This window comes from Vicia villosa, linkage group LG5, assembly GCF_029867415.1.
Source record: "Vicia villosa cultivar HV-30 ecotype Madison, WI linkage group LG5, Vvil1.0, whole genome shotgun sequence".
NCBI classification, from domain to species: Eukaryota; Viridiplantae; Streptophyta; class Magnoliopsida; order Fabales; family Fabaceae; genus Vicia; species Vicia villosa.
The window spans coordinates 64,725,078-64,797,166 of NC_081184.1; the positions used below are offsets into that span (position 1 = coordinate 64,725,078).

The following is a 72,089-nucleotide window of genomic DNA, read 5'->3' on the forward strand; positions in this document are numbered from 1 at the left end:
CAGAAAAATCCACTCCGAGTCTAAACCATATTCTGAAAGAATATGATTTAAGTTTCAGGAAGTTCTTATCTAGAAGTATTGGCAGAAGTCAGCTAGCTTCTATGATATATGCCGTATCTGGAAACAAAAGAGTTGGCATTGGTTTTGAGGGTGAAACCCCATACAAACTTGAACCTGTTGATGAAATGAAAATTACATACAAGCCATTGTATGATCAGTTCAAGTATGGCCACTCTCATGATATTAGGCACACTTCACATGCACAAAGTTTTCACATAACACACACCAAGAAGCATGTGACACAACCTAGGAAATATCATGAAACTCATATTAAGAATTATCATGCTGTTCCTTCTATTGCTTATAATGTCAAACCCAAGTTCAATCAGAACTTGAGAAAATCTAACAAGAAAGGACCCAAGAAAATGTGGGTACCTAAGGATAAGATTATTCCTATTGCAGATATCCTTGGCTGCAAGAAGGACAAAGCACAACATGTCATGGTACCTGGACTCTGGATGCTCACGACACATGACAGGAAGAAGGTCTATGTTCCAAGACCTGGTGCTTAAGTCTGGAGGAGAAGTCAAGTTTGGAGGAGATCAGAAGGGCAAGATAATTGGCTCTGGAACTATAAAGTCTGGTAACTCTCCTTCCATTTCTAATGTACTTCTTGTTGAAGGATTAACTCATAACCTCTTATCTATCAGTCAATTAAGTGACAATGGTTATGATATAATCTTTAATCAAAAGTATTGCAAGGCTGTAAATCAGAAGGATGGCTCAATCCTATTTACAGGCAAGAGGAAGAACAACATTTATAAGACAGATCTGCAAGATCTTATGAGTCAGAAGGTGACCTGTCTTATGTCTGTTTCTGAAGAGCAGTGGGTCTGGCACAGAAGATTAGGTCATGCTAGTTTGAGAAAGATTTCTCAGATTAACAAACTGAATCTGGTCAGAGGACTCCCTAATCTGAAATTCAAATCAGATGCTCTTTGTGAAGCATGTCAGAAGGGCAAGTTCTCCAAACCTGCATTCAAGTCTAAGAATGTTGTTTCTACCTCAAGGCCATTAGAACTCTTGCACATTGATCTGTTTGGACCAGTCAAAACAGCATCTGTCAGAGGAAAGAAATATGGATTAGTCATCGTAGATGATTATAGCCGCTGGACTTGGGTAAAATTCTTAAAACACAAGGATGAGACTCATTCAGTGTTCTTTGATTTCTGCATTCAGATTCAATCTGAAAAAGAGTGTAAAATCATAAAGGTCAGAAGTGATCATGGTGGTGAATTTGAGAACGGATCCTTTGAAGAATTCTTCAAAGAGAATGGTATTTCCCATGATTTCTCTTGTCCTAGAACTCCACAGCAAAATGGGGTTGTAGAGCGAAAGAATAGGACTCTACAAGAAATGGCCAGAACCATGATCAATGAAACCAATATGGCTAAGCATTTCTGGGCAGAAGCAATAAACACTGCATGCTATATTCAGAATAGAATCTCTATCAGACCTATTCTAAATAAGACTCCTTATGAATTATGGAAGAATAGAAAGCCCAACATTTCATATTTCCATCCTTTTGGATGTGTATGCTTTATTCTGAACACTAAAGATCATCTTGGTAAGTTTGATTCCAAAGCTCAAAAGTGTTTCCTTCTTGGATATTCTGAACGCTCAAAAGGCTACAGAGTATACAATACTGAAACATTGGTTGTAGAAGAATCAATCAATATCAGGTTTGATGATAAGCTTGGTTTTGAAAAACCAAAGCAGTTTGATAATTTTGCAGATTGTGATATTGATATATCAGAAGTTGTTGAGCCAAGAAGCAACGCATCAGAAGCAGAGCTCCTCAGAAGCAAAGAACCAGAAGATCAAGTATCAGCTTCTCTGGAGGATCTAAGTATTTCTGAAGAACCATCTGTCAGAAGATCATCCAGACTCATCTCTGGTCATTCAGAAGATGTCATTCTTGGAAAGAAGGATGATCCAATCAGAACAAGAGCATTCCTTAAGAACAATGCAGATTGTCAATTAGGTCTTGTATCTTTGATCGAGCCAACTTCTGTTGATCATGCTCTAGAAGATCCAGACTGGATAATTGCTATGCAAGAAGAACTGAATCAGTTTACAAGGAATGATGTTTGGGATCTTGTTCCAAGACCAGATGGATTCAATATAATTGGTACAAAATGGGTCTTCAGAAACAAGCTCAGTGAGAAAGGTGAAGTGGTAAGAAACAAAGCCAGACTGGTGGCTCAGGGTTATAGTCAACAAGAAGGGATTGATTATACAGAAACCTTTGCACCAGTGGCCAGGTTAGAATCTATTCGTCTATTAATTTCTTTTGCCACTCAACATAACATCACTCTCTATCAAATGGATGTTAAGAGTGCCTTCTTAAATGGTTATATAGATGAAGAAGTTTATGTCCATCAACCTCCTGGTTTTGAAGACTCTATGTCTCCGAATCATGTGTTTAAACTAAAGAAATCATTATATGGATTGAAGCAAGCTCCCAGAGCTTGGTATGAACGCTTAAGTTCTTTCCTTCTAGATAATGGTTTCACTAGAGGAAAAGTGGACACTACTCTCTTTTGTAAAACCTTTGAAAAGGATATTTTAATTTGTCAAATATATGTAGATGATATTATTTTTGGAACATCTAATGCTACACTTGGAAAGGAGTTTGCTAAGTCTATGCAGGCTGAGTTTGAAATGAGCATGATGGGAGAACTCAAGTATTTCCTTGGAATACAAATAAATCAAACATCAGAAGGAACATATGTTCACCAAACCAAGTATGTGAAGGAACTTCTGAAGAAGTTTAATCTTCTGAACTGCAAAGAAGCCAAAACTCCTATGCATCCAACATGCATCCTAGGTAAGGATGAGGTAAGTAAGAAGGTAGATCAGAAGTTATACAGAGGTATGATTGGATCTCTTCTATATCTGACTGCTTCTAGACCTGACATTTTGTTCAGTGTTTGTTTGTGTGCTAGATTCCAATCAGATCCTAGAGAATCTCATTTAACTGCTGTTAAGAGAATTCTAAGGTATCTGAAAGGTACTACTAATGTTGGCTTAGTTTACAGAAAATCTAAAGAATACAACTTAGTAGGATTTTGCGATGCTGATTATGCTGGAGACAGAATTGAAAGAAAAAGTACTTCAGGAAGTTGCCAATTTCTTGGAAGTCATTTGATCTCTTGGTACAGCAAGAAGCAAGCAACTATTGCTCTATCAACCACAGAAGCAGAATATGTCGCTGCTGCTGGTTGTAGTACACAGATGCTCTGGATGAAGAGTCAGTTAGAAGATTATCAGATATTTGAGAGTAACATTCCTATATTCTGTGATAATACTTCTGCTATATGTTTATCTAAGAATCCTATTCTTCATTCAAAAGCTAAACATATTGAGATTAAACATCATTTCATAAGGGACTATGTTCAGAAGGGTGTCATATCTTTAAACTTTGTTGATACAGACCATCAATGGGCTGATATCTTTACAAAACCCCTGGCTGAAGATAGGTTTAAGTTCATTCTGAAGAACATCAGTATGGATTTATGTCCAGAATGAGAAGATGAGAAGTTCTCATGTATGAGTATCTTCTGAAATGAATGTGGAACATTTTTTTTTGTCAGAAGTTCTGATTGAAATCTTTTAGAAATTATGATTCGGTTATTACTAACGTTTCATTGTCTAAGTTGATTCAGAACCTCTTTTAAAGCAAAACAGCTGTTACGTTTTATCTCGGGATGGTAAACCTGTCGTTACTATTCATGGATAAGCGCGCGTGCAGTTGAAGGGACGCCGACCATAGGTAACTGTGCTAGTCACCTCATTTGTCTTTATTATCTCTCCTCACGTCACGTAACATTAAATGCTATTCATCATTCGTTTCACTTTATTTTCTTTTAAATACTCTTCAAAATGGTTTTTTGGTTTCCTATCTCTCTGTTTTCCTCTTAAAGTTCTTTTTTTTTTTTCTCTCTCTCTCTCTCTCTCTCTCTCTCTCTCGTTTTTCATTTCTTCTCTCAAAACCTAGCGTTCACTCTGAGTCTGTTGAAGCTCCATGACTCAAAGGCGACAGATCTCTGTGCATCTCGGGATGGCTCTTCTAATACCGCTCAAGTCAGACTCTTCTTTGATGTTGTTATCAACTTTCATCCAAAGACAGAAGACCTTCTTGAGTTGTAGGAAGATATGCTCAACTTCTATGTTGAGTTTCTTGACCGAATGTTGTATTTTTTAATTTTTGTAGTCATTTCCTCTTTGGAAATTCTACTTTGTATTTGCTAGGAATGTTTCTCATCTTGTTAAACATAGGAACCTTTTGTAATATCTTTTGATTATCAATGAAAAGTTTCTTTGTGTTTTACATTCCAGTAAATGTTTTCTTTTGTCGTTTTAAGCATCTGATTTTTTTTACATATTCTTTTTGATGTTATGACAAAAAGGGGGAGAAGATAAATGATAAATGATTTGATTAATCTATCAGTTGCTGGGTAAAGGCTCCCACACATTCACTAACAAGAACTGCAAGTTCTATATGGTTTGAGTGTTTTGCAGGTACAGAGAAGTGAAGTGAATCTTCAGAAGCAAACACTAGAAGCAAAACCATGGAAACTGAAGCAAGCTGAGTGCTGTCAAGCTTCAGAAGCAAAACCATGGAAACTGAAGCAAGCTGAGTGCTGTCAAGCTTCAGAGATCAGAAGCAAGAAAGAAGAATGAATCAGAAGCACTGATAATAGAATTTGAATATCATTGTCTATCCTGTTCTGACAAAATTCTATTTGCTCTGATACATATAATGTTATGGCTCTGATACATTATTTGCTCTGATACATTACTTCAGCCTATATGGCTCTGATACATATAATGTGTTCAAACATACATTTTTATGTTCTAACTCGTTCATGCTGACTTTTGTCGTTTAGTTCTTGTTCTGTAACATTTCAGGATGTAGAGATGCTCTGATGATGCTCTGGTACATTCAACAATGTTCTGATACAAATCTAGCATGAAGTGATGTTGGTAGACATTCAAAGTTCTGAAGCTATCCGAGGGAATCAGAAATCAGAAGATGTGAATGTTCTAAAAGATCCAGAAAATTCAAGTTCTGAAGCTGTCCTGAATGGAAGCAGAAGTCAGAAGCTGTGAATGTTCTGAAGATCAAAGAAATTCAAGTTCTGAAGCTGTCCACGATGGAAGCAGGAATCAGAAGCTGTGAGTGTTCTAAGGATCTAAAGAAATTCAAAGTCTGAAGCTGTCCAATGGAAGCAGAAGTCAGAAGCTATGAATTCTCTGAAGGCAGAAAGCTTATATGATCGTCTCTACCGAAATAATCAGGGAAGTCTTTTATCAAAGTTCTTCGAGTATTTATTTCAGGGGGAGATTATTTATCTCAGGGGGAGATTGTTAATCTCAGGGGGAGACATATTCATATGCTTATGCTATAGCTGTGTAATTTGTCTTTTGCCGTCTACTCTTTCTGATCGCAAATTCATATCATTTATATATGTTTTTGTCATCATCAAAAAGGGGGAGATTGTTAGAACAAGATTTGTTCTTATCAATTATCTTAGTTTTGATGATAACAATAATATGAATTTTGCTTAAGATAATATGGTACTCTAATCCAATGCAATTTCCCTTTCAGGAAATATATATATAAAGAGTACGCATAATTCAGCGCTCAGAAGTTGTATCTCAAATGGTTCAGCATGCAACATCAGAACATGGTCTGGCAAGACATCAGAAGATGGTCGAAGCAGAATCAGAACATGGGTCTATGGAAGCATCAGAAGAACATGAGATCAGAAGCACTGAAGATCAGAAGATGGTATCACGCTCAGAAGCACTTCAAGGTCAGAAGATCAGAAGATGCTATGCACCAAGCTGTTTTGACTCTGATGATATTCAAACGTCGTATTCACAAACATCAGATCAGAAGGAAGTACAGGTGGCAGACTACGCTGACTGACAAAAGGAACGTTAAAAGCTACTAAAGGCTACGTCAGTAGACACAGCGTGAACAAGGCTCGAGGTAGTTGACAAAAGCGTATAACATTAAGTGCAATGCTGTACGGAACACGCAAAGCATTAAATGCATTCAACGGTCATCTTCTCAACGCCTATAAATATGAAGTTCTGATGAGAAGCAAGGTTAACCAATTCTTAACAACTCTGAACGAAAATAAACTTGCTGAAACGCTGTTCAATCAAAGCTCAGAATCTTCATCAACTCACTACATTGCTGTTGTAATATTTTAGTGAGATTAAGCTTAAACGTTGAGAGAAATATCACAGTTGTGATTATCGCTTTTAAGAAGCATTTGTAAACTCTTAGAATTACATTAAGTTGTAAGGAACTAGAGTGATCAGTGTGATCAGTATACTCTAGGAAGTCTTAGCAGTTGGCTGAGCAGTTTGTAACTAGAGTGATCGTGTTGATCAGAATACTCTAGGGAAGTCTTAGGAGTGAACTAAGCCTAGAGTGATCGTGTTGATCAGTAGACTCTAGAAAAGTCTTAGAGGGTATCTAAGCAGTTGTTCCTGGAGTGATTAGTGTGTGATCAGAAGACTCTGGAAGACTTAGTTGCGGACTAAGTGGAAAACCATTGTAATCCGTGCGATTAGTGGATTAAATCCTCAGTTGAGGTAAATCATCTCTGCGGGGGTGGACTGGAGTAGCTTCGTTAACAGCGAACCAGGATAAAAATAATTGTGCAATTTATTTTTATCGTCCAAGATTTAAAGTCACACTTATTCAATCCCCCCCTTTCTAAGTGTTTTTCTATCCTTCAGAAGTCACTACATTGTTCTTCAGGAACAGTTGGCGCCCACCGTGGGGCCAAGTAAAACTATCTCATGTAGCTCAGAATTGCGAATAGACGGACAAGAAACATAACTAACAGTAACAGTTAGGGATCCCAAGCCATGAAAGAGATGGCCGCCGTTATGGAGCTCTTACGCCAACAAAATGAACAATTATAAAACACCGTAACTGAACTGCAACAACAACATCCTCAACCTCCCCTAGAGGGCGAGCAAAATCTTAATTCAAAATATTGAAGCCAAATTATCAAGCTTCTAAGCCATTCTTAAGTTGATGTTTAAGTCATTTCTAAAGGCATACTCTTAAGCCTTTCTTAAAGCAATTCATGAGTCATATTTGGAGTCATTTGAAGCCAACCATCTTTCAGGGACCACCACACATACACAATACACATTTTTTCAACTAATAGTAACAATATTTCATCCAAGAACATAATGCCCTACTTATCTTAAGAACAAATGTATGGGTTTTCTATTTCTTGGCTTAATTAGGAAAGTGATTATGATTATGAATTTCCAAGGATGTTAATGGTTAGACTAGAAGATGGACTTCTGATAAAAAAAATTGTTTGAAGAATTATCTCATGTTGTGTTGGCTGTTTTATTTAAAGATTTTTGTATCTAAAATAAAAGAGGTTGTCAACCTTGAAGAAATAAAAGGTGGTTTATTTCTGATCTTATGTCCTAAGAGAATGAAGAATTGTCTACCGTTTATAACTTGCAGGGTGAAGTGACTCTATTAATTATAAAAATTGATATCTTTATCATGTCTGTAAGGATAATTCAGAATAGTTTGGGAGATTTCTTCTAGTGGAAAGATGATTGGAAGGTTGAGATGGATATGGTTTTTTCACGCTGTAATTAACAATGAGAAAACTCAAGTGACAAAATGTTGTTTTCATCAAAAGGAAAGTTGAGTCAAGGATGTCAATCTTAATGTCTCAACATTGTGCTAGACACCAGAATACTCCAACAAAATGCCTATACTTACACTGAAGATACATCTTATTTGAAAAGTTGATTTTAATAGTTTTCTTTATCTTCTTTAAAGGTCAAAACTAGCATTGGTTAACCAAGCAGGGGTTAATACTTAGGGAATGTGATAATTGCCTTATCTCCCATACCCTTCTTAGATCTTCAACCAAGATAATTGGTATTTTTTGCACTAACTAATCTAAACACTTGACTGCAGTAAAAGTGTTTTTGGTTATGTGTTTATTCTCATTCTATCAAGTGTTTCGTGTGTTGTTGGTGATGAAAGGGAAGATTAAAGGCATTGGGTAACTAAAGGATTCATGATGGATTCTCTAAGTTTTGGTAATTTGTTTTTCTTCTTACTAAAGGACTGATGACTATTGTGATAAACATAAGTCAGTTGAGTGATCAAGGTTTGTAGGTATTTGTCATCAAGGAAGAATGTTTTGTCTCTAATGAGATGTATGAAGTTCCTCCGAGGATTTAAAAATAATTTCTATTTATAGACTCCACAAGTATTTAATTTCTTATCCTTTTACTTGATGTTCAAGGAAGATGAAGTCAAGATGTCACACCAGAAGGAGCAACATCAAATAGTTACAAAAGCTCTAGAACATGTTTTATGGATCTGATTAGTTCAATGCAAGATGAGTGTCCTGGTGGAGAGAGACATATATATGATTTTATTTTGTGACGTATAACAAAATAAATCTATTATTTGAGAAGTCTTCAAAGGTTCCTATCTCTCCTTGAATGAGAACAAGATATTGTTTATGAGATACTCTATTGAGAAAAGTAATTTTAGTGATGATTAACTTTAGGACCAAAGTTTGTTACTCCAGAAATTGTGGAAGAATCTAAAATACGGGGAGGCGCTGAATAAGAAAGTTCTCAATAAAACAACTTGTTGTTTAAAAAGGGAGTTCGCTATTCGAAGTTTATTTTGGTCTGTGATCATTAGTTGTTTTAGAGATAAAATATATAATGATTTTGAGTCTTGGAGTAAAAGGCTTTTGGCCAAATCTGAAGAATATTGTATTATTGGAGGATATTCTGGTCACTTGGATTAGAAATAATTGAATCTTGGTATATCTTTTTTATTAGGTACATTGCTGAAGAAAGATGAGTTTTGTAACGCCCCGAAGATTTCGTTAATTATTTTAATTATGTATTTTTGAATTTTTCTATGAAGTATGAAGTGGTTTAGAATTATTGGAGTTTATACTATTTTATTAGAATTAATTAATTAATTAATTAGTATAATGAGAATACGAGCATTAGGCCTGTTATGAGGTTGGAAGTAGCATTAGTGGGGGTGTAAGTTAAGGCCATTAGTAAAAGTGAGAAATTAGTGAAAAAGAATAAAATAAAGGGAATTAGGAAAAAGGAAGAGAATTCTAATTTTTTTGAAGAGAACGTAGAAAGAGAGAAGGGCAAGAGCTAGGGCAAGGGGAGAACCTCAATTGCTAGGGATATTTTTGAAGAAAATTGTTAAGGTAAGGATGGGGTTCTTACTTTCTAAGGGTTGGCATGATGATGGTGTTATACCCCAAAATTTGCCCGCATCTTTTTTCAAGAAAACTCCAATATGAAAATTAAGAGTCTCATATAATCATGAATTTTTATTTCAACAAATATCCTGACATATGAAATACTTAGTTTTTAGAATTTTTCTTATACAGTAATTTGGCTTGCAGTTGAATTTATTCTTACGCAAACGCCAAATACTGTTTATTACTTCACACATGCTATTTATTTATTTACTGATAAATAGTACAGACACAATTGGTACAGAGTTAAATCTTTTTGCAGGCGCAGAATCAGGAAACTCAGACTGTACTGGTAACAAGTAGATTATTATTATCTTTTGTTTCCCACTAATTTTTGTACTATATTCCATTATTTTCAAAAATCTTTTCAAATCTCTTTTTCAAAAATCAAATCCTAACTTTATTCTCTACATCTCTCTTTTTCCCAACACTATCATACACTTTCTTTCAAATCTTATTTCCACTCAAATTTTCCTTTTGTACGGAATCACATCATTCCCCAACGTCTCTATCCTTCTTTCCATTCTATAAATACCTCTCCTTTTTTCATAAAAATCTCACATCAAATTCATCTCTCAAATTTCTACTTCATAATCCATCCTTTCTTCTTCCCCGACAAAATGGCGAAGCGGTGGGAAACGTGTTTTCTTATGGTCATCACCATTGCTACGGTGATCATGTCTTTCTTCTGTCTACATAGCCCGGAACACTGTGGACCTGGGATGCTTATGCTCCCAATCATCTACATGTTACTATTTGTAGCATGGGTTATCAATCGTCATTCTTAAAATTTGCAGTATTTCTTATTTCTTAAATGTACCGTTTATTCGTACTGTTCAATATAGTATGTAATATTTGTACTGTCAGAATTAAATGTTGTACTATTTGTCATAATATTGCTTAATTACTCAGATAATATTTTGTGTGTTTTCTGCCAGTCAAATATTCATTTTTCTGTGCATTAAATGATTTTCAGGGTTATTTCGGTAATTTTGCTCGCGTACAGTAAATATTAGTTATTTATTATGTCTGTGTTTTTTTTAACAAGTCATGTAAATAAACTTTCATTTTTCACATAAAACAAAAACAACAAAAAAAGAAAATTAACTTTGACTGTTGATTTTTCACTCTAACTGTTACGTCAATACCTGAACAGTCAGTTGACAGCCAAACTGCTGGCAGTACAATTCTCAGTGTTTTGTACCATCAATCAAATCAATCTTTTGCAATTCAAAATTCCAAGATTTTTGTTCTATAAGTCTTCTGAATATCACGCGAGTAGCAGAGACTCAACACTGCACAAAAATCAGGTACGCTTAACTGTCTCCTACACAAACAGTCCCTGACTAGGGTTTTCTTGTTTTTACAGGAGAAACAAGTTTTTGAGACCTCAAACGGATTTCATGGACATCCATATATCTCAAAGTACCATCATACAAATTTTTAAACTTCAATTCACTCAGACGCACCGTCAGCAGCTCAAACAGTCAACAGACGACCCGTTTGACCAAAAAGTCAACAGACAGTCAAAAATGAAATTTTTTGTCAAAGTCCATATTTTGTCAAAGGATTCATCATTTGATCATTGGATGATCATAATTCATCAAGGAAAGATCAAAAATCAACAAAACCCTAAGATTCAAAATTAGGGTTTTTGCCTGAAAAGTCAACTCAACTTTGACTGGTCATAACTCTCTCATCCTTCATCCAAAAAATTCAAACCAAAGCTCATTTTGAAGGAAATTCAATTATATTTAAAATGCAATTGATCCCATGGTCATTGCATTCACCATTTGAAAAATATGACCAAAGACATTATAGGTCATTTTCAAAGTCAACAAAAAGACACTTTTTTCAAAAGGACACACAAGGAGCATCAAAAATCATTTTGACATGAGACCAAAGACATTGGTTAGAGGACTCTTTGGGGTTTCCAAAAAGTGCAAGAACTCCTTCATATGACAAAAATTGAGGGATTTACACCTTGTTGAAGTTGGCTAAATTTTGGAAAATGCATAAAAACAACATTGCTCAAAAATGCATTTTTTCCAAATGGGGCCAAGTTTTCATGGTTCAAACATCATTACCATAATATTATGGGCCTCCCACGACCAAGACAAGGCCCACTCCATTTTTTATTCATTTTTGGTTTAATTTTATCACATATAAGATTAAATTAGAAAAGAAAAATGGATGGATAAAGAATAGCTTACAAACCAAGCATGACTCATCAAGAGAATCATTCAACTCTGCCCAAGCCAAGTACAAACAGAAGGAGGGTGGAAAATCAAGCCATGGTGGCTTAAATGCAAAGCTACTCATGTTGAAAAAGTCAAGATTCTACAAAGCTAATAAATGCTTCTTAGCTTCACTTCCAAGCAGCTCTTGGCCTATAAAAGAGCTATCATACTTCAGCAATCAAAGAGACACGAGTTCATAGCCAGTAGAATGCTTGTAACATATTTGTAACAACTTGAATTTTTCAAAGAAATCTAAAATTTTAATTTTAATTTCTAGCTTGTTTCAGTTCAAACTAAACACTTAAATACAATCCTCAATCATCATTGAACATATCCCAATCAGTTTCAAGCCTTGAAGCACTCAGAATCATCCATTATACCTCACGGTTAGTTCAAACTAAAACCAACTTATATCTCATAACACACGCATATCTAGCAAGATGTAGATATATATTTGAACTTAGTGTGGTGTGTAGATCGTTTCTGGAAGTTTAATTGAGCTTTGGATGCTTGTATACGAATCTACCATTTTAGAGTTTTCCAGCTCAAATTTAGGGTTTTTAGTTAGAGCCAAAATCAGAACAAATTAAGAGCATGGTTGAATTCAGTGGAACAAGACGAATCGAATGGACATATCGCGCCAAATTTCTTTTCAGGTTTACCCCTATTCGCTATTTTGCAGGTCTGAAGCTCATCAATTACAGCGCTTTTTTCATAAAAGCGCTATTAAAGGTCCTGGCGAGAGGTTGAAGACGATGAGGTGTCCTCACCTCATTGGACAGCACGCGCGCGTTTTTTTTAAATTAACCTTTGGTTTCAGTGTTTGCAGGCGTGTCATAAGTGGTGGACCCTCACAATCTGAGCCATCAGATCTCATTTATTAATTCATCCAACGCATCAGAATGAAGCCCTATACCATGGACTTTATTTAAATACCACACTGGATCATTAATTATATATTTCTATTTTTATTTTAATTTCTTTGCAAAATTAATTAAAAATAGTTTCAAAAATCCAAAAATTACACAAAAAATATTTTTAAGCTTCTAAAATAATGTTTTATTTTTTGATATAAAAATATTTTATTTTTCTTCATAATTTCAATATTTTGCATAATTAATTAGTATATATTTATATATTTGCTTTTTAATTATCTTAACCAATCAAAAAATCATTAAAAAAATTGTTCTTCATATTAAATATTGTTTATATATTATAGACTAATTTTGTACATATTTTGAATAATTTTCTCTTTAAGTTATAATTATTTGTATAATTATGTATTAATTAGCTTAATCAATTTCAAATCAATTTCAAAAATTCCAAAAAAATTAGTTTTGTTTTAAAATTAATTGACAAATATTTTGTACATATTTTAAACTTAATTTCTAGGTTTAAATCTATTTTCATTTTTTTTCTTCATTTTAATTTAATTAATCATGCATTAATTATAATTAAAATCAATCATAAAAAAATCCAAAAACATGCCTTTTATTTTTCTTGCAATTTAAATTCCTAGATAAATGTATAGAATGTCAAATTCATGTAAATAGGCTAGTTTACATTTCCTGCACAATCGATGTAATAGCGTAGATTTACTTTCCGCACTTTACATTTCCGCATTTTAATTTCCAGCAAATATAAACTGCGTGTATGTCAAAGATAAAATTGAACCGTTAGATCACTAACTTCAAAGATAAAATATCTGAATCCAAACACAATCACACTTGCACCTCTTAAGGTAATCCCTTCTCATTCTTTTCAAAATCAAAGTCAAAATTCTACTGTTTCGAGTACAAAATTGAACCTTTTGTTTGTATCCGGTGAAAGGATAGATTTTTAAAGGAAATAGGATAAAGACCTTACAACTCAGGGTAGACCTCCTAGTTTGCTTGCTCAAATCAAAACAAACAAAATTCTCATACACTGTTGTTTTTCAAAATAAAACTTTCCAAAAAGACAATACTTTGTATACATCCAAACACGGATCATTACAAAGTTAACGTTCTTTTCAAAACATCTTTCGAAAGATAAGCAAGTATTTTGTATACATTCGCACAAGGATCATTACAAATTCAATTTACAAAGGTATTTGAAACCACATATGAGCATTCTAAAGCAATTGAAAAGTGATCGAAAAACAAGTGAGCTAAGCAAACTTAAGAGCCCATGGATAACCATGGATACAAAGGGTGCTAACACCTTCCCTTTGTATAACCTACCCCCTTACCCAGAATTTCTTAAAGGTATTTTTTCTGTTTCTTTTATAAACCTTTCCTTAATTGGATAAAATAAAAGGTCGGTGGCGACTCTGTGAATTTTCAAAAAAATGCGAAAGCATAAGCGATAAAAAAGAGTCAGTTCACGTATCTCTCCCGCTCAAAGGTATGGCCCGAAAAATGGAGGTCCACAGATGGGTATGGTAGAGGTTAGGTATCTATAATTTTATACTCATGTTTGTGTAGGATTTGAATGTTTGAAGTGTTGATGAATGTTATGAATTGGTGTGTGATTGTGTGCAGTTGATGAAATTGATATGTGCAATTGGATAGCCATAGGATACTAATATTAGACCTGTAAAATTATGATTTAACAGATGTAATGAATTGGTATGAATTGGAGTGAATGGAATAGTGAGAGTTGTTGTAAAAAACTGATATTTTTGCTACTAGGTACGCTGTAACCGGGTAACAGCCTTGCTGTAACCAATTACAACGTAGGAAATAGAGAAAACTTGGAGTTTTAGGTGCTCTAACCGGATAACAGCCCTACTTTAACCGATTACAGGTGAGTTTTGAAAATAGAGAATAGAGTTACGTAAACTCGTAATCGGGTAACGTCCCTGCAGTAACCGGTTACACCTGACAATTTTTCAAAAATTATTTTCTTAAATGATTCATAACTTTTGATCCGTAAGTCTGATTTAAGTACCGTTTGGACCGTTGGGAAGCTAAAAATATAATCTTTAACATGATTAAAATTTTGAGATCATTAAATTAATATTTTGTGTGTCAGTGTTGTGTATAATGCAAGAATTGTGATGATAACTGATGAGAATGTTGTTGGAATGATAATTCCATACTGGTAGAATATATTACTGTAATGTGATTATTATTGTGGACTTGAAATGACAGGGATTATTGTGTAGGCTCGTGCCTTATTGTTCATGGTAATGTTGTTATGATTGATATGACGATGACGTGGCCTAGATTGGCAGAGTGACGTGCATGATTAATTGTGTTGCATCATTATGTGTCTCATATAGATGTTGCATAGTTGCATTGATTATGAAGATGACGTGGTCTAGATTGGCAAAGTGACGTGAGCTTGGCTCGATTATGCCCAAAATTGGCAAAGTGATGTGGGCTGATGCCCTGGGTACCACATGCATATTAGGGAGTCGGTTGCATTGCATTATCATGGTTATGGTATTATTGATGGATTAATTGTTATTAATGATTAACGATATGTTGTTGAAGGATGATTGATGCTAGTGTTGTATGAACTGGTGAAATTATGTATGATCTATATCTCATATATTATTTATCATTCATTCCTTTATATTGTAAGATATCTCACCCCTTCTGTTTGAATGTTACCTTTAGATTGGTAACGTGCAGATAATCTGAAGTAGCTTGAAGTGGTGCATTGCTGATGAATTGCCTTGTTTTGCGTATTTGGGTCGGTATCGTTCTGATACGTAACACTTAGGGGTTTCGCGTTTGTTTTGTTGTTTTGAGAGTGAATCTTTATAAAACTCCATTGCTGAATTTTTCTATTAATACTTATATTGTTATTTGGTTTGAAGACGATATCTTAAGAATGATGTTGAACTTTTATGAATGATTCATACAATTGTTTTCCATTGCGATTAAAAGAAAAGAATTTCATACATGGTGTATTTGTGTTATGTGTTGTGTATCTAATATATGAGTTTTATGTGTATTTATGACGGTAGCATCCTATATATGTTTAAAAATAAGTTTTATTTTACTGTTTATTTCTTATAGTTACGCAGGGTAAATTAGGGTGTTACAAGTTTTACAATTGGGTTGATTACTAAAATAGTACAATGTCAAACTGGATGTCATGACATTGTAGTGTAATTCGCTACTGGAATCAAGATACACGGGTCTCATTCTACTTACAGAACAAAGTCATTGGTTTTGTCATCATTATGTCAAGGGTATTGCTACGGGCAAGTATTTGCATTTCTACTCTTGGTATGGCTAAGAATATTTGGGAAGTATTTTTCATCATAACTTAAGGTGCAAGTTACTTTGCAAAAATGAGAGGTAATTTTGAAAGTGCACTACTAAAGTAGTTTGATAGTAATTGTTTAGACGGTTGTGCCAACTATTCTCTCTCACCTAGTGATGTGTGCAATCTCAGAAGAATTATTTTCAATGGCATGCAGAATGTCATTTCAAAGGTTGTAAAATTTCAAGCAGACAAAACTTGGAAAAAGAGAAAGTTGAACAAGAATGTCTCTCTCCCATGGTGAGTAGTGCATTGTTAATAAATTTGACCTTATCTTCTTCCAAAATACTTTCTTTGACTGATTGTCGTTACAAACAAGGTGTCGTTACAATCTGTGTAACTATCCTTGTATTTCAACATGAGTAAATCTTCCAAAATTACTTATGCAAAGAAGGTTATTTTGTTGGAAACCAAGAGGTAAGTGTGTTTTGGTTCAAAGAAGGTAGTATCTAACACTATAACAAATGTTGGAACATCTACTAGAACATTCACAATAGGGAGAACATCTTTAACCAAGATGAAGTCCCTCAAAAAAAGCATGATCAAATACTTGATTCAGACTGAGACGGTGATAAAGATTATATCAAATTCATTGACTCAGGAGGTAGAGTTTGATAGCAAATGTATGCTATCTGTTATAAAAAAAGTGTGTGTTCTTCTATTTGGATTTTCCTGTATGTTGAGTTAGTTTTTGTAAAAATGCTTAGCTTGTCTCTTTGGGTAAGTGTCTTTGGTTATGTTAAGTATATTGTTCTTTCGTTTTTTCGTTTCTTTCCAGATAAGTAAAATTGTGTGGATTGCATCATGGGTGTGTTCTCTTTTGTGTCTTGCCTTCAACTACTCTTCTGCTGCGGTTGTTTGTAGGATGTTCCTTTGGATGTTTTAACATCTTGTTTGTTGTGTCTTATGTTCTAATTTATGAGCATAGTTAGTCTGGTGCTATGAGTTATGTGTGCTATTTATGTTGTATGTTTTCTAATATGTTGAACTAGGATGGTTCAATGATGTGTTCATGCTAGTTCTCTTCTTCCTCTAATAAATGTTCTACTTTCTCCTGAGGGAGAGATTTGTCTCTCTGTGATGAGAATTGGTTCTGTAATTTAGGGAGAGAGACTTGCATCTTCTTCCTCATGTACAATGTTTACATATTCAACATGTAGCTTGTAGTGTGTAACTTCTGTATCATTGATACAATTTTTGTGCAGTTTGGTTTGTGGTTTTTGTTAAAATTAATGTGTTGTAACCACCACTATGAGTAAGCATTATGAAAGAAGTGCAAAAGAGTTGTAACCATCATAATATAATTACTGACTTTATTTAGAGTTATGTTAGAATTGTATCATTAAGATTGAGAGAACCAAAGAGTCCTCATCTTAATTATCATCTTATTGTCTTCTATGTCAGTTTTGAGTCAAGCCTATATAAAGGCTTTGTAATGCTAAGAAAGATATATCAGTTGGTGGTGAATTCAATAAAATAGCATATTCAAAGCATATCTTCCACCAGTGGAAGTATAGTGAAAAAAGTGTCCGGTGCGGTTTTAAAGCATATCTTCCACCAGTGGAAGTATAGTGTAAAAAGTGTCAAAAACCAGTTTTCCTCTGCAAAATTCTGCAACACTATAATTTATAACATACCACCTCTAGAATACCACCAACAGAGTGGTATCAGAGCTGCAGATCCTTGCAGCCCCAACAAAAACAACAAAAGTTATGTCTTTTACAAACAACCCTTCCGCAACTTACAGCAATGTCAAAGTTCCTCTATTTGAAGGAGAGAACTATGACTTTTGGGCAGTTAAAATGGAGACTCTATTCACATCTTTGGATGTTCTAGAGTACGTCAAAACCGGATATGAAGAACCGGCACCAACGGAGGCTGAAAAATCAAAAGAAAAAGCTGAAGAATCAAGCCAACGGCTTGAAGAGTTGAAGAAGAAGAAGATCACAGATGTTGGAGTTCTCGGAATGATTCAAAGAGGAGTCTCTCTATCCATCTTTCCAAGGATTATGAGAGCTAAAACATCGAAAGAAGCCTGGACTATCCTACAACAAGAGTTCGAAGGAGACTCAAAGGTGCGAACGGTGAAGCTTTAATCTCTTAAGAGAGATTACGAAAATGAAAGGATTAAGGAGAACGAGAGCCTAAATGAGTACTTCAACAGACTCTCCGAGTTGGTGAATCAGATGAAGTCGCATGGTGATACGATAGAAGATCGCAGAATTGTTGACAAAATTCTGATTAGTTTGACAGCAAGATTTGACCCAATGGTGGGTGTGATAGAAGAAACCAAGGATCTATCAACCTTAACTGTTCAAGGGTTGATGGGGTCTTTGAGACCCTACGAGCAAAGGATGTTACGACATTTTGAAAAATCAATTGAGAGTGCCTTTCAATCTAAACTCAACATTCAGTCCAACAATGGTGAAAATAAGCCCCAAATACAAACTAGAGGTGAGTCTTCTAGAGGTGGCAGATTTGGAAGAGGCAGAGGCAGAGGTCGAAACCAACGTGGCAGATCTGGAAGAGGCGCAAATGGCGGAAGATGGAATGAAGCATCAAACAAATGGTGCAAAATTTGTAACTGCGGCACTCATGACGAGAAGGAGTGTTGGAACAAAGGCAAACCGCAATGTCACAATTGCAAGAGATTTGGGCACCTTCAAAAAGATTGTCGTCTTGCAAATCAGCAACATGCTTCGTACGCAGAAGGAGAATCTGATGAAGGAAATTTGTTTTTTGCTTGTCAAAAAGCATTGCATGAAGAAGGTAAAAATGTTTGGTATTTAGACAGCGGCTGTAGCAACCATATGACCGGACAGAAGGAAGCATTTATAAACATTGATTCTTCATTTGGATCAAAAGTTAAATTGGGTAATGGAGAACATGTCGAAGTGAAAGGGAAAGGAAGCATTGGAGTCACCACAAAGCAAGGAAGCAAAGTCATGCATGACACGCTTTATGTGCCAGAATTAGACGAAAATTTGCTTAGCATTGGACAACTTTTGGAGCACGGCTATTCTCTAAACTTTGAGAATAGAGAGTGCAAAATTTTTGACTCAGAAAGAAGAAGTGTTGCCGTTGTGAAGATGACTAGCAACAGGATCTTTCCACTATCTTTCAACTATGAGAAAAATGTAAGCTTGATGGCCAGAGAAGAGAACGACTCGTGTTTATGGCACAGGAGACTTGGGCATTTGAATTATGAAAGTCTCAAGTTACTCTATCAAAAGAAGATGGTGTATGGGCTACCAAGAATCGAAGAAAAATCTGGTGTGTGTGAAGGATGTGTCCTAGGCAAACACCACCGGCAACCATTTCCAAAGGAAAGTGCATGGAGAGCCAAACAAGTGTTGGAACTTGTACACACAGATGTGTGTGGTCCTATGAATACTTTGTCTCATGGAAAAAACAGGTACTTTATCTTGTTTATTGACGACTTTACCCGCATGACTTGGGTATATTTCATGAGACAAAAATCTGAAGCGTTTGTAATCTTTAAGAAGTTTAAAGCATTAGTTGAAAAACAAAGTGGCCGATTTATAAAAATGCTGAGAAGTGATCGAGGGAAGGAGTACACCTCAAATGAATTTCACAAATTTTGTGAAGATGAAGGTGTTGAAAGACAGCTCACTGTTGGCTATACACCTCAGCAAAATGGTGTATCTGAAAGAAAGAACCAAACTGTGATGGAGATGGCGAAATCTATGCTACTTGAGAAAGGTTTACCTAAAACCTTTTGGCCCGAGGCCGTTAACACTGCTGTGTATTTGATGAACAGGTGTCCAACAAAGGCATTGTGGAAAAAAACTCCATTTGAAGCTTGGAGTGGGAGAACACCGTCGGTGAACCATCTTAAAATTTTTTGATGTGTTTGCTATGCTCAAATTCCTAAACAAAAGAGGACAAAGCTGGAAGAAACAAGTGAAAGATATGTCTTTATTGGCTATAGTTCCATGTCGAAGGGCTATAGACTTTACAACTTGAAGACAAACAAGGTGATCATTAGCCGGGATGTTGTGTTTGATGAGAATGCTTCTTGGAATTGGGAAGAAGACAGAATGAAGGAGAAAACAGTCCCTGCAATCATATTACAACAACAAAATTCAGCAGCTGAGAATGAGCAACCGGCTCCATGTACACCAAGTTCCTCATCCTCTCCAAGTTCACCAAGTTCAACTTCATCATCTCCCAGCTCAACTCCAATAAAATTGAAGGATTTGAGTGATATTTATGCAAGATGCAACTATTGTATTGTGGAACCAGAAAATTTTGATGAAGCAATCAAAGAAGATGTTTGGAGGAATGCGATGCAAGAAGAGATAAATGCCATTGAGAAAAACAAAACATGGCAGCTAGTTGAAAAGCCAAATGACAAAGAAGCTATTGGAGTAAAGTGGGTGTACAAATTGAAGCATAATCCAGATGGGTCAATTCAAAGAGCCAAGGCTAGATTGGTAGTAAAAGGCTATGCACAACAGCCTGGAATTGACTATAGTGAAACTTTTGCCCCAGTTGCAAGGTTGGATACTGTACGAACAGTTATTGCATTAGCAGCTCAAAAAGGGTAAAACTTGTACCAACTTGATGTGAAGTCAGCTTTCCTGAATGGAGAATTAAAAGAAGAGGTATATGTGCAGCAACCTCAAGGCTTTGTGACTAAAGGCCAAGAAGAAAAAGTTTACAAGTTGAAGAAAGCTCTCTATGGGTTGAAACAAGCCCCTAGAGCATGGTATAGTGAAATTGACAGCTACTTCATTCAACAAGGATTTCAAAGAAGTCCAAGTGAGCATACCTTGTATGTGAAACATCAAGGTAAAGATGATATCCTTCTTGTTGCCCTTTATGTTGATGATTTGGTGTATACGGGTAACAACAAGAAAATGGTTGAAAATTTTAAAATAGAAATGATGAAAAAATATGAGATGAGTGATCTTGGCTTGCTGCATCATTTTCTTGGTATTGAGGTTTACCAAGATGAATATGGAGTTTTTATTTGTCAAAGGAGATATGCTGAAAATATTTTGAAAAAGTTTGGAATGAAAGACTGCAAACCTGTTGACATTCCTTTAGTGGTGAATGAAAAATTAAAGAAGGAAGATGGTGGAAGATTAGTAGATGCAAGCATGTATAGAAGTTTGGTTGGAAGCTTGTTTTATCTAACAGCTACACGACCCGACTTAATGTTCGCTGCTAGTTTACTCTCAAGGTTCATGAGTAAACCGAGTCACTTGCACCTTGGAGCAGCAAAAAGAGTTCTAAGGTATGTCATGGGAACCATGGAGCATGGAATCAGGTTTGGAAAAAGTTTTAAACTCGAAATTAAAGGCTATTGTGACAATGATTGGGCTGGAAGTGTTGATGACATGAAAAACACTTCTGGTTATGTGTTCAGCCTGGGTTCAGGAGTAATTTCTTGGTGTTCGAAGAAACAAGACACTGTAGCGCAATCTTCAGCTGAAGCAGAATATATGGCAGCTGGTTTGGCTACACAACAATCATTGTGGTTGAGAAGAATTCTTGAAGATGTCGGAGAAAAGCAAGAAGAAAGTCTGCTGCTCCACTGTGACAATAAATCAGCAATAGCCATGGCGAAGAATCCTGTTTTCCACAGTCGAACAAGACATATTAATATAAAGCACCACTTCATTCGAAGTGTGATCGAAGATGGTGATGTGCAGTTAGTGTTCTGCAATTCAGAAGAGCAGCTTGCAGACATTTTTACTAAAGCACTACCAAGAGGGAGATTTCAGCAACTTAGAGAAGCAATGGGAGTTAAAGAGCAACACATTAAGGGGGAGTGTTAAAATTAATGTGTTGTAACCACCACTATGAGTAAGCATTATGAAAGAAGTGCAAAAGAGTTGTAACCATCATAATATAATTACTGACTTTATTTAGAGTTATGTTAGAATTGTATCATTAAGATTGAGAGAACCAAAGAGTCCTCATCTTAATTATCATCTTATTGTCTTCTATGTCAGTTTTGAGTCAAGCCTATATAAAGGCTTTGTAATGCTAAGAAAGATATATCAGTTGGTGGTGAATTCAATAAAATAGCATATTCAAAGCATATCTTCCACCAGTGGAAGTATAGTGAAAAAAGTGTCTAGTGCGGTTTTAAAGCATATCTTCCACCAGTGGAAGTATAGTGCAAAAAGTGTCAAAAACGAGGTTTCCTCTGCAGAATTCTGCAACACTATAATTTATAACATACCACCTCTAGAATACCACCAACAGTTTTATTTCTCTGCCATGTGGTTTTATTCCTCTCTCCAGATTGTTTGATCTTTGGTTGTTTTAGCCAAAATTTTCCAAAGGGATAGATTGTTAGTATCATGGTTTTGGATTGACAAAATTTTTCTAAAACATGGGTTACAACAAAGATGTTATAGAAGATGTTCTAACATGCTACTCAAGAATGATGTTCTGACAGATGTTGTGATATTCTGTACCAGAACATGTACAGACTATTTTTAAATCTTAACAGATTTGATTTTATTCTGTGATATTTCTTTTGGATATATCTCAATCATTTTCGCAGGTCAAGAAGATTTAATTTGGAATAAATTTCTAATCTCCAACGATACACAAGTTTCCAAATTTGGATGAAAAGACAATTTAGAAAACTTGGTATTTTTGTTCCAAGATTTAAGGAGATTCATCGGAACAATTGGTGCACCACTTAGCTAGTGGATCAAGAAATATCTGGATGCGGATTTTGAACTCATGGACTACATAGGGGTATTTAAAGAGAGAACATAACCTAATATAATTTAAACTTTCATATAATTTGTAAATCATGGAAAGCTTAGAGTCTTAGGTTTTGAGAGTCTCTCATGTAGTTGTAAGTCACCCTTGTATCTTTGGATACTTGTGATAGACGTAATATTGTCACTTAGAAGCCTTTAGGTAATGAGCTAAGTATTGTTCTCATTCTCGAAGCTTTAAAGCAAAAGAGTTGAGTTTTTGTATTGGGAGTGTAATCTTCTTGTTGAGTTGTTTTTTATGGAGTCACTAGGATTGGGACTGTTAGATATCACTGGGGTGATTTAGGAAATGAGATGGTGATTTCTCATATCTAGATGTCGATTTCTGGGTAGAAGTTGTACTGGGTAGAGATTAAGTGAGAAGTTGTAAACTCAGATTGCTTAACTTTGAATCAATGCTACTAATAGTGGATTTTCTTCATGACTTGGTAGCTCCCATAGTAGGTTATGTTGCACTGAGATGGGTTAACAATTCTCTGTGTTATTTATCATTTTGTAATTTTTAATTCAGTATCAAACACAGCTTAATGAATCTGTTCAGTTTGAAGACAGATGTTGTGACATCTGTCTCGACATTGTTCTGATGTTAGGACATCAATATTAACACACTTTTCTTTTACCAGAAATTTCATAAGCAATAAATAATTTTGGTACATAAGAATGTTTTGTTTTAGATATGGAAAATTTAGGTCATATTTAAGCTAAAACAAGTTAAAACATAAATATAGAATGATAAAAAATAATACCATTGTTTTTCTCGACAGTTATGTTAATAAACAAAGTTAGTAAGACTAAGTTTATTACCTCGATGATCCATATAAAAATATAAAAAAACGCAATTGTTGGGGATCAAACCCATAATCATTAAGACTTTTCTCTCCGTGTGAGAAAAGTCGGGAGAAAAAATAGTGTATTTTTCATGACACCCTTTATTATTTTGCATAAGAAATTGAGTATTTTATATATATTGCCCTTCTTATTTCTCATGAGAAATCGAGATTAAATTCCATTTTAAACCAAAAAAAAAATCCATTTCAAACCAAAATAAAAAGTATTTTTTGTAATAGTGAAAAATCTTTCGCTTACTAATGTTAATGCACTACAAGAAAAATGACCTTTGGTGACGGTCATTTTTGAATGTTTTACCTACAGACAACAAAAATCGTCACTAATTCTTATTTTAATAGTTTTATTTATTCAATTTTACTTATCTTTATTATTATTATTATTATTTTAAACTCAGATCTCTCTCTTTTGACAAAATGCGAAGAACCTTCTTCTAACGTGCCACTCGTCTCTCTCTTTCTCGTGCCGAAAAAACACAGAACTTTCACATAAGCGCTTTTCCAAACACGCTTTTTTCTCAAATCGATTCTCACGGAAGTTCTCCAATGTTGCTTTTTCCCTAAATCGTTCAATCGCTCGACCCTAAAATTGTTCAATCGCTCAACCTCAAAATCGTTCAAATCGCGTAAACCTCAAAATTGCTCGTCCTTATTTCAATCTCAACTCTTTTAGCTTCAACCTAAATCACTTGAATCGTATCAATTGCTCAAACCTTAACAATCAGATCTGAATCGTTTCAACATCAAAATCAATCATTTGAATTGCTCAATCATCAAATCTTTTGTGTGAGCTCTGTTTATCATATCATATTATAGGAGTTATAGTTAAAATAATTCAATTTGATGTTTTTCATGCCTTTAAGGTTGAAGACATCGCCATTATATGCGCCTCGCCGTCACCGACACAAATCAGGTACTATAAACTTTTAAAACTAGTTTAAACGTATTTTTGAATGTTTATCTGACTATTGATTTCATCTAAAATTTGTTGTTTTTGTCACTAATTTATACTTGTTATTGAATTTGAGTTCGAATTCAGCATTACACAATAGTAGTTCTTTTGGAAATGCGAGTGGCTGATGAAGCCTCATGAAATTTGTACTGAAGTGACTGAACACAGTTATTAAAGTGTTCTATTATCTTGTTTTTCACTTTTGTCTTCAATTTGTTAACCTCACCTGCTTATGCCCTCAACATAGGTGCTGAAACCACTGGAGTAGCTGTTTCTGTTGTAAGTATATTAATTATAGGGTTAATACCTATTTTCACCCCTGCCATATGGGGTGTATTTGAAAAACCCTCCTGCGAAAAAAAAAGTTGCAATTATTACCTTAACAAATTTTAAAAGTTTCAATTTTGACCTTTAGCCAGCCACATCATCCAAAAATCTGACGTGGCAATTTTTTTTAATTTATTATTATTATTTTAATTATTTGGCTGGCTTATGTGGCATTCTTCTTATTTTTTTATTTAATTTAATTCCATGTGGGTCCCATGGGGTGTTGAACCCATGCACCATACAATACATGTGAAACACCTTACCACTATGCTGTGTTTCGTTTTCTGTATTAAAGTTCCCATAGAAATTATATAATAACTACTGCTACGTTATTAAGATTAATGTTAATGTTTACATTATTACTTAATAATTATTAGTTATAAGTTAATATTTATTAGTTAATCTTAACGTTATTAAATGATATTAGTTAAATTATAAAATAATAATTAATATTTATTTTACTATTTAACTTAATTAAATTATAAAATATAAACTAAATTAATTAATTTTAACTAATATTAGTTTAGATTAATTTAATTTAGTTTAATTTGATTTATATTTTATAATTAATACTATTTTAATTTATATTTTACTGTTAACATTATTAATTAATATTTGTTTATATTAATTTAATTCAGTTTATATATTCTAATTAATATTAGTTTAATTAAATTTAATGTTTATATCAAGGTTTATATGTAATTTAATTTAATTAATATTATCTTACTTTTAACGTTATATTTAACTTAATAAATTTAATTTAATTTAATTAATATTATCTTACTTTTAACGTTATATTTAACTTAATAAATTTAATTTAATTTAATTTAATTTAATATTAGTTTAATTTAATTTAACATTTATGTTTAATTTAATTTAATATTAGTTTAATTTAATTTAACGTTTATGTTTAATTTAATTTAATATTAGTTTAATTTAATTTAACGTTTATGTTTAATTTAATTTAATATTAGTTTAATTTAATTTAACTTAATAAATTTAATTTAATTTAATTTAATTTAATATTAGTTTAATTTAATTTAACGTTTATGTTTAATTTAATTTAATATTAGTTTAATTTAATTTAACTTAATAAACTTAATTTAATTTAATTTAATATTAGTTTAATTTAATTTAAAGTTTAGTTTAATTTAATTTAATATTAGTTTAATTTAATTTAACATCTATGTTAAATTTAATTTAATTTAATATTAGTTTAATTTAATTTAATGTTTAGTTTAATTTAATTTAATATTAGTTTAATTTAATATAATGTTTAGTTTAATTTAATTTAATATTAGTTTAATTTAATTTAACGTTTATGCTTAATTTAATTTAATTTAATATTAGTTTAATTTAATTTAACGTTTATGTTTAATTTAATTTAATTTATTTTAATTTAATTTAATTAATATTATCTTACTATTAACATTATATTTAAGTTAATTAATTTAATTTAAACAATTTATATTAATATTTATATTAAATTTAATATTAATTTTATTAATTAATATTATTTTATATTAAATTAATTTAGTTTATAATTTAATTAACTTTAATAGTATAAGTTAAAACTAACACAATGTGAAACACCCAGTGGTAAGCAATCCTTCCTATTAATAATGTATCATTAACACTATCTATTATAATACAACTAAGTCATATCTCTAACACAAAGTGAAGCGTGGCCCAGTGGTAAGGTGTTTCACATGTATTGTATGGTGCTTGCAACTTTTTTTTTCGCAGGGGGGTTTTTCAAATACACCCCATATGGCAGGGGTGAAAATAGGTATTAACCCTTAATTATATCTTAACATTGTGTAATTAATTACCATTTTCTTAATTATTTTTAGTTATCTGTTTATTTTTCTTTAGAGCAAAGAGTGTAGCAGACAATGTGAGTCAAGTTTCTGCTCAGGTACATGTCTGAGTGAATTAGTGTTTTTTAGATAATATTGTTTGATCTTTGTTCTGATATTGTTTTTTTGAAAATTTTGAAATGACAGTGCCTCCATTGTTGAGATATGGAAAGTATTGTGGACTTTTGTATAGTGGATGCCCTGGTGAAAAACCTTGTGATGGCCTTGATGCATGTTGTATGAGCCATGATCAATGTGTCACTGCCAAAAACAGTGAGTTCTTTTTATATATATTGTGTCTTCTTAATAGAATTTGGATTTGAGTCTAACTCAACTCAAAAAAATAGCTCAGAGAATTAGAATTATCTAGTCCTTTTAGAAGCTACATCTAAAATTTGGGATATCAAACACACCCTAAAATGAAAGAGATGGTAGGTAGCTGATAGGGATCTTTTACCATATAAAATTACTTTATTTATAATTCATGACCCTTCTTTTTTACTCAAGGAATATGCTTAAGAGAACTTGATATAAGAAGTGTTGCCAAACTAATATTACCTACTAGTATTTTTTATTGAATACTTAAAACTATGGATTTGATCATTTCTACAACAGAAAAAATATGATATGCTTTATCAAGGTTAGAGTTTGGTGGGTGTATCTTAGTTAACTTATGTAGCACAACAATGCAACTAACTAATGGTGGTATCTATCTCATGCAGATGACTACTTGAGTTAACAGTGCAGCCAAACATTCATAGATTGCATATGATCTGCGTTTTCCTCCATTTGTGGTTGAAGCTCATGAACTTTACTTGTTGTTCCATAATCATGTTACAAAATATTTTTTGCCTTGATATTACGTTGCATGCCCTCCTGAGTGTGTTCTACATGTTGGTTCTCTATACTTGTATTCTCATAAATTTGATCATCAACATTGCTTGAGATAGGTGTAGCCCGTTCCTTAGAAGTGAAAGAATTCTGTTTAGTTTGCTCAATAAAACTGTGAGATAAATGTAACTTATGATACTTTACTATTAGAATTTAGAGGGCTTTGATTGTTCTGCTGCAAGTTCTTGTCAGTCTTTGTATGCTCCTTGAAACTGTGAGTGATGACTTGTTTGACTGCATCTTGCAGATTATTTAGTCTTGAAGTTTCAGCCATCTTCAGCCCTTCATTCCCGAACCTTGCCTTTGTTCTATACTACCTTGCGGTTTTTTGAATTGAACCTTTTTTTTAAATTTAATTTACACAGGTTGCTGAAAGATTTGTTGCTGCTATTGATGAATCCGCAAAACCACCATTTCAAATGGGCTTCTTTATTGATTACAATATTGATGATATACTAAGACAAGCAACTGAATCTACTCTTAGGTATCAAAGAGGTACTTTATAACATCTCACCCAATCAGGATCCTTACGTTTACTCCTCGTTTATGCTTCCGTGTTATGTGTACTCAGCCAAGTTCAGAGGCTAATCTGATGCAATAATATTTTTGCAGGGGAACCAATCTCAGTGCTAGACGGAGTACCTGTTTCAATAAAGGACGAGATAAATTGTTTACGGTATCCAACAATAGGTAAGGCAGTGTACTGTTTTAATGATTTTCTCAGGATCATCTATTCAAATGATTAAGCTGTTGATTTCATTATTCACTAAAGCATCTTATAATGGTGTGTTCAAAGAGGTACAAAGTGGATGCATAAGGAAAGGCCTTGTAAAGACGATGCATGTTGTGTTAAGCTCTTAAAGCAATGCGGTGCTATACTTGTTGGGAAATCCAATATGCACGAACTTAGGTCTGGAACTAGTGGGATAAACCCACACTATGGGTAAGAAGAACACCACCATCATCAGCATGTGTTACATTCTTTCATATTGTGTTTACATATTTTGTGCCTTTGAACTGTGAGTGGTGTTGTTTCGGTTTTTTGAATTGAATCCATGCATGTTTTCTATTTCCGTACGCATCCAATTCTTGCATATACACTGTTCTGGTTTCGTGTTAATTTCATGAATATTTGCTGTTGTTGATACGAATGATATTTCGTGCATACTTATGCTGCTGTTTCGAATTAGGATTGCTCGGGTATATGTTACTTCTGTCCGAAATAATTTATGCATATTAGCAATTTATGTTTCGAATTAATTTAGTGTGTACCAGTTCTTTATGTTCTTGCATATGCCTCTGTTTCAGGAAAATCTTGGTCGCATTCGTAAGACTCTCGCTGACTTCACCAGCTTGAATCACTGAGTAGTTAATGTACTACTTCTGTCGGGTGGACTCCATCAATGCTTTCGAGCCTAATGGTTACAAATCCTCTTGATTATGTTGAACCTTTGGGAAAAGCTTGTGCTTCCTGGTGCTTCTGGTACTTTGGGTGGACCGTTTCCCGTGGGTTTACACATAATAAAGCTGGTGCTTCTGGTGCTTATGTTGAATCTCCTCTTGAATATTTTACTTGGTCATTGATTAGATTCATACAAAATAGGGATCTTTATAGTTATTCTTATTCAAACAGAAAATAAGAAAATGTAGTTGAAATTCTTTGTTACTATATTGAAATATTTGAATTTAATTGAAATTGATATAATAGTTTAATTTTAATATTAATTTGTCATATTTAAATTGAAATAATAGAAAATGTATCGTAAAAGTTTTTACCGAGTAATTGAATTTTAATATTATATTCAATTATAAAAAAAATTAATTTATAATTTTATTATATTTTGGTAAACTAAAAAATATTATTTAACAGAGTTCTAGTAACACCTATTAAAACAAAAACTGTAGGTAAAAATAGTAATATTTGTAACACTAACCTATGATATAGTGACATTCAGGTAAGTATTTGCCCGTAGCTAAAAGCTATCGTGACACTTCTTACACCGTAGCACTACACCCCCTTATAATTGACGCTAGGGGTGGGCGTCACTCAATGTTTGCAAGACTTTTACCTACGGATTATTGACTTTTAGTGACACTTTTTGAGTGTCACAAAAAGTCAATTTTCTTGTAGGGATGGCGTTGGCAATTACCCTCCGGACAAATGAAGATTGAAGAATAGCAAAACCATAAGGAAAGTTCTCCATCGGATCACCTATTTAGTTTATTTATCTATTTTTATAAAATAAAATTAGACACTTGGATTATAGACACACATATGCTTACTACAAATATCTAATCATTCCTTTTGTTAAAACCATGGATTGCCAAAGATTTTTTGGCTCACAGATAATTTATTAGATACTTGTATTGTTTCCCATGAAATGAAAATACTTTGATTAATATATTCTTTACAACCATCAAAACTATCTTGTCACTTTTTTCTACTAGCACTTAGTATGAGATAAATCAAATGTGAGAAAGCAATGTACAAAAGAAAAGGCAAAGGTAATAAATGTGAGACGGTTTCTTCGCATCTTTCCCTAAAACGGCTTAATTTTCCACTGTCATCTATTCCTGATAAAGCTTTGTCTATGAGAGTACTGATAAATGGTAGTTCTCTTTGAGCACAATTTCCTTAGTGACCCTTTACATCCGTGTTTGCACTGCCCACTACACTGTGTCTTTTACAGTTTAGAAACATCTTTTGGCAGCTGTAGTTTGAGTTAAAAAGAGAGAAAAAGTAAAGGCATATTGATGTTAAAATTATTCCAAAAAGTTTCCCCCAAAACACTGTAAATATTAAGCTTATGAGAACCATGCACATAGCACACAACTCAAACTTCTTTTGCTTCTCTAGTAGTGCTTTTCCACTGCTACTTTCTTTCTCATGATTTCCTTTGGTGGACATGTTTTCTGATTGTAATATTACTATTGGGCTTGAAAAAGAAGAACGGTTTGAAGATAGAGTTTGCAGAGACGATTGAGAGGCTTCGGTTTCTTTTTTAGACGTGGAAGAATAATCATTCTTCAACCCACCAAAACTATCAAGGCCATAGCGATATTTATGAAAGACAAGTATGGTTTCTAACACCGCAGCTTTGATGACTTTTAAAACCGTACGTTTTTTATGATGCTTCTGAGGTTTGTTCTCTGAGCGATGAGCAGCAAGTTTGGATTCGAGCAGAGAATCTATATCAACAACAGGGCGAAAACAGAAAGAGAGTTTGTTCTTTGAAAAGCTCCTCATAGTGATTATGCTGGCTGAACTACTCGAGATTTTTCTGTGTATATGAAGACAGAGTAACTATGTTTGTTTATATGAAGATTTTGTTCTGAGTATAAGAAGCAAAGATGTTTGGTGTTATATAGTATTGGCATGAATGGCTTTTTATTTTTGTGATGTGACCGCTCAGTGGTTTTTCTTTTCTTGGTTGTTTTATTACTTGTTTTTAGTTAGTGAAAGAGTTCAAAGTAAAGAGAGAAAGCTACTGGCTGCTCCGTGTTATAGACATGTTGAAGGATGTTACTTTTATAAATTTTTCTTTTTAGAAAGAAGGATTGGGAGAAAGAGGAGATTTTATATTATATATTTCTTTCATTTTCATTTCAGAAAGGCTGATTTGAAAAAAAGTAGGGGCATTTTCGTTGATTTTTATTTTCAAAAACCATAAAGGAAATAGAGGAAAAGAGGGACTTTTTGGATTGTAAGTTAGGTTTGGATTGATTTATCATATGTGAAGAATAATTACCTGTTTGAATAGTTAAATGTTTTTGCCAAAAGTTAAATGATATTAGATGGATAATAACGGTTGGTTTCAGTAGCCTCAGTTCAGCCCAATGACATTAGACCGACCATCTTTCATGATAAGTTACTCAAAGTGCAAGGAGGCACATTCCAACATGTACACGCGGTGAAAACAATATAGGAGTTATCCTTGACATGAAGAGGCACTCGAGAGTTTTATGTGTTCTGATATGCAAAGGAGTGAATAATACTACTTAGTTATCTAGCTGTGGCGATTACCGGCTCAATTACTTGATCTAGATGTCGTTGCAAAGACTGATTCGAGTGCCTATGAATCCGACCGCATGCTCATTGGCTTTGACTTTATATTGGGGTGAGTTGACTGAATCATCCCTCGTAATAGAAATTTTATTTGACTTTTTTTATTTGGGATGATTTTAGTTATTCCCATAACACATGACATGACGCATTTCTCATGAGTTATGAGTGAGGAGTATTGGATCAGTCGGAATTACGTATTCGCCACTAACCCACCTTGTTGCGGCGAAGTACCTTATGTGTTACGGACAACATATTTGATTGATCGAGATCTTTGGAGCCTATTCCATCATGTACCAAATCTAGAAGGGTGATATGGTTAAGGTAATATATCCTAGTCCACAATTCCCGAGCATTAGGCTTGGATGGGTGATGTGGTTAGAGTAAGACATCTCGAATAGTCTATCAACCCGCCCCAAGTTTATATAGAATATCAAGCCGTCTCAATCAGATCGCGTCTACCAAACCACCCTTCAATACGGAAAACATCCATGTCAAATAGAGTTGCATACGTTATGGCTCGCTAGGCGACAAGGTGATCATAATAAAAAGGGACATGAATGCGATATAATGCCACTACTAAAACTAACACTATAAAAGATGGAAGGAAAGATGAAGAAAACCAACCAATACACTAATAAAAAAAATCTTAATACACTACGGCTTCTCCCGACCAGCTTCTTAGAAGTCATCACATTGTTCTTCAGGAACAGTTGGCGCCCACCGTGGGCCAGATAAAACTATCCCAGGCCACGCACAATTGCAAATAGATGGACAAGAAGTAGGGCTAACAGTAACGGTGAGGGATCCCACGCCATGGAAGAACTGGCCGTTGTTATGGAGCTCTTACGCCAGCAAAATGAACAATTACAAAATACCATAACTAAACTGCAACAACAACATCCTCGACCTCCCCTAAAGGGCAAGGACCCTGACGATCCGATTGACACTCAACCATTATCTAAGGAAATCTGGAACAATGAAGTGTTGAAGCGGTAAAGCGACAAGCAACAAAAGTTTTGAAAATATTTATCCGGGAAATTATCGTCTCCACAAGAATTAGTGATTATCGAATTGTTGTTCGACAAGTCTCGCGTTCTCGAGTTTGGGTTTAAATGGGTTTAAAATGGTAAATGCGGGAATTAAACATATGAACATAAAAAGAATTTCTTTCTTCGAAAAGGAAAGAACTCTCGGTATTGAATTTCACATACCCATTAAATCCTTAAACTCATCATTCAGTTGTACTCAACCTAAATCACTCGTCAATATCATCATGTACCAGTCACACAAAGGTCATGTCTAACGCAAAGTGAGATATCAACCGTTTTGATCTTGCCGGCGATATCTCGTGCATTTCAACCAACAAGGAGGCATTAAGAGTCGATACCTTAAGCGAATACTAAGCCTAAATCTATCTCTAGAGTCTAGCACCTAACAAACATTCATCCAAGAACAAGATTTGAGGAGTTTATCTCTAAATTAACTCAAATTCAAGCACAAAGAAAAAACAAGGATAAACATCAACATTGATTTGTAAAAGAGATTTTATACAATACCATGAGCAATAAATATACATACAAAGCAAAGCATACTTACAAACAAACCCAACAAATGAAGCTTACAAATAGAAGAATGGAGAAGAAAACCAAATCTTCCGCGATGTGAATCACGAGCAAAGAAGGTTCAACTCTGGATCATCCAATTACAACCTTCAAATGTTATTTTCTAAGCTCTAACCTCCAAATGATGACTTTGGGAACAAATACCCAAAGCATAACCCTAAATTTTTTATTCATAATTCTATTTATACACTTTCAAAAACACTCAGACCGCGCTTAGCGTGCAAAGCCCGCTCAACAACAACTTGAGATCTTATTTTGGCCATAACTTGAGAACCATAGATAAATATCAACCAAATTGTTGATTTTTCTCATATTTGTTTTAAGCCTTATTCGATGATGAATTGCTCAAAATCGCGCGTTTGAAGTTGTGTCTTCGACACTTTATTACTCATGCTTCAAATATGCATCAATACCTACAAAATGAATAGAAAACTATGAAACGGTACATAAATAAATAAATAACACAAATTAAACACAATATGTACAACTATAACGAAAAACATACGCATTCACACACAAGTTGAGGAAAATGGGATGATAAGTGTTGCAAAACTATATACAAAAATAACTACACTTTGGAACTTATCATGACGTTCCCGAGAACTTAAAGCCTCCTTAACTCTCATCATTCAACGGGAAACAGGATCCTCATGAGCATATTTTGACTGTAAATACTTAGATGGAAATCATCTAAGCCAGTGAGTCTCTTAATTGCAAGCTAATGGCTTGAACCTTGAAGGATGCCGCCTTCCGTTGCTATATGGGATTACCCAAACATTCAGTAACAAGTTATTAGAATCTAGCCAAGATATTGATACAACAGTTCTCCTCCAACAATCACCGAAAAGTCTCGACCACCAGTCTCTTCATCATATGGTAGGAAAAGGAAGAAACATTGCAAGAATATGTAGCGCGCTTTGATGAGGAAACCATAAAGGTAGCTCACCCAAGCCAATAAATGTTGGTAGGGGCTTTCCATAATAGTCTGAGGGTCGAACACTTTAACGATTCGTTGGCCCAGAAACCCGCTGTTTATAGTGATTTCTATTAAACAACCGCTAGTCTTCCAAATTCTATGTATTTGATAATTTACATGATCAACTAGATTGATCCTAGGACAAATGTCTAAGTGATGTTATTTTTGTAGTTGAATTCATTTTCTGAATCTACTCTTTTTGATAAAAGCATTGAAGATTTCTATAAAGGTTGTGGTTATATGTAAATAAAATGACTTCGACTATAAACTCTAAATGAATGGAATAAAAGCAACAAATGAAAAACGATTAAGGTTTAAAGGAGAGTAAAAGACATGTGAAAGGAAATAAAACTTAAATACTTTGAGTGAAATGTAAAGGAATTCGAAAGGAATATTTAAAGGAATTGTATTGATAAAATAAAAATAAAAATAAAAATAACATTGAAAGTAATATTGGTGTTTTTCATACGTACATTCTCAGCAAACTCTTTCTCTTACGCTGATACTTGAGTATTTATGAGTGATTTTGTAAAAATTGAACACACTGAATCCTAACATTAAGACCCCTATTTATACTACTTCGACCCTAACGGTCTTTTTCTAATGAAACGCCACGTTGCCCCTTTGCATGTGCTTCGATTCTCTGAGGCCTCCACACGTCCCTCTGGCTGAAACGAATCACTTTGAAATTTAAACCTTCCCGCTCAGAGTTCTGAAACACGACCAACGTGACTTGTCGATATATATATATATATATATATATATATATATATATATATATATATATATATATATCTTCGAAATATCTCGAATTACCCTAAATTGTTATTTCTTTACTTCGAAAACATTTTAGCTTAAGCTTCAACTCGATATAGAGAAAAAACTTCCACACGAAGAAACTTGAAATAGCCTTACACAGCCATTTCCCCATTTTTCCTTCGAAGCATATAGCTTAAGATACTTCGTCTCTGATTATCGAAATCTTCAACTAACAAATTGCCCCCAATAAATGTCTATTTCGAATAAAATGCAGAAATGGGCATTTCTTGTCACTTTAGATTTCGACCATTGAACCTTTCAGTATCCCTCAACTTAATGACGTCATATTAATTATGACCCTCTTTTTCCAAAACGTTTCATCAAGACGTGCGTAATCCGAGTGACAATGTAACACCCCATACATAACTGACTAGTATATTATGCATGAAACGTAAAAAAAAATTGATATTGAGTACATACAAAAGCTACAGCTATAGAAAGATCCATATTGAGTACAACATGAAATTCTACTAGGAATAATAAAACATGTGTCTTCAATGGATCTGCACAGCGGAAGATGAGATCTGACGAGGTCTCCGAGCCATCACCACTTCCAAGTCTTCAGTCCAAACCTGCTACTGACCAAACGCTACTAAACTGCACCTGAAAAATATAAGTTGATTGGGGTGAGATTACTAAATCTCAGTGAGTCCTCCTATCCTATGGGTCCACTCGGTTCTACAGGGTACATGCATCAACAAACCGAATCCACCATTGATTCGGGGTTATCCTCACATCCGGTACAAGTACGGAGCAAACACATGAATCGTCCACCATAGGAGTCATCATATCACAAATACACATTTGTATAACAAACAAGTATGTAGACCCATACCCATGTACGGGGAATCCAGAAGCGCGTTAATGCCTCGACTAGGTTATAAAATACACACCCTCGGTGATTTACACCCATGCCTATTGCCAAGAGACTCGTACAAGCACACTGCAAGAATAGTTAAGCGGGTTCGCCCAAGCCTATTTGGCCGCGAGATGACATTAGCCGAAATGGCGTCATTGTCCCGGTAACCACCTTTACGCACGTGTGTTCACTCCGAGTACTGAACCGTCATCTTGACACATGAGCCCACCGGGCGAAAGCCTAGTGCTTAGTCTACTTGACTTCACTAGAGGTGAGTTACCGATTATGTATTAGCCTACATGGCCACATAACCCCACCATACCGAGCACGCAAGTGTGTTAACGCCAAGTGAGTAAAAACCCCGTACGGCACTCACGAGCACACTGCAACGGTAGCTCAGGTGTGAGCCCCAATGATCATAAGATCGAGCTATAACATGGACCACAAAGTCCGGGACACTCCATTGACCACAAGGTCGGAGTCATGTTCCCAACCTAGCCCCTCGCCCGCTTCGATTCAAGCATACATAAGAATAACAAGCGCATAGTCATATAAGACAAACAAATCCGAATGCTTAACCGAAACATTGGACATCACCACATTTTTATGTTCCATCACATTGCATTCATAAAAGCATTAAGGAACAATTAATAGTAGTTGCATTAGCACATTCATGATCACATACGACATAGCACGTTCAAATATTATTAAGTCAACATTCTGGTTTGGGGACCTATTTCATTAGATAGTACATGTTACTAGCTTTCCAACGATATAAAGTTTGCGCGAAACGGACTTACGACGCAAAAGTTATGAATTTCCGAAGTTTTGGAAAATCTGCCCCAAACAGTGATGTAACGGGTTACATGAATCATGTAACCGGTTACATGACCCAAAAACTGCATTTTTCACCCTTTTCACACATGTAATTATGATCCAAAACATTCAATATACTCATGAAAACATATTTCTATCATTCAATCGAACATGCATCATGTTATCTCAATCTAAACCCTTAATCATGCATAAATCCCAATTCCTACCCCAAGTTCTAACTATGGACTCACCTTGGATCAATAGGACTTAAGATTGTATTCTTGCTTCTGTGGTTGTCGTTTTTTTTTACCTCCCCGTTTCACTTGGGAGGACGGCACGCTAGACCCTTCACGCGAAATTTTGAAGGAGAATGCGCCCGTGGTGGGATGAATTTTATTTCAGTTCTTCCTACGATATCACACGAACTTTCTTATTTGTCCTACGAGTAGGAAAGGGGAAAAAAGATCTCAACTAAACCCTAGGAGTTTGCTAAGTGTGGGGATTTCACCTAGACTAGAAATTCTGGAGTCCGGGAGGTCGGTTATACATAGGGAAGTGTTTAAACACCCTACATATCTGTAGTACTCTACAGGAACCTTCTCTATGTCATTGTGATTGTGTTTACTGCTAATGATTGGGAAAGTTTCTCCTTTGTGTTAGGAGAAGGAATTGAATTAAATAAAAGAAAGACAGACAGACAGACAGACAGACTATTTTTGGTATTTTATTAGCTCGCTGAGATTCCTTGTGAACCTCATGCCTACATATCCCTAATGGAAGTCAGAGCTTAATGTAGTTCGGGGAACTAACTAGGGAAATTAATTATTTTTGGTGCCTTGCTTGAAGCTCAAGGTTGAAGCTTGAATTAAATCTCTGTTTACAGTAAAGAGACATGAAATCATCTTTACAGATAGGTATTAGTACTATTCTACCACAAACATTTAAAGAGTGACAGAATAACTGAATTCATTTCATTCAAGAGGGGGACCTTACTTGTGTATGTGCAAGTATACCAGTCAAATGCCTCTTAAATGAAAGAAAGATGCTCATCCAAATTAGGGAAAGTTACCACATGTCTGGGTTTTACTGCCAGCTCATGCCTTTCAAAATCCTAAATGGGAGACTTGATTAAAATTGAAATTGAAATGTTTGTTTGTATGAATGTGGTAGAGTAGTAAAAATATCTCTCTATAGAGATAAGCTATGTCTATCTACTATATAAAAGATTTTACTTTAGCTGGCTTGTATGAGGCCCAAGCTTGAGGCTTTTTGATTGATTTATTAATTATTATTGACTCTGGGAGATGACTCCACTGGGGATTAATTACAGGGTATTTTTGTGTTCTGTACAAAGCCCAGAATTGAGGCTGACTCTATTTGGAGAGTGTTTATTTGATGGATTTTTATTTGGTGTTCTGTACAAAGCCCAGAATTGAGGTTGACTCTAGCTAGGGAAAAACATTATTTTCTGCCTTGTACAAAGCCCAAGGTTGTGGCTGACTCTAAAATGAACTGAGTATGGATGACTCTATGGGGAAAAGATCCTAGGTGTTAGGAATCTTTGACTCATGAAATATGGTTTAATCTGCCTTGTACAAAGCCCAAGGTTGTGGCTACTGAATGATGAAGAACTCACTGGGGAGACTCTATTATCTGCCTTGTACAATGCCCAAGGTTGAGGCTGACTCTTCACAGGGGAGTTTTATTATTTGGTGCCTTGTATGAAGCCCAAGGTTGAGGCTTACTGTTTTTGTTGGTTTTGACTCTACTGAGGAGATTTTATTTATTAAAAGACTGTTTTTCTTTGGAAGCTAACCCTTTCCAGGGATTTTGACTCAGCTGGTGAATTTGTCTGTTGAAAGACTGATTTTATCATGTTTTTTTGGAGGCTGACCCTTTCCAGGGGTTTTGACTCTTTTTTTGGGAAATTATCTCCTAAGAGAATGAATCTTTGGTTTTGAAAGACTGATGTTGTTGAAATGAAAGAATGATGTTGGAGGCTAACCCTTTCCAGGGATTTTGATTAAAATGAAGGAATGTGTTTGGAGGCTAACCCTTTCCAAGGGTTTTGTTAAGATGAAAGAAATGATTTTGGAGGCTAACCCTTTCCAGGGGTTTTGATTAAGATGATTGGCAGAAAGATTATCTAGTGGAGACTTCTTGTTTAAAGCCCAAGATGAAGGCTGACACTTACTGAGGATAAGCAAATAAGGATCCTAGACTCTGCTAAGGAAGATTGATGAAGATAAGGGTGACAGAGACTGTCCATGTCTCTCATTCCAAAAATGTACTCAATGTGAAATTGAGACAAACTTAGCTTGTTTAAAGTCTGGTTTAAATTGGAAGAAACTCACCAGGGTATGTTAAAAGGTGACTAAAGACCTGTTCCTATGTTTATAAGAAACCTGATGGGTCCTTGTATACAAGCTCAAGAGGAAGCTGGAAATGTTTTTAAGAAGCCTGTGGGTCCTTGTACAAAGCCCAAGAGGAGGCTAATCGAGGGTCCTTGTTATAGCACAAGAGAAAGCTATGTAGTTTTGAACTTATTTTGGCTTTAAGCAAATGGGTAAGAGGTTTCACCGGGAATAATTCCTCTTTGGGTGGATGTGTCCTATTTTTTGGATTCTAAGGTTTTTGCCAAGATGTTTCACCGGGAATAATTCATCTTGGGGGTTTGAACTACAGATCTCTAATTAGGAAAGAGCCTTCACCGGGAAGACATTCTCAATCCTAGGCCATATTCCTATAATATATATAGTTTAACTGTCCTAGGGTTTATACTCAAACGTAGTTCTAAACTAATATATATATGCACAGTTTTATATTTGACAGTATTTAAATAAATACTGTAAATTGAAAGCTTGTAAAGCCTAACCTGGATGGAGTGGAGGCCATTGAAGGAGTATGTACAAAGCCTTACCAGCAGTTGATGGATAACAGTTGAATATATATGATAAACAGTTAATGGTTTTTGAAAACAGAAGAAGTGAAGATGGACAAAGGTCACATAGGTATCTGAAGAGTTTCACCGGGAATAATGCCCTTCAAATACCAGAAGAATGTTTTGAAAACAGAAAGAAGATTTTGAAAATACAGTTTTGAAAACAAGCTAAGAAGAGAAGGTGTTTGGGACTTACACTCTATTAGAGGCCCAGTACTTTACAGTACTGGCTATAAAAGCAAATTGAAAATGATTTGAAATGATATAAGGTTTTGTTGTTTGAAAACCTTAATCATCCGTTTAATCGGAGACTGATAACAGCTTTGAAAATTGACAAAAGTCAACTTAATTAAGGTAAAGATAAAGATCTATGCCTAATTAAGACCTAGACAATTAGGGTTTTATCATAAAATTATTCACAAAGGTAACAAGATAAAAATATATATTTTAAAGTATTTAAGAAACATTTAAAACATACTATTTTAAACCTAATTAAAATACATGAAATAAATAATATTTTTTATGATTTTTTTTTATTATTCATAAAATAAGTATATTAAATAACAAGTGTGTGAAAAATGGAGTGAAAATGATTTAATTTGATAGGTGAATTATTGGTGTGAAGTTGTGAGAAAAAAATGAAGGAAATTAGTGGTAAAAAAATGATTTTGTCTCCTCCAAGGTTTGAACACACGCCCTTTAGGTCACACACCCAAAACCAACACCACTAGGCCAGCGCGCGTATGGTGATAGTAAACTGACTCCTTGGCAACTCATATGTTATTCAAGTGTATAGAAGCAAAAAAGAAAATAAAATCAAAAGGTCTGGGGCGAGGGGGATTCGAACCCCGGACCTTGGGCACGCGCAACACACAAACACTCCTTACCACTGGGCTATAACGATTTAGTCGTTAATGAAACAGGCATCAATCAAAATAAAATAAACTTAACCCTGAATTTGAAATTTGCGCGCCACCACCATTGTCATCTTCAACCTCTAGCTTTGAATTTTTGAAAATCTGAACTCTCTCAACTCTCAACCATTTGCAACGATGTAAACATGAAACTTGTTCTAAATTCACTCACGATTCTGAATATGTAACTAACATAAATTTATATTAACTACATCTAACTAATTTACTAAAAAACGTGAAGAACCCTAAAATTTGAAAATCAAATTAAATGACTATACTGAAAGATAAATGAATGATGATAGAGGGTTTTCAATCCTCTGATGATGCTGAACAAGATAGAATCGAGCTATATCATAAAGAGTGCTTAAATTAAAGAGGTGGAGTTCAGAAACTTACCTCTGAAAATGGAGGTCGTGAGGATGATAGAGAGCAACTGGGCTTGTATGAATGATCCCAAAAGCTTCCTTGGGACTCAGTGATGCTAACTGAATGTTTATTGTAACCTCAATCCTCCTGAATTGTTCTATGGACCTCCCTCGATTTGAGCTTCAAGTGAACATGGAGAGTGATGATTCTTGAGTTACAGATGAGCTGCAGCCATCTGAACAGCTTCACTACCTCCTATGGAACGTGCCTGGATGCTTGGCTTTGTTGGAAACCTTCTGAATTGCTCTATGGACCTCCAACTGCAACAGCTCCAAAGTGAGAGCAACAATGGCGTTCCTCCACTTACAGAAGTGATCCAGGTGCTTGGATCACCTCAAATGATCTCCCTTGAGATGTTAGAATGCTTACTTTCCAAAGATAAGCTCTGGTTTGAAGAAAACGATTCTTCTTGCCAAAGAACTTTGAAAAACAATAAGCATGAGAAGAGAAAGAGAAAGCAAGGAATATGGTTGCTTTGGTGTGTTTTCTGAATGAGAAAGAGGCCTCTATTTATAGGCAATTGATGCTGAACAATTGGAGATAGTAAGTTTGCTTAATGAAGTCACTTTGGTTTCTTAGCCAAGAAGAAAATTTGCAAATATCTCTTATGCAATGATGAGAATTTTGATTCCATTTGATCAATCCCCTAGCCCTCGATTTTGCTTGATCTTAGGGGACAATTCTGAGACAGAAATGAGCTCTAATTGGTTGGTGAGAAGATTCCTTGGGTGATTCATCAATTTGCCATAAATTCACAAATGTAATCATTACATAATCACATGTTCTTGTTTTTTTAGAATCTTCTTCAATTCTCATGTCATGGTAAAAATGAATGCATGGCATGTTTTCAGATGTGGTATGGCTCGTGTAGCATCCATAAGAGAGGTCATTTGCACAAAATTGCAAAGTTTCAAATTGTACATGACCTATAATTTCACTTCATGAGGCCAACTTTGAACAAGCATATCTCTTAGCTCAAAATGAATTTGGAGAAGGTTGAACACAATTTGGAAAGCCCTAAACATCTACTTCAAATCATTAGTTTGGAGTTTCTTCAGAATCCTTTGGCAAATTTGTTAAAAATGAGGCCAAAGTTGGAAGAAAACTAGGTTAAAATACTTAGAAAATTTTCTAAGTGTTTATGACCTAAAACTTCAAAATTTCCAAAACTCTTAAATGATTGATCTTTTGAAAAAAGTTGCATTGTAAGATGTTATTTTATTTTGCAAGATCTACAACTTTCATGTTGGAAGTTTTTTGAGTTGTGTAGGTGAAATTTTGAGTTCTCATCATGCCTTCAAAAACCCTAATTCCCGACTTTTTGCTCCTTGAAGATTCTTTTTGAATTTCTTTGGTCAAATGACTTTAATATCCATATATTGATGATATTGATCCTTGAAAGTCATGGTTTGACCAAAAATCTCAAAAGTCAAAGGTGAACTCATACAGTTGACTTTTTCCTGATAAAGTGAGAATTTGGACTTTTGTGTAGAATCAAGATCTTCTCCTCAAATGAGTGATGTAAATGGATTATATTGAGGTAGTATAGGTTCTTGAATCATGTCTTGAATCCATGCCTTGATTAAAAGTCAACTATCTTGGTGAATTAGGTCAAAAACCCTAATTGTCGACCATATGAAAATAATGACTGTAGACTTTGAATTGAGGTGTAATGTCCAGTGGATCTTGTCATATGAGTTATTTGAAGATGATTGATGTCTTTGAATGATCCCCTGGGGCTTTTTAGGGTTTCCCAAAGGTGATCCCTGATTTTAGTCCTTGATATGCTAAAAAAACCCTAGTCTGGTGACCTGAGTAAACCTGTACTCAGATGACTGGGTGTCTAATCAATCATAGGTGAAATAAAGAAGCTCTTGAGTCTTATGATTGTATTAGAGACTAATCCTTCTATTGATTGATCCTTTTCCTAAGTTTTCTTGTCTTTGAACACCCTTGTTTGAATGCCAGACTGCTCTGGGTACTTGCTTTGACTTGATGAAAATCCTGAAGATATGTCATCTCAGGGGGGGTCAAAAATTAGGGTATGACAGATGCCCCTATTTAAGTTTCTTTTATCTGGAGGGAGAGAGATTAATATCTCGATCTCTCCTGCGTAAAAGAGACTTAAATATCGAGGAATGCCCGAATTTTGGGCGCTCCTGAGATGTTGTAATTGATAAAATCTTTGCGTGACTTGATCCCGTTGTCGCACTTGGCGGGGGATGAGGAGACAAACTCCTGTAGAAATACTTGATGTGGATTCTGGCGAATGGATGGCAGTGTAGGATGCGCAATCCATCTTCTTTAACTAAGTGTTGATACTTAGAAAAAGGTAAACAACCTCCCCCTTGTTTCGGATGTCCATATCTCGAAACTGGTCTTAGTTGCGTTTGGACAATATCTCAGATAAAGAGAAAATTTCCAAAGATTTGTTTCCTCATCAAACTTCTCATCAGCACTTGGAGATGAGATACCATTTGACGGTAATAAAGAAACTTCAAAGGTTTGTTTCCTCATCAAACTTCTTACCAGCACTTGGAGGTAAGATACCATTTGATGGTAAATAAAGAAACTTCAAAGGTTTGTTTCCTCATCAAACTTCTTACCAACACTTGGAGGTAAGATACCATTTGATGGTAAATAAAGAAACTTCAAGGATTTGTTTCCTCATCAAACTTCTTACCAGCACTTGGAGGTAAGATACCATTTGATGGTAAATAAAGAAACTTCAAGGATTTGTTTCCTCATCAAACTTCTTGCCAGCACTTGGAGGTAAGATACCATTTGATGGTAAATAAAGAAACTTCAAGGATTTGTTTCCTCATCAAACTTCTTGCCAGCACTTGGAGGTAAGATACCATTTGATGGTAAATAAAGAAACTTCAAGGATTTGTTTCCTCATCAAACTTCTTACCAGCACTTGGAGGTAAGATACCATTTGATGGTAAATAAAGAAACTTCACCATCTTCCCTTTTGACTTGACGTCTTTGAAGGATCGTCACACGGTCCCGCGCTCTTTTGAGGGGCTAATGACTTTGCTTGAAGGCGGACGAACTGTTTTCGGGGTGAAATCCAACATTTGTTGACTGATGCCGGGGAAACAACAAACTGTTTTCCTAAGAGGAAAACTGCCATTCATCGACCCTGTGGGGAACTAAACATCCCAGAAACAGACAAACTGTTTGAAGAAACTGCCATTTGTCGATCTCTTAAGTATTTAACAGACAAACTGTCTTTCCTTGGGAAAGGCTGCCATTTGCCAATTGCTAGGGGAACAAACTGTCTTCTACTAGGAGACTGCCATTTGCCGACCCTGTCGTGAAAGAAAGTGAGCAAACTGTCTTCTGCTGAAAGAGACTGCCATTTGCTGACTTTGTTGAGGAATCTGAACTATCTTCTGGACGAAGACCATCATTCACTGACTCCGCTGGGGAATCTGAACTATCTTCTGGACGAAGACTACCATTCACTGACTCCGCTGGAGAATCATTTGTCGATCTGCTGAGAGATTCTCTTTGACGAAAAGTGGCCTCTCTTGACCCTGCTGGGGAAATACCAAATTGTTTTCCAGGAGGAAAAACTACCACTTGTCAATTATGTCGAGGAATCCATACTCCTCAGAGAAGAGAAACCGCTCATCGGCCTTGTGGGAAATTCCAAAATGCGAAACAGACTATCTTATCTGAAGAAAACTGTCGAATGTCGCTTTGCGAGAGAATCTCGGCTGAGGGACTCCAAAAGTGAACAAACTATCTCTTTGAGGGAGACTACCATTTGTTGACTTGCTTGGGGATATCCTTGTGTATGAACTGTTGTCTCGAAGGAAAAAGTTTCTCCGGAACTTACAGGGGAAACTCGAGTCCATGCCTTAATGACTTGGGTATTCACATGATCAAAGCCTGACTCGACTATGCAGTTATGATGTAATGTATGCATGAATATTATGACAATTGTAAAGTGAGTGTGAATAAAATTGTCGCGGATGTAAAATCCTATGATACGACTTGAATTCTTGTTGATCAGAAGATGTCCTCTTCTTGCAGTTCGAACCCTGTTGGGAATACCTCGTTATCAGTTGTCCGCTGTCCGAAGTGAGTAATATGAATTGAAGTAAAGATTCATGATCGGGAGATGTTCGCAAAGCGACCTCATGGGGAAATTTTAATTCCCGGAGTTTCAACCGTTCTCGGAGCAACTGTTTGCATTCTTCCTATTGTTTGTAAACCTCAGAAAGAAATTTCACCTTTATTTTTGCAAGTAAATTCATTTTATTTTATGAAAACATTTGTTTCAAGAAAATGACTGTTTAAATTTAAAATGCATTTCAAGAAACTGAAAAAGACTAGATTGCAAAGGAAAAGCACAAGGCTCAAATTATTATATATGGAATGGTAATCAGCCAAATGCTTGATTCCATGGAGTATTTACAAAGTTGGAAATTGGTAATTTTCAGGAAAAGGGCTGTGATGAAACGTGACGACCGTTATCTTTCCCTTCCACTCCGAGTTGCGCTGTATTCGTGCTTCGTAGAAGATGACCTACTGCTGATGAATACTCCGTTATGGATTTTGAATGATCAAGTTTGTCCTGAATACAGTTACTTGCCATGTATCCCTAACTTTTGCGTAAACTACCCCTTTCGGGTTTTAAGTTTACCGGGATTGATTATTTATTTTTTATGTCTCTAACTTTTGCCTGAACCGCCCTTTCGGGTTTTCGATTCACCGAGACGCTCTTTTTTGCCTAAGTCGCTCTTTACGAGTTTTCAACTTAGCGAGCTGTTCTTTTAATTATTTAGGCGAAGTATTTCTTGACTGCGTCGACGTTCACAGGACGGGTGAATTCTTCTCCATCCATAGTCGTGAGTATTAAGGCTCCTCCTGAGAAAGCTCTTTTGACCACGTAGGGGCCGTCATAATTGGGAGCCCATTTCCATCTTGAATCTGTGAGAAAAGATTGAATCTTTTTGAGTACAAGGTCGCCTTCTTTGATTGTGCGAGGTCGAACCTTTTTGTCGAAAGCTTTCTTCATTCTTTGTTGATATAGCTGACCGTGGCATAAAGCTGTCATGCACTTTTCTTCGATCAAGTTCAATTCATCGAATCTTCTTTGACACCACTCGGCTTCTGTTAATTTCGCCTCCATCAAGACTCTTATTGATGGGATCTCAACCTCTATAGGTAGGACTGCCTCCATGCCATATACAAGGGAGAAAGGAGTTGCTCCAGTCGAAGTACGTACTGATGTACGGTAACCGTGAAGAGCATACGGGAGCATTTCATGCCAATCTTTGTAAGTAATGACCATCTTCTGAATGATTTTCTTGATGTTTTTGTTAGCTGCTTCTACAGCTCCATTCATCTTTGGTCTGTAAGGAGATGAGTTGTGATGTTCAATCTTGAATTCTTCACAAAGCTCCTTCATCATTTTGTTATTCAAGTTTGACCCATTGTCAGTGATTATCCTGCTAGGAATGCCGTAGCGACAGATGATGTGATTTTTGATAAACCTGACGACAACTTGTCTTGTAACGTTTGCATATGAAGCTGCTTCAACCCATTTGGTGAAATAGTCTATAGCTACCAAGATGAAGCGATGTCCGTTGGACGCTTTTGGCTCGATCATTCCAATCATGTCGATTCCCCACATGGAGAAAGGCCAAGGGGAAGAAAGTATGTTGAGAAGAGATGGTGGCACATGAATTCTATCGGCGTAGATCTGACATTTGTGACACCTCTTTGCGTACTGGTAGCAATCTGACTCCATCGTCAGCCAATAATATCCTGCTCTCAGTATTTTCCTTGTCATGGTATGTCCATTGGTGTGAGTACCAAAGGAACCTTCATGTATTTCTCTCATGAGTACTTCTGCTTCTTTTCTGTCAACGCATCTGAGCAGAACCATGTCGAAGTTTCTTTTGTACAGAACATCTTCATTCAGGAAGAATCTACAAGCTAACCTTCTCAAAGTCTTTCTATCTTTCTTTGATGCCCCAAGAGGGTACTCTTGTCTCTGAAGAAAGTTCTTGATGTCGTGATACCACGGTTTGTCGTCGATGATTGTTTCTACTGTGAAAACATGAGCAGGCCTATCCAGGCGTATAACATCGATCTGAGGAATGTCATTCCAATGATTTATCCTAATCATGGAAGAGAGTGTGGCTAATGCATCAGCCAAGTTATTTTCTTCACGAGGAATGTGATGAAAATCTACCCTGTCAAAGAATGGTAACAATCTTCTCGCGTAGTCTTTGTACAGAATTAGCCCTGGTTGGCGTGTTTCCCATTCTCCTTTGATTTGATTGATGACCAAAGCAGAATCTCCGTATACATCTAAGTGTTTGATTCTTAGATCCACGGCTTCTTCGAGACCCATGATGCAAGCTTCATATTCGGCCTCATTGTTTGTGCACTTGAAAGTTAATCTGGCAGTAAATGGAATATGGGTACCTCGAGGAGTAACAATGATTGCCCCAATTCCTCGTCCATAAGCATTGACAGCTCCGTCAAAGATTAAGCCCCACTGGGATCCTATCTCAGGTCCTTCGTCTGGTAGTGGCTCGTCGCAATCTTTCATCTTGAGGTACATGACGTCCTCGTCCGGAAAGTCAAAACTGGTTGATTCATGACCATTGAGTGGATGGTGAGCCAGGTGCTCAGCTAGAATGCTCCCTTTCACGGCTTTCTGTGCGTGATACTCAATGTCATATTCTGATAACAACATCTGCCAACGGGCAATTCTCCCAGTTAAAGCAGGCTTCTCAAAGATGTACTTGATTGGATCCATATGAGAGATCAAACAAGTAGTATGTCGAATCATGTACTGGCGGAGACGCTTGGCAGCCCAGGCCAAAGCACAACACGTCTTCTCGAGCATGGAGTAGCGGGATTCACAGTCAGTGAATTTCTTGCTTAGGTAGTAAATGGCATGCTCTTTTCTTCTCGTCTCGTCTTGCTGTCCAAGGACACAACCCATGGAGTCTTCTAAGACGGTTAAGTACATTATCAAAGGTCTTCCTTCCACTGGCGGAGACGCTTGGCAGCCCAGGCCAAAGCACAACACGTCTTCTCGAGCATGGAGTAGCGGGATTCACAGTCAGTGAATTTCTTGCTTAGGTAGTAAATGGCATGCTCTTTTCTTCTCGTCTTGCTGTCCAAGGACACAACCCATGGAGTCTTCTAAGACGGTTAAGTACATTATCAAAGGTCTTCCTTCCACTGGAGGAGACAAGATGGGTGGTTCGAGCAAATATTCCTTAATGCTGTCGAACGCTTTCTGACAATCGTTTGTCCAGACGCAACTTTGATTTTTCCGTAGAAGTTTGAAAATAGGAGCGCAAGTTGCAGTCATGAGATATATGAATCTCGAGATGTAATTCAGACGTCCAAGAAATCCTCTAACTTGTTTCTCGGTTCTGGGTGAAGGCATTTCTTGAATTGCCTTGACTTTGTCTGGATCTACTTCAATTCCTCGTTTGCTGACAATGAAACCAAGGAGTTTTCCTGAGTAGACACCAAAGGTGCACTTGTTGGGGTTCAGGCGAAGCTGAAACTTTCGTAAGCGTTGAAATAACTTTGTCAGATTCTGTATGTGATCTTCTTCATTTTCTGATTTAGCAATCATGTCGTCCACATAGACTTCCACTTCTTTATGCATCATGTCGTGGAAAAGCGTAGTCATGGCTCTTTGATAAGTTGCCCCTGCGTTCTTTAGTCCAAAAGGCATAACACGATAGCAGAACGTGCCCTAGGGGGTGATGAAAGCTATTTTCTCCATGTCTTCAGGTGCCATTTTGATCTGGTTGTATCCTGAAAATCCGTCCATGAATGAGAAAACTTTGGATTTTGCTGTACTGTCTACCAACATATCAATATGTGGTAAAGGAAAATCATCCTTAGGGCTAGCTTTGTTCAAATCTCTGTAGTCGACGCACATGCGGACTTTTCCGTCTTTCTTAGGAACGGGAACAATGTTAGCTAACCACTGAGGGTATTCTGAAGTGACGAGGAAACCTGCGTTGATCTGCTTTTGAACTTCCTCTTTGATTTTCATGGCCATCTCCGGATGAGTTCTTCTCAATTTTTGCTTGACCGGAGGGCATTCTGCTTTTAATGGCAAGTGATGCTCCACAATACTGGTATCCAACCCTGGCATATCTTGATAAGACCAAGCGAAGACATCTGAGAATTCTTTGAGCAGCTGTATCAAACTCTCTCTGATCTCTGAACTGAGCGAAGCTCCAATCTTAACCTCTTTTCTGTTTCCATCGGAACCAAGGTTAATGATCTCTAGAGGCTCATTGTATGGCTGAATGGCCTCTTCCTTTTGTTGAAGTAATCGTGAAATTTCCTTTGATATTTCTTCGTCTTCTTCTTCCTCTGCCTCGAATACAGGAAACTCAATGCTTGGAGAAGTCATACGATCGCACGTTTCAACGGGGTATTTTATGATTAATCTGCATATGTGTGATAAATTTTATTTAGACAACGAGGGAAGACTCGGTGTATGCAGTTAATGATTTTTGATGTTTTTTAAGGGTGTTTTTTAGGATTACCAATTTCCGAAAAAAAAGAAAAGGAAAAACTAACGACGGAACAAAATGACATTTTTATTTATTAACAATCATTTCTTGAAACAAAGACCCTATAAAACAAAACTCTATTGCTTTGGGCGAAGCAAAGAGGGACATTTTCCTAAGAAATAGTAAAATGCAAAGCCCTATGAAACATCTCTTCACCCTGGGCTATGGTGAGAGGATAAAATAACGGTGAAAGTTCCTACTTAGGAGTGCGAACAACAGTTGTAACCTCAACAGCTGTCCAATAGTGGCGAACCCCATTGTGCACTAAGTAATCTGGAACCTTAGGCTTAAGCTGGCCTGTGGTAGGTCTTGATTTACCAACCACTGTCTTTGCAACACTCAGACGATCTTCTTCTACTTCAGCAGACTGAGCGGTGTGAGCATACCCATTTCCAAGTGGAATATGTCGAACTTTCTTTTGAGGAAACTTCCAATCTTCTGAATGGAGAGACTCGTTTTCGGAGACACTTTCGAGATCATCCTCTTCTGTATTTTGGTCTTGCTCTTCTCCCAAGATGGCATTGACTAGATATGTGAACTCTAGATCCGTAGCCTCGGAAGGTGACTTGGGGATATAATCCTCAATGATGATTTCACTAGTTGATGATGATGAATAGCAAGGGTTATACATCTCTTTTGGCTGAGAGAGGTACTCAAAATCACTGTTCCATCCAGTTGGAACAATATCTTCAAGAGAGATTCTTGAACTTTCAGGGGCGGAGTATTTCACCATGTAATCGAATTTTCCGCTTGGTTCTCCTAATGTATCCCAAGTCTCTTCGGGGATAGGAGGAACTTCTTCTGATGAACCATGACTTCTGGTGGTGAAGCTGTTAGTAACTTCATCACTGCTTGGTCGAGTCTTACTTTCAGATCCCTTAGTCAGATAACAACAAGGTGATTCAGACTCTGATAGGGCTATGTATCCTGCTTTGTTAAGATAGGATAGCCATTCCTCTTTATCGGTGTTTTCCGTACCGATGGTATTGACTGTTTGTTGAACAGGTTGAAGAAAACCTCCGCTGCGGAAAGTTTCTTGAATTGGAAGAACTACCTCAATTCCTGGAATAGTCTTTGATGATGTTGGAAAGAATCCAACTCCTGTTCTGTTCTTGTTGTTGGTAGGAATATTAATGTGCCCCCAACCACTGGTAGTGCCATCCTTTACAACTTGGATTGCGTCTCTGTAGGAAGAAATAGATGCTGCTTTATCCTTTCCTTTGTCCAAGGAAAGTGCTTGGAATTTAGTTCCAACAACTTCTTTTGGTTCTATGTCGGAGAATGATGACAGGTTGCTGACGATCAGAGCTCATTCTCCACATACGGTTACCAATTTGTCATTTCTTATGAACTTCAGTTTCTGATGAAGTGTTGAAGTAATTGCCCCAGCCTCATGAATCCATGGGCGACCTAGCAAACAACTGTATTGTGCTGGAATATCCATAACTTGGAAATTGATTTTGAACGTCTGAGGTCCAATAGTTATGGGAAGATCTACCTCTCCAAAAACCGACTTTCTTGATCCATCAAATGCTTTGACGATGACATGACTTTTTCTTAGAGGGTAATCTTCGAAAGATAATCTTGACAATGTTGATTTAGGCATGACGTTGAGAGAGGATCTGTTGTCTATTAGGACTCCTGTGAGTGTATCACCCATGCAGCCAACTGAGATGTGAAGTGGAAGATTATGGTCCACTCCTTCTTCAGGAAGATCTTCGTCACAGAAACTTAGGCTAGTTCCCGCAGAGATGTTGGCAACGATGTTGTTAAATTGGCTTATTGTGACGCTAGGTTCTACAAAAGCTTGTTCCAAAACTTTCTGTAGAACTTCCCTATGAGCTTCGGAACTCAATAGCAGGGAAAGAACAAAAATCCTAGACGGAGTATGTAGTAATTGATCTACAATGTTGTATTCACTCCTCTGGATTAACTTCAAGATCTCATCATTTTCTTTCGCTTTAACAGCATTGGTCGGATGATTGTCTTGCCTATGTGGTACTTCCTCCGAAGGTTTCTCCACATTTTCTGTTGTTCTGTTGAAGACTCGTCCACTTCTGGTGACTCGACTGACATCAGCAATGTTGACAACAGACGGTAATGGTATTTCCTTACCATTTTCAATGAATGTAGCATTGTACTTGTATGGTATAGCCTTGCTAGACTCATACGGTACAGGACCTGGTAAGTAAATGACTAGCGGAGCAACTGCTGTCTTCCTGCTATCATACTTAACTTGCATTGGTTCAACTTGATTAATTTGAGGAGATACGGTAAAGACTTCGTCATCTTCTCTGTTGGCAAGAACAGTAATGGTATTGTCATCCATCAGCTTTTGAATGTCGTTGCGAAAACGCAAACATCCTCGTGAATTTCTTCGACAGATTCTGCATCTACTGTAAGGATGGAAATCCGTTCCAAAGTAGGCAAGTCCATTTAAAGTTTTATGGAACTTGACTACCGATCCTTCGAGGTCTTCAACTTTGTAGATTTTGTATTCTCCTGGACATCCTTGAACCATGTTGATGTCATGTTCAGTTCTGACTCGGATATGTTGAATCCATCCTAAGTCCATTTGTTCTTGTAATGCAGCTTGAACTACGGCACATCCTTGATTATTCTTTGGACAAATATCGCATGTGAAGTAGTTGTGAGGTGGTACATGGCCGTACCCAGGAGTAAATTAATGGTAAATTCATGTGTTAATATAAGTGATTTCTTCTCTAAACTAATGCAAATTGTGATAAATCCATAGGTTTTTATTAAGAATTGAATTGAAAAGGTTCAGTTCATGTGTAAAGCAAATCAAATCACTTGTGGGTATTATTGATGCAGGTTTAGAGTTGAACTGGAGCTTTAGGAAAACATGAAGAGGAAAGAAAGCTGGAAGTCTCAAAGGCAAAGCAAAAAAGATGAAGTTTGACAAGGGCGCGCCGCGGGAGTTCTAGCCAGCGCCGCGCCAAAGTCTCTGTTTGTGATCGCGCCGCGCACATCCGTTACCGCGCCGCGGCCTCGGCGTTAAAAGCCCAAAAGTTATAAATAGAAGCCCTAGCTTCCATGTGAAGGAGAACTTTGGTGAGCGAAATTAGGAGAGCATTCTGAGTTTGCAGTCAAGAACAACAATTGAAGGCCAATTCTTTGCCAATCGAAGACATTCCATTGATGAAGATGAATCCCTCCATTAATTCTTGTGTGTTCTTCATGTCTATGGAGAGCTAAATTCCTCTTGTTGAGTCTAAGGTAGTAGTTAACCTATGAATATACAATACCATTGATTAATTCCTGTGAACAATTATTTGAATTCATTATCAATAAGAAACCTTGTTTTTATTCTTAAATTATCGTTGAATCTTTGATCGAAAGAAAGGATTTAACTTTTGCCCTAGGTTACTATATTGATTCAATTGCAATTTGCAGAGATGGAATTGTAATTGGGTTTTCATAATTATCGTTCTTAATTACTATTATCGTTATTGATATTTGGAGAGATCGAATCTCATACCGGTAAAAGTTATCTAATTTGATTTGCAGACATGGAATCTTATTTGAGGATAAGTGAAGATAATGATTCAAAGGATTGTTCTATTGTGAATTAATTGATAATTGTATAGTATTAGGTTGATGAACCCTAAAGGCTCAACATCTTTCTTTAATTGTTAACACAAAGTCCTTTACTTGCTTTTATTTTATTATTTGCTTTTGATATTAGAAGTATAAAACAAACCAAACTCAATTTTCCTAACCCAAAATAAACAACTATAGAACGGCAGTGATATTAACCAATCCCTGTGGATACGATATATTACCGAAAATATTTACCCAAAAATACTTTCAACAAATTGGCGCCGTTGCCGGGGATTGGTGTCAATATTGCACGCATTGCAATAGTTCTTATTTTGAGTTTTAAGTTTTATTTTCTCTATTTGGTTGTTTCACGTGTTTGCTAGTTTTTGCAGAAGATTGTGTATGCGCAGCAAAGTTTCTAGCGATCAACTTCTTTTTGATCCCGAGATCGAAAGGACCGCTAGGAGGTTAAATAGCAAAGCACGAAGAAGAGCAAACATAGCAAAAGCAAGAGACAACGCAACCGCGACATCGTCACAACAACTTGAAACCATTGACGAGTCGCAAGAAGGATTCTTCTTTCACGAACTATTCACGGAGGAAGAACCGGAAGTTTTTATACAACCTACTGTTGTCAACATGGCTGCTAATGGTCCATGTGCTAATAGTCCAAGACTCAATCCTCAGTTCGCTAGAACTGCCGCCAACGGGTGACCGACAGAACTGAAGACCGGTATCATACAATTGATTTGTGCAAGTCCTTTCGCCGGATTGGACCATGAAGACCCGTACACGCATCTTACTCGATTCTATGAGTTAGCAGGTACTACAGGTGTCGCTCAAGCTGATGAGGAAGCATTATTTAAGAGGTTGTTCCCACACTCTTTGTTATCTAAGGCAAATGATTGGTATCTGGATCAACCCGAAGCAGTGATGACTAATTGGAACACATTGGAAGAAAAGTTTCTGGAAAGGTTTTACTCGCAAAACCGATTCTTCGAAGCAAAAACAGCAATAGCAGTATTTTCTCAAGGTAGTAATGAATCTTTAAATGAAGCATGGGAAAGGTATAAAGCTATGTTGAGAAAGTGCAAAGGACACGGCTTTACAGACGTCGATCAAATCCATATGTTCCGTAACGGTCTCACAGCCACAAACAAGACACTTTTGGACGCCACAGCTGGTGGTTCTCTCATGTCCAAAACACCTGAAGAAGCTACGCAGATAATAGAGCGAATGGCTCTAAATGATCGTCAAGGCAATCATGATCGAACAGTAAGAGATAAGAAACCCGGAATGTTAGAGTTGAACAACACTGATGCTCTACTTGCTCAGAACAAATTGCTAACTTCACAAGTGGAACTTTTGACACAACAAATGTCTAAATTACCACAACAGATCAAGGAGCTGAACGGGGTATCTAATTCATATCAAGTGGCGAAGTGTGAATTGTGCAAGGGCAATCATCAAACAGGATTCTGTCCACCAGTCCTAGAAGAAGAAGTAAACTACATGAACAACACTCAAGGACAAAGGCCGAATCAATATCAAAATCAGCCATACCAACAAGGTTATCCACCAAGATATAACAATCAAGGGTACCAACAAAGGCCACCGAATCAAGGGTATCAACAACAAGCCTTCCAACCATACACTCAACCACCACAACAACAGCAAGGAGGACAATCCAAGTTGGAGGAGACAGTGAATCAGTTCATTCAAACATCAGTGATAAATCAAAAGAATCAAGAAGCAGCTATAAAGAGTTTAGAAACTCAAGTGGGCCAACTTGCTAAGCAGATTGCAACTAATCAATCAAATGCAACTTTCTCGGCCAACACTCAAGAGAACCCAAGGGAACATTGCAAAGCAGTGACGACTAGAACCGGTCAGAAAGGTGCTGAGAAAGAAGCTGAAATCAATGATACCGAGAAAGAGGATAATAATCAGGCTGCGGAAGATGAGGAGAATGAAATCATAGTGAGCACCATGAGCAAAGATGCTGAAAGAGAAATAGATGAGACCAAGAAAGAAAGAGGGATGACGGAGAAAAGAAAAAGTTCTAAGAAAAAGAAGGTAGATCCTGTGATACCAAGCCAACATCTACCATACCCCCACGCTCCGTCAAAGTCAGACAATGCCAGGCAATATAACAGGTTTATGAGCATCTTCAAGCAACTCCATATAAACATACCATTTGCCGAAGCATTAGAGAAAATGCCCAAATATGCTAAATTTATGAAGAAAATGCTCACAAAGAAAAAGGGATGCATAGATGAAGAAACTGTGGTGCTTGATGCTCAATGTAGTGCTATAATCCAAAGAACTACTCCAAGAAAGGAATCCGATCCGGGGCGAGTAACCTTACCATTAAATATTGGAGGTAATTTCACTGGCGATGGGTTAATTGATCTGGGATCGAGCATCAACCTAATCCCTTTATCTATTTTCAAGAAGCTAGGGAATATTGTGATGAAGCCCACTAGCATGACTTTACAATTGGCCGACAAGTCTCTCACTTCACCCTATGGAGTAATTCAGGATTTGCTAATTAAAGTAGACAAATTCTTTTTCCCGGTAGACTTTGTGGTGGTTGACATGGAAGAAGATCATGAGGTACCTGTGATTCTAGGAAGACCATTCATGAAAACCACTCGAATGATGATTGATCTGGATGAAGGGATCATGAAAATAAGGGTGCAAGATGAAGAGGTAAAATTTAATCTGTTCAAGTCCAAGAAGCATCTTAAGAACAAGAGTGATATCTTCCAAATCGATACAACTGAGGGAACAACCAAGGAAGACAAAAATCAACCTCCGAGCTACTTCCAAGTGGGACAAAAGGTACTCCTGTGCAACTCAAAACTAAGATGTCTCTCGGGTAAAGCAACAACAAAATGGTCTGGACCATTGATAGTAAAAGATATATGCGACCACGGTGCCATTATGGTAGAGAATCCACTGACAAAAGAAAGGAGAACCGTTAATGGAAAACGGTTAAAAGAGTTCTTCGGGGGAGTGGAGCAACATGCACAATTTTTAGTTCCTTGAAAGCATGAATCGTCGAGCCATGCGGCGTTAAACGAAGCACTTTGTGGGAGGTAACCCACACTTCTAATGTTTTGTTTTGTTTAGTTTTTATTTCAGGAAATAATCAGGGAACCCGTCTGGTGAAAGCTAGGAGGCAGCAATTGATATTGCGTTACTCTCTGTAAGTCACCCTCTCGGATTTGTTACGAAACATTGAGGTCAATGTTTAGTTCAAGTTTGGGGGGTGGAGCTAGCTATTTATTTTTTTTTAATTGTTCAAATTTTCTGTTTTTATTTAATTATGTACTCCCAGTTAGAGTAGGTAGTCCCATAACAAAGTGAGAATCTCAAGCGAAGTATCAACAAGGAAGCAACATGTACGAAAAGTGGTAGGAAGTGAATGTTCAAACTTTTTCAGTTTCACTTTCTTTTTCAATAAGTAACAAAGCAGGTATGAATTTTCAAACTCAAACTCTTAATGTGTGCAATGAAACTTAAGGTGTTAGTAAATACTGTCAGAAGTTCTTTATGGTACATTGTTTATTGGACCAGCTTAGCCTTAACCATTGTGAGGAAAGCTTTCCATTGTTTACTATATGCAGGAGACCATCAATTATTTTGACTTGTTCGTATCATGCTAAACCGGTTGTTGCATCGTCTGTGGAAATCTGTGGAAGTGATTTAGGCAATTGTTTGAATCTGAGAGTTCTTTGAGCCGACTCCACCGTAAAAATTATTTTCTTCTGTGAGAGTGTGATCCTTTGCTAACCATTCTTTGAGCCTGAGGTCAAGATAAGCATCATAATATGCACCAAGGAAAATACCTGGTGAGTTTTGATCTCAATAAAAAGTTTTGTTTTAGACCATCAACCATAAAATTTGGTGATGTGTTTTCTCTTTGACCTTTTTAGAAAGTAGGGGAGCATTCATATAATCTGAATACAGGTTGATCTCCAAGTTGGGGAGAGTCACATTCAAAAGAAGAGTAAGTACTTATGGTAATCGGTGAAAGATAAAAAAGTCGTAGCTTGAAAAAAAAAAGAAGAGAAGTAACAACGTTAGAATATAACGGTTGTTGAAAAAAAAGTGAAAAAGAAAAACCAAGCTACGAATGAAAAACGATAGACAGGTATAGGAAGTAGAGTTTTAGAGAAGAAGAAATAAGTTATGAATTGGATGCTTCCCTATATTAGGAACAACCCTTGATTATCTTCTTTTCTTTGAATCTAAACCACATTACAACCATAGAAAGACCTTTTGATTCTCAGATTCCACAAGACTTGATGCGAGCAATTTGGTGAACGTATGATATGGATCTTTGTTGATTTAATTGTTTGGATGAGTGTTTAACCCCTCTTTTAGTCATCATACTTTTTGATGAGAGTGATTAGTGCTGATTCAATTACAATTGTGTAGTGTTTTGAACTTCTGGAGGTAATTTGCTTTCAAAGTTTGTTTCATGTGTATATTCTGAGTTTGCAGGTAGAAGAGGAGTATTTGACTTAGTTACTGTATTGAACCACTTGAGAAAAACTTTTTGAAAAAAAAACCTGTTACATGATTGTCGGTAAACTTTGCTGGAGGTAAGTAATTTTGTTTAGGGACAAACAAAACTCTAAGTTGGGGAGAGTTTGTTAGGAGTAAATTAATGGTAAATTCATGTGTTAATATAAGTGATTTCTTCTCTAAACTAATGCAAATTGTGATAAATCCATAGGTTTTTATTAAGAATTGAATTGAAAAGGTTCAGTTCATGTGTAAAGCAAATCGAATCACTTGTGGGTATTATTGATGCAGGTTTAGAGTTGAACTGGAGCTTTAGGAAAACATGAAGAGGAAAGAAAGCTGGAAGTCTCAAAGGCAAAGCAAAAAAGATGAAGTTTGACAAGGGCGCGCCGCGGGAGTTCTAGCCAGCGCCGCGCCAAAGTCTCCGTTTGTGATCGCGCCGCGCACATCCGTTGCCGCGCCGCGGCCTCGGCGTTAAAAGCCCAAAAGTTATAAATAGAAGCCCTAGCTTCCATGTGAAGGAGAACTTTGGTGAGCGAAATTAGGAGAGCATTCTGAGTTTGCAGTCAAGAACAACAATTGAAGGCCAATTCTTTGCCAATCGAAGACATTCCATTGATGAAGATGAATCCCTCCATTAATTCTTGTGTGTTCTTCATGTCTATGGAGAGCTAAATTCCTCTTGTTGAGTCTAAGGTAGTAGTTAACCTATGAATATACAATACCATTGATTAATTCCTGTGAACAATTATTTGAATTCATTATCAATAAGAAACCTTGTTTTTATTCTTAAATTATCGTTGAATCTTTGATCGAAAGAAAGGATTTAACTTTTGCCCTAGGTTACTATATTGATTCAATTGCAATTTGCAGAGATGGAATTGTAATTGGGTTTTCATAATTATCGTTCTTAATTACTATTATCGTTATTGATATTTGGAGAGATCGAATCTCATACCGGTAAAAGTTATCTAATTTGATTTGCAGACATGGAATCTTATTTGAGGATAAGTGAAGATAATGATTCAAAGGATTGTTCTATTGTGAATTAATTGATAATTGTATAGGATTAGGTTGATGAACCCTAAAGGCTCAACATCTTTCTTTAATTGTTAACACAAAGTCCTTTACTTGCTTTTATTTTATTATTTGCTTTTGATATTAGAAGTATAAAACAAACCAAACTCAATTTTCCTAACCCAAAATAAACAACTATAGAACGGCAGTGATATTAACCAATCCCTGTGGATACGATATATTACCGAAAATATTTACCCAAAAATACTTTCAACAACATCTTGACAAGATTTTCCCCTATCTGACGAATGTCGTAGATTTGAATGACGTTAGGGTGTTGATCTATCCAATTCACTGAAGCTTCTTTATGCTGCGGCAAAGGATTTGCTTGGACGTTTGGACTAGTATCTTTGAAGGATAGCATTCCGCTCTTCACTAATCGTTGGACGTCAATCTTGAAAGGGAAACAATTCTCAATATTGTGACCTGGTGCCCCCTGATGATAGGGACAAGATTGGTCAGCCTTATACCATGGTGAGGAACTGTTTGTAGGATTTGGAGGACTCCTTGTCTGAATGAGTCCTTTTGCCAGTAATGTTGGAAATAATTCCGCATACGGTATTGGTACTGGGTCAAAGGCAGGATACCTTGGAGCCCGATTGTTGTAATTTGGAGGTCGAACCTGCTGCTGAGGTTGCTGCGACCTTTGTTGAATTTGTTGTTGCGGGACCTGAGGTTGATGAGCTGGCGCTGAGTTAACAACCGGAGTTATTGCTGCAACTTGAGGTTGAAATTACTTCTTGATTTTGTGCAAGACATTGCTGACATCTTGATCCTTTTTCTTCTGGAAAGAACTTCCATACTTCCTTGGACCAATAGAAGATTCTGGTTCTTTGTTCAAGCGTCCTTCTCGAACTGCTTCTTCTAAACGTACACCCATGTTTACCATCTCGGTAAAGTCACTTGGTGCACTTGCAACCATTCGTCCGTAGTAAAATGGACTCAAAGTTTTGAGATAGATTTTTTTCATTTCTTTCTCTTCAAGTGGTGGACAAATTTGTGCAGCAACTTCACGCCATCTTTGAGCGTATTCCTTGAAGCTTTCCCTATCCTTTTGAGTCATGGCCCGGAGTTGATCTCTGTCGGGAGCCATATCCAGATTGTACTTATACTGTTTGACGAAGGCCTCTCCGAGGTCTCAAAAAGTACGAACCTCTGAACTGTCCAAGTTCATGTACCATTTGAGTGCAGCACCAGTCAGGCTGTCTTGAAAATAATGAATGAGTAATTGTTGATTATCAGTCTGAGTTGACATTCTTCGAGCGTACATTACGAGGTGACTTTGTGGGCATGAATTCCCTTTGTACTTTTCGAAATCTGGTACTTTGAATTTGTGAGGAATCTTAACATTTGGAACCAGACAGAGGTCTGCAGCATTCTTTCCAAATAGATCTTGTCCTCGAAGAGTCTTGAGTTCCTTCTGCATTTGCAGAAACTGTTCCTGGAACTCGTCCAATCTTTCATACACGCCAGCGTCCTCACTGGAAGCGTGATGATATACTTGTCCGCCCTGTGGAGGAAAAGTATGCATAATCGACTGTGGAGAAGCCATGACAGCAGATCTTGGAATCTCAGCATTCTGTTGTGCGAAACCCATTGCCGTTGCTCTTGGAACTTCAATTTCCAGAGGTTTGTAACCCTCCGGCGGTTGCATCTCCATTGTAGCTCTTGGAACTTCAGAAACTGGGGGTATGTACCCTTCTGGAATAAAGTTATACGGCATGCCCCAAGGTCGGTTGGGTGGCATGGCATACTGAGGAATAGGAGTAGAAACAATCTCGGAAACCACAGTCCTTTGTGGTTCTTCTGGCGTTGGTCGATTCTGTGCAACTACCAGGGCTTCTACCATACTATTGAGTCTTTCAACAGTACCCTTGAGAGTATTAATCTCCTCTCTGAGTTCTTCATTCTCTTGTTCAAAGTCTTCCATTCTTTTCTTGCGACTTGAACGAGTGTTGTATGGATGAGACAGCTTGAAAGTCTTGGTTCACCTCCTTCTCCTCCTCTCTTTCTGGAGAAAGGAAAGTGACTATTAGATCCGCGACAATTCTCGTGTCAGTGCGTACGACTAAAGCGATGCATGATATGCAATTAAGTTAATATTTTTCAAGGAAACACCATAATTACGTTATGAAACATCAAACTTTTATTAATTAAGCGAAAACGCCGTTTTTACACACTTTGAAAAAGGAAATACAGAGAAACTGAGAGAAAGGACTCTAAAACTTTGACGAAGAGCCGACTTCACGTTCTAACATCTTCTTCTGTTTCTTGAGCTGAGCATTCTCTGACGCGAGTTGATCGATGATCCAGGAAGCAGGAGGGATATGATGAGAAAGTGACGTTTGTGACACTTGTCGATCGAGCACTTCAAGTAACTCATCCTTCCTTCTTAGGATGTTATGAATCTCAACGTTTTCTGTGTTGACGATTCGATACTTGTTCCTCCAAGCATTCCTTTCTTGGCATACCTTGTTTAATGCCGCTTGCAATTTTTCAACATCGGTGGAGAAAAGGTAAATTGGTTCCCTCAGGGGAATAGGTTCTTGATGCTGATATGGCATCCTGAGCTTGAATGCTATGACGCGTACCCATTGAAGGTAAGGATCTAGGGAGATGCAAAGATGTTTTCCTAACAATCTTCTCCCTTTGCTGTGAACAAGACGCCAGGCTTGGACAATTTCCTTCTTCAGCATGTTGCCATGATCGTCGATGTTCTTGAAGAACAGACCCTCCAATTGGATGCCACTTGGAATATTTTTCATGGGATAGCCGTATTGACGATGGGCTAAAGCTGGATTGTAACTGATTCCTCCCTTAGTTCCAATAAGGGGTATGTTGGGAAAACTTTCGCAACTGAAGATGATCTTGGTTTCGTCGTTGTCAGGACTACACCAATCAATGTCTGTATGAGTGAGAGACATGATTTTTTGTGACCAGTAAAGGCCATCCCTCATATTCCAGAAAGTGTTGGACTTTGGCAGGTGCGAAACGAACCATTCGTATAACAACGGTATGCAGCATGTGATTAATCCTCCTCGCTGCAGGTTTCTTGAATGCACAGAGTGATAAGCATCCGCAAGCAAGGTTGGAACTGGATTTCCAATTAAGAAGATCTTAATTGCGTTGATGTCGACGAAATCGTTAATGTTAGGGAACAAAAACAATCCGTAGATAAGCAAAGCCAAGATTTCCTCAAAAGCGCTCATATCTTGGATGCTGACGAAGTACCGAGCTTGATCCAACAGGAACTTGGAGGGCAATCCTTGAATTCCTCCTCTACTCACCATATGAGTTCTGATGTCGACTACGTTCAAAGGAGTAGTTGCAGCAATGATAATGTCGTCAGGATTCTTTTCCAAACCGGAGTACGGATCTTGCGCGTACACGGGTATTTCAATCAGACGAGAGTACTCCTCCAACGTAGGCATGAGCTGATAATCTGGAAAGGTGAAGCAGTGATACGTTGGATCGTAAAACTGTACCAAGGTGGGAAGGATCCCATCCACAATGTTGGTATTGAGCAAAGGCAGAAGTTTTCCATACTTCTCCTTGAAAGCCTGGGGATTGACCACCAGTTTTCCGAGCTTTCCCAGTTCCTCGACCTGGGGAATCTTGAAGGTGTATTTCCTAGCTCTCTTTCTTCCATAATCCATGGTATAGATCCTTAAGTCCTTTCTCCGTTTCTCTCTTTCTATGATGTTCAAAACGTTCGTTATTTAGTTTCCTTGAAAAACGACTCGAAAAAGACTCTTTTTGTTTTTAGTTGTTATTAATGAATGATGCATGAATGCATGAATGCACACACAAGAGGTTTTAAACAAACATGGCGTTGAAGGGTATAGTGGTCATGAAGTCAAAACGCAAACCTCGCCCCAATGGTAAACTAAGGATAAGGATTTTTGTACCTGTAGAACGGGTTCTAGGGGTCTCGGAGTTTTTGCTCAACCTTAAAGATACGTTGATTGGTATCTATAAGAGAGTTTTCTCTGAGTGTAGTATCTGCGTGACAATTACTTTCGTAATCACCGCTCTACGTCCTAAAAAAGGCTTTAAGTGAGGTTAATGTGTTTCTTGGTCCTCCAGGTACAAATCAGTCTCGGAATGCAGTGGCGCAGTTAATCACAACCAGCCAGGCAAATCCCAAGAGTAGAATTGTGAACCAAGATTAGAGGGCCTTCACCGGGAAGACATCCTCCATCCTATCTTATGTTGCACTCAAATCCGGGTATAGGATTTCTCACCACAAGGGGGAATCAAGCCCTTTCCCGATACAGAATAAACAAAATAAACAAATATAAATGCAGCAATCACATGATATGACACAGAGGTTAGGCAGGACCTCTCTTGTTTGAGGGGGAATTTGGCATCCCTAATTCCTCATTGGGGCTGGACCAGCAACAGGTCAACCATTGGTTTGGATGAAAAACCAAGGTTTTTAACACTTATATCCCCAGCAGAGTCGCCATTTTTCTGTGGTTGTCGTTTTTTTTACCTACCCGTTTCACTTGGGAGGACGGCACGCTAGACCCTTCACGCGAAATTTGGAAGGAGAATGCGCCCGTGGTGGGATGAATTTTATTTCAGTTCTTCCTACGATATCACACGAACTTTCTTATTTGTCCTACGAGTAGGAAAGGGGAAAAAGATCTCAACTAAACCCTAGGAGTTTGCTAAGTGTGGGGATTTCACCTAGACTAGAAATTCTGGAGTCCGGGAGGTCGGTTATACATAGGGAAGTGTTTAAACACCCTACATATCTGTAGTACTCTACAGGAACCTTCTCTATGTCATTGTGATTGTGTTTACTGCTAATGATTGGGAAAGTTTCTCCTTTGTATTAGGAGAAGGAATTGAATTAAATAAAAGAAAGACAGACAGACAGACAGATTTGGTATTTTATTAGCTCGCTGAGATTCCTTGTGAACCTCATGCCTACATATCCCTAATGGAAGTCAGAGTTTAATGTAGTTCGGGGAACTAACTAGGGAAATTAAATATATTTGGTGCCTTGCTTGAAGCTCAAGGTTGAAGCTTGAATTAAATCTCTGTTTACAGTAAAGAGACATGAAATCATCTTTACAGAGAGGTATTAGTACTATTCTACCACAAACATTTAAAGAGTGACAGAATAACTGAATTCATTTCATTCAAGAGGGGGACCTTACTTGTGTATATGCAAGTATACCAGTCAAATGCCTCTTAAATGAAAGAAAGATGCTCATCCAAATTAGGGAAAGTTACCACATGTCTGGGTTTTACTGCCAGCTCATGCCTTTCAAAATCCTAAATGGGAGACTTGATTAAAATTGAAATTGAAATGTTTGTTTGTTTGAATGTGGTAGAGTAGTAAAAATATCTCTCTATAGAGATAAGCTATGTCTATCTACTGTATAAAAGATTTGACTTTAGCTGGCTTGTATGAGGCCCAAGCTTGAGGCTTTTTGATTGATTTATTAATTATTATTGACTCTGGGAGATGACTCCACTGGGGATTAATTACAGGGTATTTTTGTGTTCTGTACAAAGCCCAGAATTGAGGCTGACTCTATTTGGAGAGTGTTTATTTGATGGATTTTTATTTGGTGTTCTGTACAAAGCCCAGAATTGAGGCTGACTCTAGCTAGGGAAAAACATTATTTTCTGCCTTGTACAAAGCCCAAGGTTGTGGCTGACTCTAAAATGAACTGAGTATGGATGATTCTATGGGGAAAAGATCCTAGGTGTTAGGAATCTTTGACTCATGAAATATGGTTTAATCTGCCTTGTACAAAGCCCAAGGTTGTGGCTACTGAATGATGAAGAACTCACTGGGGAGACTCTATTATCTGCCTTGTACAATGCCCAAGGTTGAGGCTGACTCTTGACAGGGGAGTTTTATTATTTGGTGCCTTGTATGAAGCCCAAGGTTGAGGCTAACTGTTTTTGTTGGTTTTGACTCTACTGAGGAGATTTTATTTATTAAAAGACTGTTTTTCTTTGGAAGCTAACCCTTTCCAGGGATTTTGACTCAGCTGGTGAATTTGTCTGTTGAAAGACTGATTTTATCATGTTTTTTTGGAGGCTGACCCTTTCCAGGGGTTTTGACTCTTTTTTTGGGGAAATTATCTCCTAAGAGAATGAATCTTTGGTTTTGAAAGACTGATGTTGTTGAAATGAAAGAATGATGTTGGAGGCTAACCCTTTCCAGGGATTTTGATTAAAATGAAGGAATGTGTTTGGAGGCTAACCCTTTCCAGGGGTTTTGTTAAGATGAAAGAAATGATTTTGGAGGCTAACCCTTTCCAGGGGTTTTGATTAAGATGATTGGCAGAAAGATTATCTAGTGGAGACTTCTTGTTTAAAGCCCAAGATGAAGGCTGACACTTACTGAGGATAAGCAAATAAGGATCCTAGACTCTGCTAAGGAAGATTGATGAAGATAAGGGTGACAGAGACTGTCCATGTCTCTCATTCCAAAAATGTACTCAATGTGAAATTGAGACAAACTTAGCTTGTTTAAAGTCTGGTTTAAATTGGAAGAAACTCACCAGGGTATGTTAAAAGGTGACTAAAGACCTGTTCCTATGTTTATAAGAAACCTGATGGGTCCTTGTATACAAGCTCAAGAGGAAGCTGGAAATGCTTTTAAGAAGCCCGTGGGTCCTTGTACAAAGCCCAAGAGGAGGCTAATCGAGGGTCCTTGTTATAGCACAAGAGAAAGCTATGTAGTTTTGAACTTATTTTGGCTTTAAGCAAATGGGTAAGAGGTTTCACCGGGAATAATTCCTCTTTGGGTGGATGTGTCCTATTTTTTGGATTCTAAGGTTTTTGCCAAGATATTTCACCGGGAATAATTCATCTTGGGGGTTTGAACTACAGATCTCTAATTAGGAAAGAGCCTTCACCGGGAAGACATTCTCAATCCTAGGCCATATTCCTATAATATATATAGTTTAACTGTCCTAGGGTTTATACTCAAACGTAGTTCTAAACTAATATATATATGCACAGTTTTATATTTGACAGTATTTAAATAAATACTGTAAATTGAAAGCTTGTAAAGCCTAACCTGGATGGAGTGGAGGCCATTGAAGGAGTATGTACAAAGCCTTACCAGCAGTTGATGGATAACAGTTGAATATATATGATAAACAGTTAATGGTTTTTGAAAACAGAAGAAGTGAAGATGGACAAAGGTCACATAGGTATCTGAAGAGTTTCACCGGGAATAATGCCCTTCAAATACCAGAAGAATGTTTTGAAAACAGAAAGAAGATTTTGAAAATACAGTTTTGAAAACAAGCTAAGAAGAGAAGGTGTTTGGGACTTACACTCTATTAGAGGCCCAGTACTTTACAGTACTGGCTATAAAAGCAAATTGAAAATGATTTGAAATGATATAAGGTTTTGTTGTTTGAAAACCTTAATCATCCGTTTAATCGGAGACTGATAACAGCTTTGAAAATTGACAAAAGTCAACTTAATTAAGGTAAAGATAAAGATCTATGCCTAATTAAGACCTAGATAATTAGGGTTTTATCATAAAATTATTCACAAAGGTAACAAGATAAAAATATATATTTTAAAGTATTTAAGAAACATTTAAAACATACTATTTTAAACCTAATTAAAATACATGAAATAAATAATATTTTTTATGATTTTTTTTTATTATTCATAAAATAAGTATATTAAATAACAAGTGTGTGAAAAATGGAGTGAAAATGATTTAATTTGATAGGTGAATTATTGGTGTGAAGTTGTGAGAAAAAAATGAAGGAAATTAGTGGTAAAAAAATGATTTTGTCTCCTCCAAGGTTTGAACACACGCCCTTTAGGTCACACACCCAAAACCAACACCACTAGGCCAGCGCGCGTATGGTGATAGTAAACTGACTCCTTTGCAACTCATATGTTATTCAAGTGTATAGAAGCAAAAAAGAAAATAAAATCAAAAGGTCTGGGGCGAGGGGGATTCGAACCCCAGACCTTGGGCACGCGCAACACACAAACACTCCTTACCACTGGGCTATAACGATTTAGTCGTTAATGAAACAGGTATCAATCAAAATAAAATAAACTTAACCCTGAATTTGAAATTTGCACGCCACCACCATTGTCATCTTCAACCTCTAGCTTTGAATTTTTGAAAATCTGAACTCTCTCAACTCTCAACCATTTGCAACGATGTAAACATGAAACTTGTTCTAAATTCACTCACGATTCTGAATATGTAACTAACATAAATTTATATTAACTACATCTAACTAATTTACTAAAAAACGTGAAGAACCCTAAAATTTGAAAATCAAATTAAATGACTATACTGAAAGATAAATGAATGATGATAGAGGGTTTTCAATCCTCTGATGATGCTGAACAAGATAGAATCGAGCTATATCATAAAGAGTGCTTAAATTAAAGAGGTGGAGTTCAGAAACTTACCTCTGAAAATGGAGGTCGTGAGGATGATAGAGAGCAACTGGGTTTGTATGAATGATCCCAAAAGCTTCCTTGGGACTCAGTGATGCTAACTGAATGTTTATTGTAACCTCAATCCTCCTGAATTGTTCTATGGACCTCCCTCGATTTGAGCTTCAAGTGAACATGGAGAGTGATGATTCTTGAGTTACAGATGAGCTGCAGCCATCTGAACAGCTTCACTACCTCCTATGGAACGTGCCTGGATGCTTGGCTTTGTTGGAAACCTTCTGAATTGCTCTATGGACCTCCAACTGCAACAGCTCCAAAGTGAGAGCAACAATGGTGTTCCTCCACTTACAAAAGTGATCCAGGTTCTTGGATCACCTCAAATGGTCTCCCTTGAGATGTTAGAATGCTTACTTTCCAAAGATAAGCTCTGGTTTGAAGAAAACGATTCTTCTTGCCAAAGAACTTTGAAAAACAATAAGCATGAGAAGAGAAAGAGAAAGCAAGGAATATGGTTGCTTTGGTGTGTTTTCTGAATGAGAAAGAGGCCTCTATTTATAGGCAATTGATGCTGAACAATTGGAGATAGTAAGCTTGCTTAATGAAGTCACTTTGGTTTCTTAGCCAAGAAGAAAATTTGCAAATATCTCTTATGCAATGATGAGAATTTTGATTCCATTTGATCAATCCCCTAGCCCTCGATTTTGCTTGATCTTAGGGGACAATTCTGAGACAAAAATAAGCTCTAATTGGTTGGTGAGAAGATTCCTTGGGTGATTCATCAATTTGCCATAAATTCACAAATGTAATCATTACATAATCACATGTTCTTGTTTTTTTAGAATCTTCTTCAATTCTCATGTCATGGTAAAAATGAATGCATGGCATGTTTTCAGATGTGGTATGGGTCGTGTAGCATCCATAAGAGAGGTCATTTGCACAAAATTGCAAAGTTTCAAATTGTACATGACCTATAATTTCACTTCATGAGGCCAACTTTGAACAAGCATAACTCTTAGCTCAAAATGAATTTGGAGAAGGTTGAACACAATTTGGAAAGCCCTAAACATCTACTTCAAATCATTAGTTTGGAGTTTCTTCAGAATCCTTTGGCAAATTTGTTAAAAATGAGGCCAAAGTTGGAAGAAAACTAGGTTAAAATACTTAAAAAAAATTCTAAGTGTTTATGACCTAAAACTTCAAAATTTCCAAAACTCTTAAATGATTGATCTTTTGAAAAAAGTTGCATTGTAAGATGTTATTTTATTTTGCAAGATCTACAACTTTCATGTTGGAAGTTTTTTGAGTTGTGTAGGTGAAATTTTGAGTTTTCATCATGCCTTCAAAAACCCTAATTCCCGACTTTTTGCTCCTTGAAGATTCTTTTTGAATTTCTTTGGTCAAATGACTTTAATATCCATATATTGATGATATTGATCCTTGAAAGTCATGGTTTGACCAAAAATCTCAAAAGTCAAAGGTGAACTCATACAGTTGACTTTTTCCTGATAAAGTGAGAATTTGGACTTTTGTGTAGAATCAAGATCTTCTCCTAAAATGAGTGATGTAAATGGATTATATTGAGGTAGTAGAGGTTCTTGAATCATGTCTTGAGTCTTGAATCCATGCCTTGATTAAAATTCAACTATCTTGGTGAATTAGGTCAAAAACCCTAATTGTCGACCATATGAAAATAATGACTGTAGACTTTGAATTGAGGTGTAATGTCCAGTGGATCTTGTCATATGAGTTATTTGAAGATGATTGATGTCTTTGAATGATCCCCTGGGGCTTTTTAGGGTTTCCCAAAGGTGATCCCTGATTTTAGTCCTTGATAGGCTAAAAAAACCCTAGTCTGGTGACCTGAGTAAACCTGTACTCAGATGACTGGGTGTCTAATCAATCATAGGTGAAATAAAGAAGCTCTTGAGTCTTATGATTGTATTAGAGACTAATCCTTCTATTGATTGATCCTTTGCCTAAGTTTTCTTGTCTTTGAACACCCTTGTTTGAATGCCAGACTGCTCTGGGTACTTGCTTTGACTTGATGAAAATCCTGAAGATATGTCATCTCAGGGGGGTCAAAAATTAGGGTATGACAGCTTCCATTAAACTTCCTTCTTGATCAAATCTTCATCTCCAACAAGAACAAACCCGTAATCCCTCTTTTCACACTTTCAGCATGACTGACACAACTTCAAGCTCGATTTTCTCCTTCAATACAGAAACTATAAACACGAATTAGTATACCAAAACGAAGAGAATTTCGTTAGCTTTCCAACGGGACCAGAATCGTTACAAACGGAGTTACGAGCAGAGAGATATGACCTATTTTGTGGAGCTGTACCAAGGGTTGCGAAAATGACTTTGATGAACATAAGCTCTTCTTTCTCCTCCATACTCTTAAGCTCTTTTCTCATAAATTCTGATTTTTGTAAGTCTTCCACCAAACATGGCCTTATGTTCACATGCAAGTGATGTTTATGGTCTCTTTTATCCTCCAACTAAGTGGTATTTACCACTTTGCCGTCTAGTTCATTTCTAACCAAACTCTTGATTCTAATCATTCTAAATAAAATATTTTCTTAGAAATTTCTCAATAATGCTTAGTGTTATATTGGCACTTAGTTGTCATAAGGTCTCACCATTTATTCTTGTTTTGAGAAATAGAGATGTTACATTCTCCCCCCTTAAATAGAATTCGCCCTCGAATTCATTTCAATCGCCACGAAACCCAATTCTTCTTATTTCTTCCAACGAGGGGATGAACGTTCCTTACATCCCTCTTTCAACCAACCTTACGACTCTGCTTGAGTGTCGCTCCATCCGAAAGAACATAATCCACCAAACACTTGCATTCTACTGTTCATGGTCAGAAACCCTAATACTCACACAATACGTTTATTCAGATGCTTCGTCTTAACATTCCTGACCGGAAACCTTAGTACTCACCCAACGCATCTCCTCTGGAACTTCATCTCAATAACCCTGAGAAAGATCTTCTAATACTCTTAATTTCCGCTGACCTACACTGAACTTCCATGACTTCGAAAGCCGTAATACTCTATTCCTGTCGGGCGTCCTTAGTTTCAATCTTCGCTGAACTTATCCTTGCTCAACACACATTACTAATTCTTCCTCAACTCCTCGAATCGCTTTCTGTTCATGAATCCTCGCTACCACGTTGCTCTCCACAACGAAACGTCGGATTACCTCCTACATTAGTCCATTCAATGATGTTAAGATGACTGCCAATTCCCTTGGTCTTAACTTCCAACTCCCTTATGCTTACGACGACGCACTCCAAGTTCCCCTTTGCGTATGCAACTAAGGCTTCTTACTTCGATTTCCGTTTCGGTATTATCTGTAACAACCGTCACTACCATCCACAAGGTGAAACACTCTGCAACTACAACCTTGTTATTCCACCACCTCACACAAGATTCCACTGATGAAAGGTGAAATTCAGCAGTTAACCTGCAAACACTGCCCACGCCTTCCTGCACGCTCGTACTGCATAAGGCATAGCCACAAGGAACTTACGCCAATTGCAATCCTTCACTTGCTTTCAGCATTTCAACGGTCACGATGCTCTGTCCAACCCTTGATGCTTACAAGCTCAACTGATGATCTACGAACATCGGATCACATGTCATCCACAAGGTCTCTTCCCAATCCGGCCCATTGACGACACCTCTCGAGATTATGATGGATCTCCGAGAGAGACTGACATAAATGAAACGCTGCTTCGACGAGTTCCTCTTAGGGAGATACTTCCATCCCAAGAGAAGATCCTATAATTAGTCTGCCCGTTCCTACCCCAGGCTTATCCGGTTCTCCCTTTATCCGTTGCGCTACTCTGATTTCGACCAATCACAAATGTTTCAAAATCTTTTGAGTCACGCTATATCCATAGTTCACTTAGTTTCCATTAATACACAATAATTCCTTATATGCAGTTGTCCAATTACAACACGTGCCAGAACTCCATGTACATCCATCGTTGGCTACTACTCTTCGAAGTTGCGTACTCTCCAGAATCAAGCTTCTACTTACTCTTCCATTCCATATAGTTCATCTACCACAACTTAGGTACACGTTTCATTCTCAGGACATTGAAACCCAAATACTCACTGACTTAGTGGTTCGTCCTTGTCACTGATTTCCACAGCGTACAACTGCTATGTTATGACTAACTCTTCAGAAACGTACTGCAGCTCATGATAACTCTAGCAGTTTTACACAACTTCTACCCAACCATACACTTTCATTCTCTTAGTGTGGTATCACCTCTGATGACTCGTGCGACTTGCTGATATAACAATGCTCCCATAGCCACACTCCATTCACACAGTCATCTAATGTATGTTCCACCTTTGAACTAAATTGACTTCCTCGGCGGCTGCATCCTTCATTGCGGTGCTTCTAACAGTCAGAGTGTAGCCACAATGCAAGAAATTTCACTTTGCACTTCGAACATCTCTCTTATAGACTCCTTAGTAGTTCTTAAACCAAAATGTCCATGCTTTACCAAGATTAACACTTCTCCACTCAAAACATCAACATACACTCTTCCAAGAATGTCACACCTCAAGCTACTCCAAGGCACAGTTCGCATATTCCATCACCGGTTGCCAATTATACATGATAGCCACTCACTATGCTGACCAGGACGTCATGACCGCACATGAGTCTCACTCTAGACACTCATGCAAAATTTCCAACTTAACACTTCATGAAACGAGAATATCTGCAAGGTATAATCTGACTCTAACTTGCGCGAGCACGATCATTCAGAGTCTTTATAAGCATAGTATCGGATATTGATCCGTCCCACTATCGCCTGTCTAGTTATCCATCTACTATCGAGCGCGACGTATGAATCCTTATCCCACATACCTTATGAGAGTCTGGATCTGTGTCTCATGAGTGCCAAAACAGAATTCTACCTTGAGCTT

General features: G+C 36.7%; 1 protein-coding gene and 1 long non-coding RNA gene across 3 annotated transcripts; both read left to right on the forward strand.

Moving 5' to 3' along the window:
- Window positions 1-24,375: 24,375 nt before the first annotated feature.
- On the forward strand, window positions 24,376-26,991 carry LOC131604761 (phospholipase A2-alpha-like). The gene is made up of 4 exons (XM_058877183.1): window positions 24,376-24,405; window positions 24,607-24,723; window positions 26,647-26,689; window positions 26,778-26,991. The coding sequence occupies exons 1-4, from the start codon at window positions 24,376-24,378 to the stop codon at window positions 26,951-26,953; spliced, it is 366 nt and encodes a 121-aa protein (XP_058733166.1). The 3' UTR covers window positions 26,954-26,991.
- A 27-nt stretch (window positions 26,992-27,018) lies between these two features.
- Window positions 27,019-29,178, forward strand: LOC131606694 (uncharacterized). 2 transcript variants are annotated; one of them, XR_009284983.1, is made up of 6 exons: window positions 27,019-27,270; window positions 27,353-27,424; window positions 27,887-28,016; window positions 28,134-28,211; window positions 28,318-28,464; window positions 28,830-29,178. It is a non-coding gene; the product is annotated as an uncharacterized LOC131606694 (long non-coding RNA). The 2 variants fall into 2 exon arrangements; XR_009284982.1 differs by having other exon boundaries at window positions 27,353-28,016.
- Window positions 29,179-72,089: the final 42,911 nt, after the last annotated feature.

Bases quoted from the DNA above. Each gene is read 5' to 3' on its own strand.
- LOC131604761 (XM_058877183.1), top strand. From the start codon at position 24,376: ATGCGCCTCGCCGTCACCGACACAAATCAG. The intron at 24,406-24,606 runs GTACTATAAACT...TGAAGTGACTGA, and splicing joins CCGTCACCGACACAAATCAG to ACACAGTTATTAAAGTGTTC. The intron at 26,690-26,777 runs GTACATGTCTGA...TTGAAATGACAG, and splicing joins TGAGTCAAGTTTCTGCTCAG to TGCCTCCATTGTTGAGATAT.